This window comes from Hyaena hyaena, unplaced genomic scaffold (genome assembly GCF_003009895.1).
Source record: "Hyaena hyaena isolate Hyena2069 unplaced genomic scaffold, ASM300989v1 scaffold_20, whole genome shotgun sequence".
NCBI classification, from domain to species: Eukaryota; Metazoa; Chordata; class Mammalia; order Carnivora; family Hyaenidae; genus Hyaena; species Hyaena hyaena.
The window spans coordinates 1,115,003-1,182,337 of NW_024080652.1; the positions used below are offsets into that span (position 1 = coordinate 1,115,003).

At 60.8% G+C, this 67,335-nt stretch overlaps 2 protein-coding genes across 7 annotated transcripts; one reads left to right on the plus strand and one right to left on the minus strand.

The window, feature by feature from the left end:
• Positions 1-6,703: 6,703 nt before the first annotated feature.
• Positions 6,704-35,512, minus strand: INTS1 (integrator complex subunit 1). 4 transcript variants are annotated; one of them, XM_039226086.1, is made up of 47 exons: positions 35,179-35,512; positions 34,356-34,646; positions 31,703-31,899; positions 31,478-31,615; positions 31,052-31,211; positions 30,802-30,910; positions 30,497-30,683; positions 30,185-30,330; positions 29,932-30,073; positions 28,948-29,124; positions 28,332-28,440; positions 27,722-27,842; positions 27,358-27,435; positions 26,732-26,889; positions 26,104-26,200; positions 23,312-23,403; positions 23,060-23,120; positions 21,975-22,172; positions 21,660-21,789; positions 21,240-21,419; positions 21,008-21,157; positions 20,406-20,585; positions 20,218-20,322; positions 19,871-20,038; positions 19,679-19,790; positions 18,676-18,837; positions 17,872-18,018; positions 17,500-17,598; positions 17,119-17,243; positions 15,933-16,187; positions 15,350-15,509; positions 14,978-15,118; positions 14,569-14,734; positions 14,359-14,482; positions 13,709-13,839; positions 13,195-13,282; positions 12,885-13,111; positions 12,671-12,794; positions 11,536-11,669; positions 10,942-11,134; positions 9,754-9,881; positions 9,312-9,418; positions 8,636-8,749; positions 7,764-7,834; positions 7,366-7,457; positions 7,129-7,238; positions 6,704-7,014 (listed from the first exon to the last, which is right to left on the minus strand). In XM_039226086.1, exons 1-47 carry the CDS (start codon positions 35,234-35,236, stop codon positions 6,899-6,901), a joined length of 6,558 nt encoding a protein of 2,185 aa, XP_039082017.1. In that variant the 5' UTR covers positions 35,237-35,512; the 3' UTR covers positions 6,704-6,898. The 4 variants fall into 4 exon arrangements, with proteins under 4 accessions (XP_039082017.1, XP_039082015.1, XP_039082016.1 ...); XM_039226084.1 differs by having other exon boundaries at positions 8,636-8,770; XM_039226085.1 differs by having other exon boundaries at positions 9,306-9,418.
• An 18,926-nt stretch (positions 35,513-54,438) lies between these two features.
• MAFK (MAF bZIP transcription factor K) lies at positions 54,439-64,979 on the plus strand. 3 transcript variants are annotated; one of them, XM_039226110.1, is made up of 3 exons: positions 54,439-54,626; positions 62,363-62,442; positions 63,424-64,979. In XM_039226110.1, exons 2-3 carry the CDS (start codon positions 62,407-62,409, stop codon positions 63,856-63,858), a joined length of 471 nt encoding a protein of 156 aa, XP_039082041.1. In that variant the 5' UTR covers positions 54,439-54,626; positions 62,363-62,406; the 3' UTR covers positions 63,859-64,979. The 3 variants fall into 3 exon arrangements, with proteins under 3 accessions (XP_039082041.1, XP_039082039.1, XP_039082042.1); XM_039226108.1 differs by lacking the exon at positions 54,439-54,626 and adding an exon at positions 60,674-60,798; XM_039226111.1 differs by lacking the exon at positions 54,439-54,626 and adding an exon at positions 61,674-61,784.
• The last annotated feature ends 2,356 nt before the right edge of the window (positions 64,980-67,335 follow it).

Consider the following 67,335-nt stretch of genomic DNA (forward strand, 5'->3'; position numbering starts at 1 on the left):
CTGTGAGATCATGACCTGAGCGAAAGTCGGGCACATAAGTGAGCCACCCAGGTGCCCCTGCAGTCACCCTTTAAAAGTGGTCTGGGGGCACCTGGGTGGCTCAGTTGATTGAGCATCAGACTTCAGCTCAGGTCATGATCTTGGGGTTTGTGAGTTCCAGCCCTGCATTGAGATCACTGTTATAAGTGCAGAGCCCACTTGGATGCTCTGTCCCCCTCTCTCTGCCCCTCCCAGTGTGCTCTCTGTCTCTCAAAAATAAACATTTGGGGAAGGCGGGTGATGGGCATGGAGGAGGGCACTTGCTGGGATGAGCACTGCGTGTTCTATGGATACCAACTTGACAATAAACTATAAAAGAGAAAAACAACATTTAATAAATAAATAGAAAGATAGATAGATAGATAGATAGATAGATAGATAGATAGATTGATGATAGATAAGGTGGCTTGATCATACCTGTCCTGCAGCCCAAGAGACTGAAGATCCACGAAGAGAAGGGACCACCTGTTCAGCCGGGAAGACACGGCCCCAAAAGGGGGTGGGGACCCGAGGACCCAAGGACCCTGGGTCCACGCAGGCCGGCGTCCTGCCCCAGTGGCCTCCCTGGGGCCGGGACTTCCAGGCCAGACAGTCTTGATTCCCCCACCTCCTGTTTCTAGCACATTCTGCTTCTCTAAGTGAGGGTGGGGGCCCCACCCTGGGGGGACGGGGAGAGACAGGGCCAGAGACACCACTAATCTCAATCCAAAAGCCAACTCTAGCTTGTGGGTCCGCTGAGCTTCTGGAGGGCCACAGGGCCCCGGGGGCGCGCCAGACCTGTCAGCTGGGTTCAGCCCCCAAGAAACCAATTTGTCCGGGGCTGATGGGCCAACCTGGAGCCAAATCGGGGTCCCTTGCCCAAGCACAGCAGGCCTGAACCTCAGAGGCATGGGGGAAAAGCCTGGTGACAGGGATAGGGGTGGGAGGCGGGAGAACAAAGGGAGGTGCCCTGGCCCTGCAGCGTTCCCTGAGGGACTTCTCAGAACCTTTATGTCCTGCAATGCCCCGGGACTCCCACAGGAGCGGCCACACTGACAGGGTTCCCGAACCGACCTGCCCGCAGGACCCCTGATGCAGGAGCCTCTCATAGAAGCGGGTGCCCCGACTTCCTCAGGAAGCACAGAGTGAGACGGCGGGCCAAGCCGGAGTTTTGGCCCAGAGCCTGGCTTGCCCTGGGACCCTGCAAGGCCTCTGAACTTCCGGGGCCTCCTCGTCTTCACTGTCAGACAGAGCCTCTCAGCCCTGGGCATTAGGGGAAAGGTGCCCTGGGAAACGTGTCTCCCTGCCCAGGGCCACACCGTCATGGATGCACCCTTGTGGGGGAGATGTGGCCAGAGCCCCGGGGTGGACAGCAGCCGCCCTCGCATACAGCCTGCACAGAGATGACAGCCTGCACAGAGATGACGGCTGGGGCATTGTGCTGGCCTTGCAGCAGGACATCCAAGGTTTGTCCCTCCTTGCCCGCGCCTCGAGGCCACAGTTGGGTCGGCCGGGGCCTCGCTCAGGCCGCGTGCCCGCCAACACCGTGCCCGTGGCTCCAGGCAGAGAGGGGGCTAGAAGCTGTGACACCTCATTTTAAGGGGCCACCCATTAATTAATTAGGCCCGATGAATAATACATGCTGTCTTGGGTATATTAATAGCATATTTATGTGGCACGCTATGGAAAGTATACATTCTTGTCTGAACACCTCACAAATAATTCATGAGCCCGCTCCCGTCCTGGGCCCCGGAGAACCTGGCCAGTGCTACAGCTTCGGCTCGCGGGTCGCTTCCAACAGCCAAATCTTACATTTCATTATAAATGGCTTTGCTGGGCATGTCCGTAACTTTTACATTTCCATCCACTTTATTATTAATGGCTTTCCTGAACTGTAGCAGCCCGGCGTAGCACACAATGCGTTATAAATATTTGATCCAGCATCTATAGTCCGCCATTTATCATTTATAACGGGTTACAAAAACATTATAAAACATTTACCGCACATTTATAGATCATTTTCGGCTACCACGATGATGTGTTATAAATACATTATTAATCCTCCTCACGCCATTTATAGAAGACCCTTGTAATGAGGCCCAGCCTGCCCAGCCCCTGGTAAACAGCACATGCAGCGGCTGGGGGGGGCGGCCAGGCGGAGGGACCAGGGCCAACAGAAGCCCAGCCCCGCCTCTGATGGCTGTGTGTCCTTGGCCAGATAACAGCACATCTCTGTTCACGGAACAGTCATTTATTGGCCACTTTCCGTGTCAAACGCTGCTTGAGGGCCACCCTGAGCCCTGGGCGTTACCCGCAGGCCCATTTCAGAGACATGGGGATGGGCTGGGGTTGTGGGGTGACATGTCCAAGGCCATAGCCCAAGTGCTGAGACAGACAGTGTGTGCTGCTAGTGTTACCTACCCTGGGCCACAGGGGAAACATCAGGCGAGGCAGCCCCTGGCCTCCAGGCAGCAGGACTGGAGGCCTCCAGATGGTGGAACTCAGAGATCTGGGGTGAAGAGGACCCAGGGTCGGGGGTCCTCGGGCCAGGGGTCCCCCAGACTCCTGCTGCCACACGCTTTGTCATCGCAAAGGCCCTCGGGACTGCATGTCTGGCTGTAATGCTGAGCAGGGAGGAGAGGGTCACTGGCTTTCTGGGGCCCAGTGACCCCTCCGCAGAAGACCAGCTCCAGCTCCAAATCCTCAGGGGGCCCCCGGGAGGCTGAAGATAGCAGCAGCAGCACAGGTGGATGGAGCAGACGGCGGTCGGCCATCAGATGGTCAGAGGGACCCTGGGCCCTGCAGAAGGGAGCCCCATGCTGAGCTGCATCCTCTCTCTGCGTGTGGCCCTGTGACCTTGGGGTGTGAAGCTCCCCAACCCCTCCTAGGGCCTGTGCTGTCTGGAACACTTGTGGCCAGACCCTTCCCCGCACAAATGTGTCTGGCCCCAGCATGTGCAGGCCTACTGCGTGCTCCCCACTGAGCCCCACAGTCCTGTCCAGGCCAGGAGGGCAGGGCAGGAAATCAGGGCCGTGGGCTCACTGCTGACAACACCTGACAACAGATGAGAAGCCTGTGGTCCAGCTGGACCATGATAAGCGGAGTCCTCACCTGAAAACCTCCTACCCACTTGACATTCTACCTTCTCCAAAGAACGCTTCCAGACTCCCCCTGGCATAGACCTTGTGGGATCCAACCTCTGGTCCCTGGGGGCCCAGCCTGGGCTGGGCACAGAGCTGGGGTCTGGGCTGGTGAGCGGGCTCTGGTTGGTGAGGGAACAGGACAGTCCTCCCCCAGAGAGTTCCCAGCAGGCCCCAGGGGAGGCCTCCAGTCACACTCCCTCCTCTGCCTGGCTGGACCTATCTGGGTCAATTCTGGGTTGTCCTGAGGGAGGAAACAAGGAGAGACAGTTCTGACCCTGGACATGAGATCAGCCCTGTGTGGGCCTCCTGGCCCTCATCTGCGAAATGGGGGCACAAGCCAGCCCTCCCAGGGTAAATACGGGGGCGTGGGCCCTAGGGAGCCTTGTGGGGAGAGATCTGAGTGGCCTGGAGAGATCTCTGCAGGCCAGTGTGTTTGTAGGGCAGGGCCCACCCCTTCCTGGGACTGAAAATGAAACCAGGTGTTTTGTTTTGAGGCTGTTGCGGAAGCAGGTGAGCTCATCACTGTGGCAATGCCTCACCTGGCCCCACCCCTTCCCACCTGCTGTAGGAAGCCCAGTAACCCGGCAGCCCTTGCAGGCGGCCTGGCATCCCCTCTCTCCTAGACCAAAGGGGGCCGTGAGTCTGGAGTCTGGAGTCTAGGGCTGCACTCCTTTGGAGTCCCAGAGCTGTCCGGGCCACACTGACCCCTGCAACGGAGAGCTCACTACCGGGCTCACTGCTGGCCCTCGCTGGTCCCAGAACAGACAGGCAGGAACCCCTCTTCAGGGTTCCTGTTGAATGTCCCCTCCCCACGGCGGGACCTCAGGGACCCTGGGCTCTGGGCCCAATGGCTCTGAGAGGGGTGGCAACAGATGAGGAGCTTGGGGGGATCAGAGAGATGGAGGCCAAGGCCACGTGTGGGTGCTATGGCCATGGGCCCACCCACCACCTCTCTGACCTGCACAGCTCTGCTCCTACGCTCCCTGCCCCCACACCCCACCCCTGTGCAGGTTCCACACCTGTACCTGCCCAACTTCGTGCATGTATCCGAAGTCTGCCGCACGCCCGCTGGAGCTGGCAGCAAACACGGGCTCAAGTCCACACAGTGGACGCCAGGCCCCCACGCCGCCTCTGTAGCTGGTGCCATCCCCCAGGAGATGAGGAAACGCCTGGTGTGTGCAAGTGCCATGACCGTCTGCCCCCACTGGAGTCAGCAAGTCACGGCGCCGGCACCAGCTGCCTGGACACCAGCCAGCAGTCCCAGGGACGCCCAGAGGATCCTCTCACTGGTCAGCAGATGTGCCCTGCTGCCCGTTCAAGCCGGCCACGTGTTTCACCCGGGACACCTCCGCTCAGACAGCCTCTGTCTTGGTGGGCAGGTGTGTGCAGCCCCTCTTAGCAAGAGACAAACTGAGGCCCAGAGAGGGGAGCTTGCTGCTCAGGGTCACGTGCCCCAGCGGGCCCTGACGGCCCCTGTCCCACTGCCATCTTCCTAACACCCAAGGACCCCCTTCCCCAAACCCGGTCAAGCTTTGGGTGGGTCTCTGGCTGCTGAGCCACGTGGAGACGCCCGCAGGGAGCCTGGGATTGCGGGTTGGGTAGGAACACACGGGCTGCCCTCGGGGCTCTACCTCAGCTCTGCTGTCGTCATCAGAGCCACAGAGCAACAGGCAGCGACAGGCCCCAAGCCCAGAGGTGCTGACTGGGGGAAGAAGCCTCAGGGCCTGGAAGGTTCTCCTGGGCTGAGCTCCTGGTGGGGGAGCTTGGGGCAGTGCCCAGCAAGGCAGGTGATGCGGCCTCAACACCACACCCGTATGCTCCTGGCCCGCACGGCCCGGGCTCTGGGGGCCGTGCACACCCCCACTGGGGCCAGGCTGGGCCTCCACCCGTGTCCGCACTTGAAGGGCTCCCTGTGTGAGGGGCAGTGCAGCCAGTGGTCGGGGCTCAGTTCCCTGGGTGTGAAGTGGAGATGGTGCTGAGGTGACAGCCGGCATCCTGGGGGCGCCTTCCAGGTGGTGGCGGAGCTGCAAACCTGCTTCAAAGCCTGCTGTCCTGCCACGTGGCCCACACGTGCCCAGGCTCCCTGAGGTATGCCTCCACGGCCATCTTGAATGCTGGGCCTGCCTGCCCACACCCACGCCGGGACCTCAGTCTTTGGGAAGCTGAGAGGGGAGTCTGGGATCTCAGAGCTGCTGGAACTCTTGGTCCTGCACTTCTCCATCAGGTGGTTTCAAATTGCGCTGACGCTGCTGTCCCATGAGAGAAGCAGGAGGGGAGGCCAGCCCAGGTAGACAGGGGCCCAGGCTGCGCCCTGCTCAGCGCTCCCTTGGGCCTTGGCCTTAGGCCCTCAGGTTGGTGAGACTGGACAGGGAGCAGGCCTAGAGACTGCCCCTGAGAGCCTGCTGGGAGCCCTCGCACGCCCTGGTGCCGGGGCTCTGATGGGGGAGCGTCCTTGCGGGGACTCCGGGGCCCTGGGTGAGGAGGCACCGGGTCACATGCTGCTGACTGTGCTTTTGGGCCATGCTGTGTGGGTCCCGGCAGCTGGAACCGGCGCCATCTCGGGGGGAAGGGGAGAGGTGGCGCTTTGGAGCCCGCCCTTCTGGGGGTCTTGGGGCTGCAGTGGGTGGGGGCTGGGATGCTAACTGCCAGGATTGGCGTCCCGCCAGTTCCACCTGGCCCTAGGCACCATCCCACACGGGACAGGGACAGCGCACAAGAAGTGGCAGGATCTGGACACCAGGGGTCGTTGCAGGGGCAGCAGCATGGAGCCCACCTGCCTGAGCTTGGGACCAGGGAGGGTGGGTGGTGGGAGCAACAGGCTCGGGAGACCGGGTGGGACGTCAGCCTGCTCCACCCAGGAGGGGCACTGCCACCGTCCGCTGGGTGAAGCAAGGCCAGGCCGGGGCGCAGAGACTTCTGTGGCGAGGGACACAGGTCAGGTGGGCAAAGAGGAGACACACTCTGGAGGGCCAGCCTCCCTTCTGCCTCCTTGACGCCAGCCCAGCAGCTTTGGGGCCAGTTTTTTAGCCATAGTGCCCCCTGGTGGCGCCAGCTGAGCAGAGGCAGGCAGGGAAGCCTGGTGCAGGTGGGGGTGCCGGGAGTGCGCTCATGCTGATGGGGAGCCAGCAGTGAGTAGGACGGTAAGTAGGGGTGATATCTGTGCTGCTGAGGGCGTGGAGAGGGTGGGCCTGACTTTATGGGGCGCTGCCCCTGAGGCCAAGTTCTAAGGCAGGGCAGCCACCCGAGCACCCACAGCTCCCTCGGGGACACTCGTGGGTGAGAGTGCTCTGGGCGGCTCCACTGGCACTGGCTTCCAGCCCTGGTGTCCTCAGCCAAGGTCCTGGGCCTGCGGCCCCTCTAGAGGACAAGGGGGCGGCTGAGGCCCAGTGGCTCCTACCTAGCAGAGGTGCTCGGGGCCGTCCCCTTCCTCTTCCTACCTGGCCCAAGAGGGACCAGCTGGACAGCACAGGATGGGGCAGGCGGGCCCCCCTCCCGGCCCCCCCTCCCTGCCCCTCTAGGCAGATGAACACAGAAGACGGCACTCAGGTCACTCTAAATGTTTTATTTAAAAGCAGCCCCTTTTCAGGGCTCGCTGGGACAGCAGCGTCTCCCAATGTGGGGCCGTGCACTGCACACTGACCGTGGGCTCTGGACACTGCCCTGGCCGGGCCCTGCGCCGGGTGGGCGCCCTCCTGGCCCTGGAACCACTGGTGACCGACAGAGGGCCCGGCGCCGGCTCACATCACCGCCTCCATGTGCAATATCCTCAGGGCCTCGGAGATCTGGACACTGGTGTCCATCTGTCCATACATGCCCACCAGGAAGGCCCGGTGCAACAACACGGCCGCATGCTCTGAGGGGAGCCCAGGATGGACCCGTCAGGGTCAGGGTACCGCCAAGCGGCAGCTCTGGGCAGCAGAGAGCCCGGGCTTCCCCAAGGGCAGGGCTGGGCCGGGCCAGGACTTACCCTGGCAGAGAAGGGTGTATTCTGGCAGGTTCCTGAGGGCCGTCTGCACTACCTCGAAGTCCCGGCTGCCCAGGCAGTACATGAACGTGGGCAAGAAGTCGGCGGCAATGCTGCAAAAACAGGTGCTCAGACAGATGCATCCCCCACAGCCGCAGCCAGGCCCCGCAGGGCGCACTGACCGCTGGGAGCCCGCTCCGGGTGCCCTCAGCCACCTAGCAGGGTGGGCCTGGGGCTCACCTGGGCTTGTTCTGGATGGAGCGCAGGGCCAGGCCAAAGGCCAGGTGGCGACACGGCTCCTCGGCAGAGCTCATCAGCCGCTGCAGACTGGTCTGTGGGGGTGGGGGTGCGACAGGGGCTCCCACTGCCAGTCCCCAGACGCCCGGCCACCGGCCCCATGGCAGCAGCAGCAAGGGTCAGCAAAGGACCCCGCCCCCCAAGCCCCCACCCCCACGGCCTCAGGACCTGAGGCGGGAGGCACTGGCTGGCCACGGGTCCCCAGAGCAAGGCTGGGCTCCCTGTACCACTGGGAGCGCCTGGGGCAAGGCCAGGTTCAGACCGGAGCTGCCCGATCCCCTCAGCATGGCTCACTTCCTCCAAGAAGGCTGGCGGGCTCCCCGCACTCTCGACTCCCTTACCGAGAAAAAGCCCAGAATCTCAGGTCTCCGCCGAGACATCTCATCTATGTCGCTCAGAACTTCCAACAGATCTAAGGTGGGCAGAAGGGGCATGTGAGGGCCACGTCGTGGAGGCCAGACCTGGGCCTGGCCCTGTGTGTCCCCAAGCAGTCCGGAGGCAGGAGCCCCAGCCCATGCTGCCCCTGGCCTGGCCTCTGCACAGGTCCTAACGGAGGGACCTCTGGTGCCCCAGACGCAATGTGGCCTGTCAGAATGCTAGTGCCAGTGCCCTCTGGAAACTTCCATGCCACCCTTACTGCTTGGTGATCCCGGGAGGCCCCTAGCACCTGGGACCGAAAAATAGCTGTCCTGGCGGCTCCCCAGTTCCACCAGGTGCTGGTTGATGGGGAAGCATCCGGAAGTACAGGTACCCCCCCACCGGACCCTCGTCCACAGACGGAGGCCAGGGATCTGCACCACCCTGCCCTCCCCACAGCCTGCCCCGGCCACCCTGAGCTGCTCCTGTGTCAGGTGGCAGCTCGCTCCTCACACTCCTCTCTGCACAGAGAGGCCAATGCACAGACAAGCACCCACCCCGCCGTGTGCCCAGGAGCTCGAACCACTGCAGCCGCCCGGCCCTCTCCCTGCCAGTCTGCCAGGCCTCCCGTCCATGGGTACCCCTCGGCTCCAGGGCCCCCGCTCTTCCACTGCGTCTGCACCTGCGCCTTAGTGAGGCCACTGGCAGGGCAGCCCGGCCCCTCCCGGGCAGGGACCATGCTGTCCTCCAGATGGCCGGGTGTCCTGTCAGACCCAGGGCACCACAGGGCCATGACGGGTGCCCCTGCCCACCACAGGGCCGCCCTGGTGTGCAGGAGCCAGGCTCCCAAACTTACCCTCCACAGCCTGGCCCCGGGAGAGCCTCTTCATGTAGGGGGCCATCTCTGCCGCGGTCAGAGGGGTGCACAAGGAGACGCTGACCAGGGGCAGGGAGCCTGCCGAGCTGTCATCTGCAGGCCGGCAAGTCGGTACTGTCAGGCCAGAGGGTGGCCCACACCAGGAGCAGCCGTCCGCCAGGGACCCGAGGGGATATCTGCCCTGGGGAACGGCCCCCTGGTGCTCAACGCCATGGCTCCGAACCTACGCATGGTGGTGCTGTCCCTGCCAAGCTCCCCCAGAATCCTGACTGCGGCGGCCATGGCCCCAGGGCCGAGCATGATGGCCGGCACACAGCTGGCCCTTGGTACACGGGGGGACGGCGAGCCTGGTGGGGGTGGCCCAGCACTTTCCTGCCCCGAACCTGCCACCGCCACACTCCGTGCGGATCTTCTCACAAGCTGCCCCAGCGCAGCCCTGACACACAGCAGGTGCTCAATAAAGGTGCGCACATGCCGCATGGCAGAAGTTTCTATGAACTCCACACAAATGACTCGGCAAAACTAGGAGCAGCAAGAGAGCTCAGAGCCCAGCGACCCACCCCGTCTTGGGCTTGGGGCTCTCCACTACCTCACAGCTGCCCCCCGCACGCCCTGCCCTTCCTGGCAGAGGCCCCCGGGCCCCACTCACCCTCACCCTCCTCATCCAGGCCCCTGTCAGCTCTGCCGTCCCTGCTAGGCAGGCTCAGCCCTGCAAGGAGGGACTTGAGTGTCACCAGGTCACTGCTGTCGAAGGACAGGTCGCTGGGGAGGGCACAGGTTGTCCGTGAGGAAGATGCCACAGAAGGAGATGGGCGGGTGTGGGAAGAGGCGAGGAGCTTCAGGGAGGGGGTTCAGAACAGCGCCACAGACGTGGCAGAGCCCTCACCCCTATCCACCGCCCCCCCACCAGGCTCCAGCCCTCAGACAGCGGCTATTCCCCGCCACCATCCTGCTTGACCCCGACCTGAACACTGCCCATTCTTCCCGCAGCCCTCCCTCTGACTGGCTGGGCCCTTGCCTGCCAGAGCCGGTGAAGGCCAGATACATGCGCGCGCGCGCAGGCACACAGACACACAGACACACACACACACACTCACTGCAGCGCGTCCGCGTGCTTCTGCAGGAAGGAGACGGCCGCCGGGGCGTTGCAGGTCACGTATTTGTGGGTGAAGTGCACGAACTTGTGGATGAAGGGCGCCAGATGGCGGGAGGACTTCCTGTAGCTCTGCAAAGCGGAAGCCAGTGTTCACAGCACGGCGCCCCCACCATGCCCACCACACTTGCCCAGGCGGCTACAGGACAGAACCCCAGGCACCAGCAACGCCCCCCTCCCCCACCGTCGACTGGCCACTACGTTAAGCATCTCCAATACCGCCTTGCTGTCCGTGAGCTGCCTGTGCGGACAGACAGGTATCTAACCAGAACATGAGAGCAGGTGGACAACAGGCCCCAGGACCTGGGCTGGCTGCAGAGAGGGCAGTGCTGAGCCCCAACTGCAGAGCACGGGCTGTCCCCAGGCACACAAGAAGCAGGAAGCTGGGGCGCCTGGGTGGCTTAGTCGGTTAAGCGTCTGACTTTCACTTAGGTCATGATCTCGCAGTTCGTGGGTTCAAGCCCCGCANAAGGAAATTAAAGGTATAAATATTGGAAATCAAGAAATAAATCTGTTACTACTTAAAACTGTAACTGTTGGGGCGCCTGGGTGGCTTAGTTGGTTAAGCGTCCGACTTTCGCTTAGGTCATGATCTCGCAGTTCGTGGGTTCGGGCCCCGCGTCGGGCTCTGTGCTGACTGCCAGCTCAGAGCCTGGAGCCTGTTTCAGTCTGTGACTCCCTCTCTCTCTGACCCTCCCCTGCTCACGCTGTCTCTCTCTCTCTCTCCCCTAGAAATAAATAAAACATTTAAAAAAAAAAAAATTTAAAAAGAAGCAGGAAGCTGGTGCCCAGGGCACGCGGCAGAGGCCCATGGGTAGGGGGTCTGGCCCTGCCCTTGGTACAGTGACACGGGACAGCTCTGCAGTCCCGCAGGCCCCAGGAGCACTATGTCCTGGGTCTGTCCGAACCTGACAGCCTCGGGCAAAAGGGGACAGAGCCAGCAGCCCCACTGGCCAGGCTGTGAGAGCAGAAGTGGGAGGAGGATGGGGGGAGTCGCAGGGGGTGCCAGTGGGCAGAGGAGGGACAAAGGCATACAGGCGGGGGGGAGGGGCATCCCCCATCCCTGGAGGGGCCCCACCGCCTGGCTGTAGCCTCTGAAAGGCAGGTCGGCCCAGGGCAGTGGCGGACCCACCAGAAGCAGGCGCACGAAGGAGCGCAGACAGTCCCACAGCGCCCCCTGGTGTTCGTTCTGGAACACCTGCGGCTGCAGCAGCTCCAGGACCCCCAGCACATGCAGGAAGAAGGTCAGGTGGTTCTGCTGCCGGAACTCCTGGAAGTTGAGGTGGGTGCGGCCGTGCAGGAGCGCAGCGATCATGGGCAGGTGCCTGGGGGACGGAGAGTGCCCATGAGTCCAACACCGCCATGCAGCCCCATCACAGCCCCGCACTCTGTGGTGGGGCCACCCAGGCTCCATGGCAGGCGGGCCCACCCTGGATGGGCTCCAAGCGCACCCTGAGGGCTGGGAACTGGCTACCCTGACCATACCGCCTACTTCCAGGTCTACAAGGTGTTGTTTTTCCTGACCTGGCCCCCAGGGCTGCACCTGGGCCCTCCTGCCTCAGACCCAGCTCAGTCAGGAAGAAGCCAGCGGCCAGCACTGGGCCATGAGGGCCAGCAGCTTCCAGATGCAAAGCCTGCTCTTGAACCAGCACCTAAGTGCAGGCAGGATGCTATCGCCCACCAGAGGCCCTGCCGGGGCTCCCAGAGAGCAGCCGGGTGACCCTACCTGAGCAGCAGGATGGGGTGGGCCACGGCCAGCTTCCGGCAGGCCATGTTAGCATCGGCCACTCTGTTCTCAGACGAGCGCGAGTCGCTGGTGTCCGCCAGGAGGGTGATGACGCGGTGGATGAGACTGTCCAGCTGCGGGGATGGTGGCATGAGGGCCAGGGCCCACCCACAGCCCTGGCGTCCCACCTGCCTGCCATGTGCGGGGCCAGGGCCCACGGCGGAAGGCCTGAGCCTTGCCCCGGCCACATGGGGGACCAGAGAGAGCTGTCCCCCTCCACTTTCCGGGGGCACAGGCCTGTGCGACCAGGCCGAGGCCGAACCTACCAGCCAGCCTCGCACACGGTATTCGCTCAACCACCAGAAACCCAGACACCATTGTGTAAACACCAACACGGTACATTGAAAGAAAGAACCAACGTGGTGTATAAAACACGATCTCAACTCTGCAATATAACGTGTGTAGAAATGTGAACAAAACACGGGTTGTGAAGCATCACCTTCCCTGCATCGCGCTGGAAAAAGCATGGAAAGTAGCAGATCCTGAGGCCAAACCAAGGAGGCAGGTGCGGAAGGCCTTCCCCCTCCCCCACCCCCCACCCTCCCGGCCCGACTCAAGCACCACCACCTGATCCACCCAAGGCAGTGAAGGTGGACGCCACATGAGCCCGCACGCAGGCCACACGGTTTGACAGCCCCGGTGTCCACCCAGGGGGGCATGGGCAAGCTGGTCTGGCTACATGGTGGACGATCCCACAGCCACAGAAAGGAGCAAGCCACCCCCACGTGCCGAGCACGCCTGGATCTCGGGACCACGCAGAGGCTCTGGGGAGCACACCTGTAAGGTGGTCTCTGGGGAGGGTCACCGGGGGCACGAGGAAGCATCCCGCCTAAGGCCCGGGTTCAACCACACATGGCCACCAACGCCTGCCGTGCCATGCATCAGGCAGCAGGCTGTGCGTCTTCATGCCTCACGGAGGGAACCCGGGGGTGTGGGAACACGGCCCCTCCGCTCCACCAGCCACCCGGACACACCGGTGTCACCCACGTTCCCACTTCAGCTGTAAGTCTGAGCAACCACACTTCTCCATGAGCCTGAAGTGGCTGCCCCGTCTCCACGCGCCCCCGTCGCTCACCTTACAGGTGCTGCCGCCCGCAGCGCCTCCTCCGTGCAACAGAGCCTCAGGCGCAGGCACCCGCAGCTCTGGCCACTGCAGGTACAGCTGCACCAGCAGGTCCCGGCAGCGCCTGCCTGGCACGCTGTAAGACACCAAGGTGGGGCTGCTGGGAGTGCAAGGCTCCCGGGGGCAGCGGCCTCACGGCCCGCGGGCGGGGGGTGGCCACACTCACCTGTCGCCCCACTGCTGGATACAGCTCGTCAGGTGCGCCGTCACCTTCCTGACACTCTCTTCGTCCCCGCCGCAGCAGCTGAGCAGCAGGGGCAGCCGGGCCTGGAGCAGGCTGCAGGCGGCAGCATCCCCGTCCTGGCTCCGGGCCTCCGCCTCCGCCAGGATCAGCTCCGCCAGGCCGATGAGCTCTGGTGCCCGGACCCGCAGCGCCGGCTCTTCCCGCCGCTTCTGCAACCGGTGACCACCCATCAGCGCCAGGCCACACTGGACGGGCTAATGTGGGCCTCACCCCCCCATCCCCTAAAACCTGCCTGAGGGGTGCGCTGGTCACGGCCCTGCCAGATGCGTGGCACGTGGATGCAGGCCCACAGAAAGTCCAGAGAGGCCGCAGGGTCGAACCTGGAAGGGCGCGAGAGCTCCGTCTTGGTTTCCAGGCACACAACAAAAATCACAGTCGTGACAAGAAAACAGAGAGCAGGACGCATCCCAGTGATGGGAGGTTTGGACCGTGGACACCGCTTTCCTGTGAGCTCTCAAGGTAAGGGCTGCCTGCCCCGCCTGACCTCTCCATGCTGCACAGCAGCAAAACCAATGGCCCTGCCCCTGCCCTCCCCCGGCACCTGGGACCCCTGCATACACCATGGACAACAGCCACGGGCACTCTCTGGGGAGCGGATGTTCCACCTGGTGGACGCCCAGGGAGCTCTGTTATCCCCAGGGCGGTAACACCCACTGCAGGGCCCCCTTCCAGGGTCCCAGGGCAGCGAGGGCCAGGCAAGAGCCCCAGGCATCCAAGGAAGCCAGGCGGGGGTGGGGGGCGCGCACCTCTGCTCCCGGTTCTTGCCCAGCAGGATACGGATACACTGGTGCAATGTGGCCCAGCTGGACTGGTGAGTAAGGAGGGCCAGCAGGTAGGGTCGGAAAGACGGCACCTGGGGGCCCGGATGACCTTTGCCCTGGGGAAGAAGAACACCTGGGATGGTCCCCACTGGGCTGACCGGCCTGTCGTCTGCTGAGTAGGGTCAGCAGACAGGGTCCTGCTCCAGCCACAGGGGACCCCCCCTTCTTGGGGGACAGTGAGCGCCGATGGATCCCCATCTCCTGCCCCAGAACCCCAGAGGCTCATCTGAAGACCGCTGCGGCCGCAGGAGCACCTTGGGAGACTCAGGGACGGAGAAGGGCTATCACCACTCGCTGAGACTTCCAGGCCCTCCCCACGGGCTCCTCGGGGGACCTGTCCCTGGTGGGGAGCCGGGCTCCACTCTCGTCTGGCTTCTCAACAGCACCTCCCGTCCCTGCACGAGGCCCTGGGTCACAAAGCGCCGGCCCTACCCTAGCCCGCCTGCCCTAGCGACCAGGTCTGAGTGCTGCAGCGACAGGAGACGAGGCAGCTGTCCGGGCTGATGAGGGCCCGGCCCGCACTTCCGCTGGAATGGACGAAAAGCCAGCCCGTGTGGGGCCGGAGCACAGCCCACCTTGGCCCGGAAGAAGAGCAGCCGGTGCTGCAGGTCGGGGCAGCTGCCGATCACCTCGGGGTCCAGTGTTTCCAGCCAGTCGACCAGGAGCCCGGAGCAGGGTCCCAGCTGCACGGCCTCCGGACTGAAGGGAACGCAGGGACAGGTCAGAAACAGACAGCTGGGGCTGCCCGCAGGCAGGCCACAGCCCTGCCAGCCCCCCCAGCTTACCCACAGCCATCGGTCTCTGGCTCCCCTGAGGCTGCAGGCTCCTTCTCCTGTAGCAGCAGGGAGCTCACCACCGCCACGGGCCTCAAGGTGGGGGACGCAGTGGTGAAGAGTGCAGCCAGCAGCTCCTCCAGGTGAGGCGACCCCACCTCAATCAGGCCCCGGAGGACTGCAGAGGACAGGGCAGGTTTCGTGTCTCTCCAGCTCAGGGGACCGAGGCGCGTGGGCCTAGACCACCTGACTCTGGGACAGACAGGCTGGGGCGACTCTGCCAGGGCAGAGAAGAAGGGGAGGAACCCTCCCGGCAGACCGCCACTCCTCTCCACAGGCCCCATTCTGGCCCACCTAGGAGAGGGACCCCTGTGCCAGGCAGCCAGGCCAGAAGTCCTCATGGATCCCTGCCCAGAGTTACCTTTGCCAATAAGCTCAGGCTCCACGCCACACTTCTCCCCCGACCTGAGGGTGGTAACCACGGCCCGGACGGTAGAGTTGACCACCTCCAAGTCCCCACGGAATGCCAAGGCCTCAGCAAGGCGCAGGAGCCCGCTCCGTGCTATAGGCAAGTGTGCGTGTGACCCGGGGTCTGGTGCAGGCCTCTGTCCCCACTCCTCCGTCTGCCCTATCCAGGAAGCCCCCCTCCCTGGGCCCTACACACCTTTCCCACTGAGGATCCCACTGTGGTCCCCAAAGCCCTCCTTTTCCAATCCCTGGGCCATGTCCACGCTGATGCCCACCTGGGGGCCCACCGAGCCCAACGGCCGGCACCCCCCGGGGGAGCCCTCACCATCACTGATCCTGCGGCGCGCGGAGCACTGGGCAGCGAACAGCTTGAGCTGGGCCTGCAGGGGCCCGCCCTCCCCGGCAGGGCCGTCCAGCCACTGCAGCATCTGCATGAGCACTTTGAGAAAGAGCGACGAGAAGCCAGTGTCCTGCAGCACGCAGCGCTGTGGGGGGACTGCAGCTCAGAGCCCGCACCGGGGAGGTGGGGAAGGGCTTGGGGGGACTGGGGCAGGGACAGGCAGAGTCACAAGCCATCTCACTGCCCCAGGGCCTCAGATCCTTTGGCAAGCTATTCCATTTTTAAGTGACCCACCCAAGGCTTGAGAAGAAAGACGAAATGCCCCACAGGCGTGCACACAGATAGCACAGCTCACGCATGTGAGAACATGGGTACACGTGGGGCACACCAGTGACCCCCACCCCCCGGCGTGGCAACACGCCCAGCCCTGAAGGAGCATGAAGGCCTGGTCGGTGGAGCCTGGGCCCAGACTCAGGGCAGACTCAAGGCTGCGCCGGTGCCGGAGCACCTGCCACCACCCTCCCACGCGGCTCCCTGCAGCCCGGGGCTCTGCTGCATGTGCGCCCACCTGGTACTGGGAGATTTGGCGCAGTAGGGGACAGGCAAGGAAGTGGTGCCGCTGCATGGACACGACCAGGGCACCGCCGTGTGGGGAGCTGAGCAGAGTGGCAATGGCCTGCAGGAGGCGCACCGTGACGCCAGACAGCTCGGGGCTCCCCTGGTGGAGTCGCGCCAGCTCCTGGCCCAGGGCCTGCTGCAGAGCGAGGGCGACAGGGCGGGCGCCTGAGCTCTGCCACCGTGGTCCCGGGCTCAGCGGGAAGATCTGAAGCAGAGCGGAGGGGGGCGTTAAGGGGCAGGCTCGGCAGAGGGGTCGCCCCTGGCCTGCTGCGCCCCACACTCCCACCACAACGGCTGACCCGCTGTTGCCGAACCAGGCCAGCTCTCAGGAGATTCAGGGTGGGCACCCAGGATCCCTGACAAGGGCCTGTGGGGGGATCCCTGCTCTGGGGGAGACCGCAGGCAAGCCCCCACACTGCAAACGCTGGCCTCTCTGTTCAGAGAACAGCCACTGAGCCCAGGGCCTGTGCGCAGACGAGGCCGGCAGGGAAGAGCAGAAAAAGCCCACTGGAGAGAAGGGGCGTGTGTACAAGCTCACGCATACAGGTTCATGTGTGCAAGCACGAGAAGGAAGACTGAGCGTTCCGCAGTGAACGTCACCATTCGGGGAGGTGAGAACACGTGTATAGAGACAGGATGCAGGCTCCATGTGCACACACGTGTCGGGAACAGGGAAAGCCGTGGCAGCAGGGCGGTGGCGGCCAGGAAGCGAGCATGCACAGGGCCTCTCTGGCACAGGTGATGGTGCACAGCCCAGCAGGCCAGTCACAGCACGAACGTCAGCACAGCAAGGCTGCCCTCAAAGCGCAGGATGCGGCCGGGGGCTCGTGCCACCTGGAGCCAGGCCTGCAGCCGCCCAGCCTCTTGCACCCTGCACTCAGTGGAACCCGCCAGACAACCCACCCGAGGTGGTCACAGGACTGGCTGGCTTTCCAGGAAACAGAGCAGCTGGTCTAGGGTGGCCTAGCTCCAATGAGGGGAGCTGTAGTTCTGGCCCGGGCGCTGGCTCCGGGGTGCCCACCCCATCTGGACGTGGGTTCTGGGAATAAAAGGCCTCTCTCCATATGGGAGGAGGAACTGGACGACCCAGGGTGCCCCGCTTCTGGAAGAACTGTCCCAGGTGGCGGTGGCTATACCTGCAGGACCATGCTGGCCAGGTCATCCTCGGGGCCAAGCACCCGCACCTGGGTCACAGCCCGGGTCCTTCCCTGGCCAGAAGGCTGCTCTGGGCTGCTTTTGGGTTTCGGCGCCTCCACGCTGTCTGCACAGAAAGGAACAGGCTTCGGCTCAGGACTCTTCCTGGCCGTGTCCTGCGTGGGCCCAGCACCCAAGAGGAGGCCCTGCGGAGGGGCCCTGGCCCCTGCGGACCCCAGCCTCACTAGGGCCTGCTGAGGCCCATGACAAGCAGGGCCTTTGGGTGGATATCAGGCACCTGCCTGTGCCGAGTGTCCCGTGGGTCTGGAGCCCCCACCAGATGGGCGGTACGCTAAGGTGTGAGTCAGGGGGCCGGGCAGTACCTCGCCGGGGAGGCAGGGAGGCCGTGAGCAGAGAATGGAAGGTCTGGCCTCCGGACGCTCCTCTCTCGTGCTGAACCTCGACCAGGTGAGCCATGTAATCTGTGAGCCAGCAGCCAGGGTTACGTACCTGTGGCCCAAGGGACCAAGTGCCCCCACCCCACCCCAAACACCCAGTTTCCCAAGCTGAGCCACGGAGGGCCTGCTGGTGCTGAGCGCACCCCCACAGCGTCTCCAACTTCAAGCCCCAGGGCAGGCAGGGATTCCTGGGACGTGACTGGACAGGATAGCCGGGCTCCAGGCCGGACTTGCTGCCCTCTGCGCCACCCAGCCCCAGGAGCAGCCCAGGAGCCCTTGGCCGGGTCCCTGGCTTACTCTTGTCCATGATGTTCTGCTCCAGGGTCTGGGGGTCGTGGGCCACCGCCTGGTCCAGGTGCTGGAGCAGTTTGCTCATGCTGGACACAGGGATGCCAAAGGACTGCACGAACAGCAGCAGCTGCTGGGGCTCCAGGTCCTGCAGGGCTGGGAGGAACGCTCGCTTGCTGCCCCTGCTCAGTACCCCGGGTCCTCGGGGTCCTCCCTGGAGCCCAAGTCTCTCCCCATAAGGCTCACTACCGGCTTCCCCGGCTCACCAGCCGGGGCGCTGTGCCAGCCTCGTGCCTCCTTCCCTCTCGCCTCTGAGCCCCTCTACCACCAGCTCCCCGTAGCTCACGGAGCCCAAATTCCTTAGTGTGTCCTGCCCCGCGCTTCTCATACTAACTCTGCTATACACGCAAATGCTTCCCCAGCTGCCCTCCACCAGCCCAGTGCTCCCCACCCGGATGCTGCCCTGGCCACTGTGGGAACAGCCTCAGGCAGACCACCTTGTCCCCAATGCATCCTTCCAGAACTAGGGCAGAGACCCCTCTAAACTCCCAGACCACTTTATCTCTGTCCTCTGGCGCCGTGTGCTCCCAGAGGGGACCTCAGCCTCCCCGCCCGACGGTGAGGGGCTGGCAGGCAGAGGCAGGGGCAGCATGGTGCTTGCCCCAGAGCCTGGCACGGCATCAGGCACACCAGCAGCTGGGGAGCACCTGCCCAATAACGGACACCTCGGAGCCTCGGAGGCCACCGCATCGCTGTCTCCAGCACAACAGGGAGAGCAGAGCAGCCCCCCTGCTGGTCTGGCCCGCCCCGTACCGGCGTCCACCAGGCGGGGGACCTCCGAGCGGATCATGCGCAGTTTTAGCCAGTCGGGCAGCAGTAGCGCCTCCTCGGAGGTGTCCACCAGGAAGGCTGTGGGCAGAGGCTGCTTCTCCGGGAACCAGATATCCAGCAGCGCCTGGAACTCACCATCCCCGGCTGCAGGAGGGATGATGCAGTGAGCAGTGGAACAATGATGCGAGGCCACCCCAAGCTCCGCGGTGAGGAGCTGAGGGGTGGGAGGCAAGGCCAGGAGAGCAAAACATTCGCTTTGGGGGATGGGAGAGGTGGTCTGTGCGCAGTGCCTGCCCACCCAGCCCCACGATCCCCGTGCCCCCACTGCAGCGGAGGCGTTAATGTGCTGAGAAGCCGCCTCAGGGGCTGTGTGCAACCTAGGCTGGCACCCCCTGGGCTCTCGCCCCCTTCTTGCTCCCGGGCCCCGCAGGCTCGCAGACACCGGCCCTCCCGATAGGGGCCCCTTCCTGGCAGACCCCGTCCCCTCCCTCCACCTCCAGACACGCCGCCGTGACAGAGCAGCACACGGCAGTTGGCCAGAACAGGGCCATGAGAAAGCCGCCGGGCTGGAGAGGGCACAGCCCCCGGAGGGTCCCAGGCCTCAGACATGGCCCACAGCCAGCGCGGCGAGCGTCGGCCCAATGGGCGCCCCATGTTTACGCTTCCCTCCAGGAAGCCAGGGCTTCCCTGGCTAGGCCGCGAGAGCCTGGACAAGCAGACAGAGCCAGACAGCATGTCCTGAGGATGCAATGCCATGGGCCGGGTCAGTGAGGATAGGCTGCAAACCCCCGGCTTTTTCATCTGAGGAGCTCCATAGCTCCCAGGACCTCCCGCCACAGGGAGGAGCCACAGTGCTTTCCCCAAGGCTCTCAGACAGGGACCCCACCACACGGGGACCCGCCCAGAGCCTCGGACCCAAGCCCTGTACGACCCCGATGGTGGGGCTGCAGTGCAGGGTCACAAGGAGGCAAGTAGGGAGGCTCACCACGGGGCGGCCCCAGCGTCAGGAGGATGACCATGGCGTGCACCACCAGGATGTGCATCGTGGCTGTCTCCCCGCCGCTCCAGCGAAGGAACACCTGGTCCTGGGACTCCGACTGCAGGAGACAAGGAAGGTGGCTGGGTGTGCGGGCGGGGCGCCGGGGGCCTGGGGAGGGGACGGGACCACCAGCCTTACCCAGCTGTACACCTCTTCCCCCTCCTTGCTCTTGCGCATACGCCTCACGTAGCGGGAGAAGATGGAGAGCAGGGCCACCAGCACGGCGTCTGACTCAGCGCTGCAGGAGCGCTTGGAGAACAGGTGGGCCATTATGGTGGAGCGTTCCACAACCAGCCGCGCCACGTCCTGCAGGCGGCAAGCACAGCCGTCAGGGGGCCTCCCCGGCTGGCTCCGCCCACACTTTCACCACTCCAGCCCATCACGAGGTGACCACTGGGCCCGCCAGGACCTCCTGCCCCACCCCTCACCAGGCCCGGGTCACTGTGCACACCCTCTGAAAACGACCTTCCGTCCCATCCCCTCACCAGGGCCAGGTCGCTGTGCTGGCCCTGCTCCTCCACAGGCGTGTGCTGGGACAGGTAGACCAGGTAGGCGCTGATGGTCTGCGGGTCAGTCTCCATGTGGATGGCCTGGGGAGGGAGGACACGTGAGCTTGGGCCGCAGGGCTCCTTGTGCTGCCCCTCGGCAGCCCGGCCACGTCCCGGCCCCATACCTGCTGCAGCGCCAGGGCGGTGGCAGTGCGGACGCTGTCGAACAGGGGCAGCCGGGGCAGGTCCCGCAGCAGCCACTGGTAGCCCTGCAGCGTCTCTGCGTCCCCCGAGTCCTCCTCCATCGGGGGCTCCTTCTCCTCCCCGTCCCGTAGACTGCCCTCCGACAGCACCAGGGACAAGCCCTACGAAGAGACACAGGGGGCTGGAGGCCACACCTGGAGCTCGGGGGTGGACGCACTCCCTCAGAGCCCCGGAGACGGGGCTGCCTGGCTGGCAAAGACACGGACTCCCGTTGGGAACACCTGGTCCAATGAGAGAAAGCAGCAGCCAAAGCCCGTTTCTCCAGAAGGTTGTATGGCACCTCGTAGGAGGCGGCAGGACCATTATGACGTCACTGTGTCTCCCAGAGTTCACATCGGCGTCCGGGGAAGGATCCCAGGCAGGTGGAAGAAGGTTTGCCTCTCCCGACCTCACCACTGTCACCCTTCTGACATGAGGAACGGCTAAGCAGCTGCCCAGGTGAGTGAGGTCCCCGTCGGGGCATCTGAGACAAAACCTTGCCGGGGAGCGGAGTCGGAGGGGGGTGGCCCTCCCTGCGCCTCACCTTCATGGCCAGCACCCTGGAGGCCACCTGGGAAGAGCCAAGGCGCCGCAGGAAGTAGTCCAGCACCTCGCACGTGGTCTGCTCATCGGCCTTGGGGCCCAGCAGCAGGTCCTGTAGGCGGCCCAGCAGCTGCCGCTGCTTCTGCTGCCTCTGTGGGGGCGAGGGGGTCGCTCAGAGCCCTGCGCAGCCGTGCGCGGGACCACACGAGACCTGGGGACTCGAGGGCACCGACCTGGCGCTTCTTGGCCTTCTGCTCCTTGCTCTCGCCCTCTTCCTCCTCCTCCCCGGACGTGGCGTCGTCGGCAGCATCGTGCAGCAGGAACTCACATAGGCACTGCACCGGCAGCACGTCCAAGGAGCCCTCGCTTGACTGGACCAGGTCGGCCAGCCAGGGCATGGACTGTGACGAGGCCTGGGCAGGGCCACGGACACACTCAGCAGCGGCCCCAGCAGCCCGTCTGCCCACCTCTGCCCTTCCAAGGCCACGGTTCCCTGCGGGGTGCAGACAGCTGCCTCACGCAAAGGAGCCAGTGCCTGGGTGCCCCCTTCCAGCTCTGGGCTCACCGCCCCGGGCCACGGTCTCAGCCCCCTCCCCCTCCTCCACCCCAGAGCTACTGTCCCAGCACCCCCCCACCCCTCCGCAGGGACTTGCCTGCCTCTGGATGATGTTGAGGAGAAAGTCCGGGCTTCGGCTCCGACAAAGCAGGTGCCCGAGGCGCAGGGACTGGTTGAGGCTTTTCACTTGATCCAGGATATGGGGAGGAGGCCTCCGAGGGGGTCCTCTGAAGGTGCCCGGGGCCATGAGCGTGTCAGGGAGCCACCAGTGCACACAGCACCCCGAGCAGCAGTGGTGTCTCCCACCCGCCAGCCCCTCCGCCCCCGCCTGATCTGGGGATACTCTCAGCTCCAGCAGGCCCGGCGTCTCTCCCCCCAACCCCCACCCCCCAGGCCCAAGCCCGAGCCATACTGAGGATCCAGGCTGGTGAGCTGGGACAAGAGAAGGCTGCTGCTCTCGGTGATGGTCTGCTTGGTGGAAGCAGCTGCCAGGTGGCCCTCGAACGCCAGGATCTCCTGCTTCTCCCGCTGTGACGTCTGCAGCTCCCGACTGATCATCTCCGTCCGGGTGTCCTCGTCCGTCAGCGTGCACGGCGGGTAGGAGTAGTTGCTGGGGGGCCACACAGAGAAACCCGTGACCCTGCCTGTCTGAGGCTCCGGCCAGGCCATCGGCGCCACCTCCAGGGCAGGCCTCTGGGAGAGAGCCCCCATGCTGGCCACCCGCTCTCCTCCCAGGGGACAGCGCACCGGCCACCTCCAGAATCGGGCCCCACAGGCGTCAGAGTCCCAGACACCCGCTAACCCAGCCCGCCCCGCGCCAGATCCCCTCCCCACAGACAGGCATCTCTGGCCCACGGGGTACCCGCTGGAGGACCGGCTATTCCCAGAGGCATGTGTGGCTCTTCCGGGGGAAGTGGGCAGCCCACCATCACGTGTGCTGAGCCCAAACCCACCACGCGTGATGGCTGCTCGCAGCAGATCTGTCCTTAGGGCCCCAAAGCCTGCCCACCACAGTGGCCTCAGGACAGCCCTGCCCACTGGGCCAGTGTGGCTCCAGCCTCGGGCCACACACACCTGGTCACCAGGGACCACACACACCTGGTCACCAGGGACCACGGCGGTCACCATGCTGGCTCCAGGAAGCGCTCCTGTCTGCGCCTGCTAAACCACCCGGTCTGCCGCGCCCCTCACCTCCAGGCACCCTCACCGGCTCCATCGATAAGCCAGCCCCCACCACGTCAATGGAGAGCCTCAGCCACCAAGGCCACCCCTCAATCCTACTCCCTCCTCACCCCCCGGGAGGGAAGGGAAACTAACGCTCGTGGGCCCAGACTCAGAAACTCGAGCCCGCGACAGGAGGAAACCTGAGCAGCCGCACAATAAACTAGATGCTTTGGAGTGAGTGGAGGACTCCGGGGTCCACTCTACCTCCCAGTGTCCCGCAGACAGGGCCCTGCCCCTGGCGCCCCGGCCCCAGTGGTGTGCGAGCCCACGTACTTGGTCATCACCATCTCCATGAGCATCTTCAGTGTGGGGTACTCCTCCCAGGCGGCCAGGCCTAGGGGGCAAGAAGACAGCAGGTGGCGGCCAAAACCTAGCACTCCTGCCCCCCCCCCCCCGAGTCCTAGCTTGCCACCCAGCCCCTAGCCAAGCTCTACTCCATGTCCCAACAAGCACGACGCCCAAGAAGGAAGGAAGGTAAAACAGTGGCTCGGCCGACTGCGAACTCGCCGGGGAGAGGCAGCTCACCGATGTTCTCAGGGTTGAAGGCCGCAACCACCAGCAGGAGGGGCCACGCCTTCCAGTAGAGGGTCGAGATGGCCAAGTTCGGAGGCTGGTATCTGAAATGCAAGGACACCCAAGGGCTTGGCCTCGGCTGCGCGAGGCAGGGAAAGGAATAGGTCCTGACCCGGTGGAGCAGCCCAGGGATGATCTGGTGACTGACCGGCGAGGATGCTAAAGATCGCAAACCCCCGGGTCTAGTCCTCCAGCCACGCCGGTGTCCCTGGGAAGGGTGCTGTGCCCAGAGCCCTGCAGAGGGCTCACCGCCCAGGTCTGCATTCCAGCTGAGCCCTGGGCAAGTTCCTCAGGTCACCGAGCCCCGGCGTCCCATCTACAACACGAGTAGGAGGGCATCGCGACAGAAAAGTTCAGTGTTAGTTACCATCTGTGCTGTTTCCATCAGAGACCCAGAAACAAGGCTGGTGTCCATCCGTATAAACTGCCAACTTGTTGCTGTGATTTAGACACCACACGTATGACACACTTATGATTAAAGTATAAGCTCTTTCAGATAACAGGACAGAACATTCCAAAAGATGTAACGGCACAGTCGTTGGAAAGAACGAAGCAGACCCAAGAGGCTGACTCAGGGAGGCGGTAAACAGGCTGCCTCGTGAGGAAGACCAGGTCAGAAGCAGAGGCACCGGCAACCCAAATCTCACATGAAGCAGCGACTCCCACGTCTGGCAAATAACGTCGGGGACAGAAGATACAAAAGATGTCCCACGTCTGTGGACCGGGCGCTGTCAGCGTGGCCACGCTCTCCAAACTCCAGTACCTATTCAAAGCGATACCCACTGAAATCCCAGAAGGCTTTTTCCTGAAAACGGACCAGCAGACCTGGAAATCCATGTTGGGAACGCAAGGACCCAGAACGGCCACGACAGCTTTGAGAAAGGACAGAGCTGGAGGAGTCTTACTTCTCAATTTCAAACCTCAGCACAACCCACAGGAATGACGACAGAGTGTCACCAACACAGACACACGCATAGTTTGGTGGAACACAATGGAGAGCCCAGAAATAAACCCATGCATCTGTGGTCACGGGATTGCCGAAAGGGGTGACCCAACCCTCAGTGGGAGAAGGAACAGTCTTTCAAGGCGGCACCAGGACCACAGGCCCGTCCACGTGCAAGAGAAAGGGGTCAGACCTGTCGCTGACACATTCCAATCAGCTCAGGACAGTCATAGACCTGAGCGTTACGAGCTAAAGCCTGAAAGTTCTTAGGAGAACACATGGGAAAGGTCTGTGACCAGGTGAGGAGACAGGTTCCCGTGGAGGGCCCCAAACCCACGCGGCAGCAGAGTGACACGGGGCCACATCTCAGTGCGTCCCCGTGCGGGGCGGCGCAGAGGCCCCAGGCCCGTCAGCCCTGCACATCCACCCACAGTGGGATGAAGGCGGGCCTTGCCTGGTTCCATGCACACCACTAACCCGGGGGATCAAAGGCCGACATTCAAGATCCAAAACCGTAAAACAGAAGCAAATAGTCTGATCCTGAACAAGGCAATGGCTCCTTAGAAAGAACACATAAGGGCACCCTCCGGCTCTCAACTTGGGCTCAGGTCACGATCTCATGGTTTATGAGTTTGAGCCCACATCGGGCTCTGTGTTGACAGTGTGGAGCCTGCTTGGGATTCTCTCTCCCTCTCTGCCCCTCCCCCACACACTCTCTCAGTCTCTCAAAACAAAAAACCTTACCAACGAAAAGAAATGACACAAGAGTATAAAAAAGCAAAGAAAAACAGATAAGCTAAACCTTTCCCAAATTAAAAGCCACTGAGTCTCCAAGGACACTGAGAGCATGAACGGGAAGGAATACCTGCAAGTCACCTGTTCAGGGCCTAGGTCCAAAACATACAAAGAACTTCTGAAACCCAACAACAAAAATTCAAACAACCCAACAATGGACAAACAACCTGGGCAGCCACCTCTCCAGAAAAGACACGCAAACAGCCGAAAAGCGCACAAAGAGAGGCTTAGCGCCCTCAGTGCTCAGAGAAGCGCCCACCAATGCCACCACCTGGCGCTACTGCCCTCCAGCTGGGACAGTGAGCACGGGCGAGTGTGTGGCGGGACCACAGCCCGTGGGTGCAGCTGCTGGGAAAGATGGGTGATGCCAGCAGCTCCTCACGATGTGAAAGCGCAACCCAGCAGCCCCCAGGGAGAGAACCGGGAACAAGCATCTTCACAAAAACTCAGGTGGAACATCACCCAGAAGCCAGTGAGAAGCGACAAGTCCACCATCCGACGGTGGTAAACTCAATGTGGCATCCACATGAAGCAACGCCGCCCAGGTAAGTTTTATGACACGGATGAACCTGGAAAACATGCTGCCCAGTAAGAGAGGCCGGACACGGGAGGTCGTGACGTGCGTGTATGTTTACGTGAGATCACAAAAAAGCCACAGCCGCAGGGACAGAGAGATCAGTGGAGCCACAGGCAGCATGGGGGTGGGGCAGGGCTGGCTCCTGGGTGAGGTATCCTCTAGGGGGACAAAGACGTTCTACAGTCGGCCTGTGGCAACGGTGGCATGTCCTATGAATTTATTAAAACCAAAAAAACGGCAACTTGAAGCAGGTGAAGCATGTGCGGATGATGACAAGGCGGACGAGAAAACACGGCATGAACTCGCTGCTGTCTACTGAGGGGCAGCGCACCAACAAACCAGGGAGGCCTCCATGCTGAGCACACAGCTGCAGGGGGGGGTGGGGACACGGGGGGCAGGGCCTGGCAGGGGGGGGAGGGAGCAACGTACCCGGGGGGCAGCTGGATGTTTTCGGGGTGGTGGTAGGTACACAGGTTCAGGACCGCGTCAATCAACTGAATCCTCTCCACCTTCAGCACTTCCACATCTGAAACCCAAGAGCCACACACAGGTTCCAGAAACCTGTCCACATACTCAGGGCAGGGATGGGGACACCGAGGCACAGGGTTTGGGCCATGGACACCCAGCCCGCAGATGGGGACTATCTCTCCAGAAGCAGAGGGCAGGCGGGGGCTGATGCAGGCATCCTGGGCACTGTGGGCCTGCCCACCACGCTGAGGGGCAGATGCCAGCCCCGCGGCAGCAATGGTACGCCCAGCCCATGGGCAGGGTGCACGGGATTGCGGTAGCAGCCTCCATGGAGCCTCGGGTCATCACAGGGACAGTGCGCGTGGGTCCCAGGGCAGGCTCCAGAAGCAGCGCACAGTACATCACTGCGAACCTTCTGCCTGATCCCTGACTCCAGAAGCCCGGTGGGTCCAGTGAGCCCGGGGCCACGAGGTGGAGCGGATGCCTGGTGGGAACCGCAGAGACAGGCTCCTTGCGGCTGCCTGGGCGCCCGCAGGGGTGAAGGCTGTCACCGTGGGGAGACCCAGATAGCGCCTGGAGGGACCCTCACCGTCGGCCTGCACAGCTGCAGCGCGCCTCACCAGGTGGTCGGCAAGCTCCATGGCGTCGGCAGGCCCCAGCGGGAGGTCGCGGGATAGCCCGATGACCAGAATGCGCATCAGCGTGTCTTCCAGGATCGGCACCTCTGAGCAGAGGCGCAGGAAGAAGCTGCGGGCAGAATGGGCAGGGGCTCAGTGGGGGCTGCACACACCCACGGCATGAAGAGGCCCAGCTCCCTGGATGGGGAGGAGGGCAGCCACCCCCTCCCCTGCTCCCTCGACAGGGAAGACTGGCAAAAGGCGCCTCGCCCCCAGGGGCACAAACACACCTGCTGAAGAGGGCACAGGGCACAGAAGGCAGGGGACGAGCAAGCCAGACAAGGCAGCAGGGACCCAAAGGTGAAGACAGCTGGGGCATGAGGGACATGTGGGGCAGGGTGCTCCTGGGCCCAGGGAGACAGAGCCGTGACCTTGACCAGGGAAGGAAGGACGCGTGCACGGGGCTGGCCGAACCCCTGGGAGTGGTGATCGGGAAGGAGACAGAGGCCTGGGGTGTGCTGGAGGGGGCCCTGGCTGCCTGGTCTTCCTGGGGCCGACCCCTCCCCCCCACCCCTGTGCACACGGTAGGCGTGCTTACTTGCGGTCACTCTCAGGTGGCCAGTTGTCCCACTTGTAGTAGGTCTCTGGCTGCTCCGTGAAGAGCACCTTGTGCAGGCTGCGGGGGACAGAGGGGCTGTGGAGCTGCGGGTGCCCAGGCAGCCCCCCACGCCCTCTCCCATGGGTGCAGAGGCTGCACGCTCCAGGTGTCTTCTGGAGCCTCCAGCGGCCCCCCAGTGAGGTTGCCAGATGGGACCTCACACCAGCAGGCTCCACCTGAGCCCTGACCCCACAGGCAAGCCTGGGTCCCCCAGCTCAAGGGACAGCTGCCTCGGGTCACTGAACCCGGGGAAGGGCCGCTGGGCTTCCCAGAGGGTCATCCATGCGGTGTGAGCCAGCCATACCAGTGCACATAGTCCTTGGGGGCAAGCTTGCTGATGGAGGGGACGACGGTGTGCAGCCACCACACGGCGTCCCGCTGGATGGCGGCGATCTGGTTCTGGAAGGAGCGCAGTGCCTCGAGGTCTGGAAGGGACACATGGGGTCACGGCGCGCCTGCACGGGAGCTGGGGGACACGGGGGCCCTCAGAGCACCCCATCCACACACATGGGATCATGGAGAACGGAACACGGATGGCATGGTGGGAGAAGTCCTTGGAGCGCTGCATAAGTCTCGCGCGTGGAGAAAAGCTCAAATAAGCAAAATCTCAAATCCCGAATGATTTCACCCAATTCTTCACAAATTCATTAAGGTAATCACTGGAAAGGCCTCTGCACGAGACTTCCAGCAAGGCTCCTGAATTTACCACCACCACCCTGCTCCCCTTCTGTCTTCGACCACAGGGCATGCTTCCAGAGGAAGACCGAGATTCGAGCATGTGACCCAACCAGAGACCAGGCCCCCGGAAGAGAGAACAGGCAAGCGCAGCTTCTATAACCCCCCCAGCCCCGCCCACTGCTGGCCCCGCCCCACCCCTAGACCACAGCAGAGTCAGGCCTGTTCTGGGTCCTTACTCTTTTTCTCCCCTTTGTCCCAGGCGACGCCGGCCTCCTTCACCTGGGCCGTGATGCCCAGCATCATGGACACGGCCAGCACGTCAGTGACCTGCACCACAAAGCGCTCCTGCAAGCACAGCAGGTCTGCGTCCTGGAGGGGCCTGTGCCCAGCGGCCTCAGCCCAGGGCGGGGGGGGAGGGGAGAGACACCCAGGGGACCCTATACCCTGAGAGGGCCGGCGAGGGGAGGCCTGGGGGCCAGGGCCTGGTCACACCATGGGAAGAAGATAAAGCCAACAAAGCTGAGGGTGGGGCCATCTGCAACTTGCCTGCATGGCCCTGGGGATCCTCCACCGCCTGCCCCCACCCTCCTCTTCCACATCATCTCCCTCCACGCCTCACACTCTAAACTCTCCCTGGAGCAGACCGCCCATCCCAGTGCCAGCATGTCACCTTGACCCGCCCCTATACCTGGCCAGAAGGTGGCCCATGTGTGGCCAGGCCCTCCTCGGTCCCCCCGCAGACCAAGGCCCATGCTGCCCTCTGGGACCAGGCGCTGGGCATGCAGGGTGCCAACCACAGACAGCCCAAAGGGCGGCTGAGCAAGGGAGCCAGCCAGGGGATGGCGGCGGCACCTTGAACTCCATTTCCAGGTACGGGGCCTCCTTTCGCTCCTGCATGAGCCCGAGGCAGAAGGCCTGGAAGTTGACCTCGTGCTTGGTCTGCTTGATGATCTCCCGGAGCAGGGCCCGCGAGGCCCGCAGGTAGTCGTCCTTGTTGGTCAACAGGTCCTGGAACACCATGGCCAGGAACTGCGCAGACATGACACGCGGGTCACTGCCCCCGCCGCCAGCTTCCTTCCTGCCACAGGCCTGCTGGCAGGGCTCCCTCGTTCCCACGGGAAGTTTCCAGGGGCGTTCTGGGAAAACGTCCCGCCTGGTTCCCAGAGGTACAGGGGGCATGAGTGGGTGCTACACCGAGAGCGGGATGGCAGGGGACACATCTGTAGCTGTCACCCGGTTCAGTGGGCTGGCCCTCGTTAAACTGGGGACGGACTAAGATGCCGGCTAGGGACACGTGGGTGTGTGCATCTACATCGCAGCAACGAAGCTTCAGGGATGAACGTGCTGGCTCCATGGGCCCAGCCCACCTCATGCCACACCGTGGGCCGCAAGGACGCGGGAGCAGCCACAACAACGGGGCCTGGTTTTCCGGCCACTGTGTGCTGCGGTTTCAAGGTCCAGCCTGTTCCCGCAACAATAGCACTGCTCTTGGCCCTCCCTTCCGAAGCACCCTGCAACCCCAGGGACTCACAGCTGCGCGCTGAGTCCAGCATGAGACACCTGCTTCACTTGGAAAAGACACCCCCTCGGACAGCCGGATGGGCCATGGCTCACAGACAGGTGCGTTTGTGGGGACCTGGCGCTGCCCCCTCCAAGACACACCCAGTTTTAGCTTTTAAGAAAGTCCCGTGACAGAGCCGCCCCTGCTGTGGAAGTGCCCTAGGGTCAGAAGTGACTCTGGCTCCCTGGGCTGCCCTCTTCCAGGGCTTTCTCCCCGCCGCCCGGAACCGCCCTCGGGCCGACAAGTGTGAGGCCACCCGCGCCGCAGTGCCCTACCTTAGGCGCCAGCTCTGAGCTGTGCTGTAGCACCGTGTACAGGATCTGCATGTTGTTGGGGTTCCGCGCATTGGAGAGCTCGTTGAAGACCACGAACTTGATGGTGGTGCCCAAGTTGTCCTTGTGCGCGCTCAGCAGCTCCCTGGACACGGGCCGAGCCAGGGGGCGCTGACGCAGCCCGTGGCCACCCGCCTTCCTCCCTTCCACCACGCTGCCCTCCAGCCTGCCCTCCTCCCTCCTGCTAGGGCCACACCTGATGCACAGCATGTAGTGGTTGAGGAGAACCTTGGGCTTGAGCCGGATTTTGATCAGGTGGGAGATGACATCCATGTCCTCGACGCCGTGCGTGTCGCAGTTCATGCACACAGACATCAGGAGGTCCTGGGCTGGCCTGGTTAGCTGGGGGGGTGCAGGGGGAGAGGTGGCGTGCATCAGCCTCGCACACAGCTGGGCGCCCGCAGGACCTGGGGGGAGGGGGCTGGCCTGGTGAGCTGCAGGGTGTCCATGTCAGCCTTGCGCACAGCTGGGCGCCTGCAGGACCCAGGGGGTGGCTCCCCGCCCTCACCTTGGGGTTCTGCAGCCACATCTCCAGCCTCTGCACCGCCATGAGTCGCACCTCCTTGTAGCCACAGGTGGAGGTGAGCAACCGCAGGAGGTTCCGTGAGACGTTGTCAATGGGTTGGCGCCGGTTGAGTTGGTCACGGAGCATGTCCAGGACGTACTCCTCCACGCTCTCCGTGAGGTCGTCGTACCTAGGCCAGCGGGGTGGGATGGGGTGGGGGAGAGGAAGGAGGACTGGCTCTCCCCATGGCCCCCCCACCCCCCACCCGTCGGCCTCCCAGTCATGCGCGGGGCTGCCCGGCAACCTACCTGGGCATGAGCTGGCCCTCCTCCTGCTCAGGGCTGAGCCTCTCCTCGGCGATCAGGAGTTCCGGCTGGCCGTCCTCCTCCTCCGTGAGGGACGGGTGCGGGCTGCTGCCTGCACAAGGAGCCGCTCATAGACACCCCCCACCCCCCACCAGCCCACAAGTACCCCCGCTCACTGCGCACGGGTTCTGCAGAGGGAGGTGAGCCCAGCCCTTCGCTCATGGAAACCCCGTCGCTCACCAGTGTCTCTTACCAGCACTGAGGTCCCCGCCGCTGCGCCCTGCCTCCCCCTGCAAGAGCACACTTTTGGGGGGCATCTTGGTGTTAAATGCTGTCTGAATGTTATCCACAAAGGTCTTGCAGTGCGGGCTGTCCACCCAGATCCGCTCCCCCAGGGAGTCCTCGATGTACACCTGCATGTGACACCACTCCACGCTCTGTGCTCCTGGTGGGCCGCTTGCTTCTGCCCGCCCTCTGCCACCCCCGGATATCCCAGTGCCCTGAGCAGAGGCCTCCCAGGGCAAACCTTCCCCCACCAGCACAGGGGAGACGCCCGAGGCCATTAGATATGCAGCCTCTGGCAAGAGCACACCCAGTGTCATGTCCTCCTCCTCCGGGGATCTGGCACCTGCCCCGTCACCTCAGAGCTGCGCTGAGATCCCCAGAGAGGTAGCCTCACCTTGACAAAGATCTCAGGCCAGTTCTCATCCTCCTCGTATGCAGCCATGAGCAGGTTGCAGGCCAGCACGGACACCAGGCTATTCCCCTTGGCCTTGAAGTTGATGGAGGCATCACGCCGCAGGAGGCTGCACAGAGCCTGTAGGAGATGGCGTGTCGTCAGGGGAGGGAGGGAAGTGAGGAGGGCTCCACGGCCCGCCCCACCCCCTCCGCCCACAGCCCTCACCTCGATGACACCCTCTGTGGCGAAGATGTTGGGCTTGATCTTGGCCAGGTACATGAGGCTCAGGTACAGTGCGCTGTCTGGCTTGGCCCGGGTGGCCTTGAGCTGCTTGACGGCCCCACACAGCACACCCTCAATGCGGCCATCGTTGCCCTCCAGCTCGGCAGCCTCAATCTCGTCTAGCAGCACTGAGGGCGGAACTGGCAGGCACAGGAAGGGCTGTGTCGGAGCGGGCGGCCACAAGCAGAACCCACCTTTGGGGTCCCCCCACAAAGCCACAGGACAATAGGGCGAACCATCAGAAACCCAGCAAGCGGGTCTCAGGGCTGTGCTGTGGCTGCCTCTTCTCCAAGGGGTACAACAGTAACCACCGGGACGGGAGCAAGGCAGGAGCCTCCAGGCTCAGGGCCCCGCCTGGGCCGACGACGGGCCGCAGTGGGGACAGGGCCTACAGCCTCAGAGGGCCAGCCTAGTCACCTCTAGACCTCTCACCACATCCCACACACCTACCCGGAATTATCTGCTCCCAGAATATGTTTTTCTAGAAATGAGCCAACCTTTTCTAAGTCATCCAGTTAACTGACGCATTGCCGTTCACACCGTCAACTTTCTTAGCAGCGGCCCCTTCTCTGGTCGTCCATCCCCTGATGGCGGCCGCCCTCATCCCTGCCCTCTCCCCACATCTGGCCTGCAGAGGGGTTTCTGCCTAACAGCCTTGGCAAAGAATCCTGTCTGGGTTTTGACCCTCTCCCCCATGTTCACGTCCACCGTCTCTAGTCCTTCCTGTTTTCCACCCTCCTCATCATCTCACTTCAGCTGGACGCCGAGCACCAACCTCCCTGTAGTCAGCGGCAGGCCCGAGAAAGTGTGCCTCCTGAAAGCACATTAGGGCCACCACACCTTTTCCTGGCGCCATACTTGCCATTGCTCAGGTCCAGGTTATTTTCCAATCCCCTCTATGGTGTCTGCTTTGACCTGAGAGATTTTTCAGGCTGTCTTTAAACATGCAAACACACTGAGGGAGGCCCTGCTGTCGACTGCTGAGCTAACTGAATGAGGACAGGGGAGTCAGCGATAATCACTGAACGCTTTCCAGGTGCCAAGGACATAGGAGAAGCAGGCAGGGCAGGTTTACGGGACTTCCTGAAAACCTTGACATTCCACATGCCAGGGGCTACGCACAGCTACGTGCAGCCTTCTGTTTGCTACAGATGTTTGTAAAGTGCCTCATCACTCAGAATGTGCCTTCCGCGCCATGCTCCATCTGTTCTCCGGAACCACTGCTTACGGGAGACACACAGCTACCAACTGGGAGAACCATGGCCTGAACAGGAGCATCTGCCCTGCGTGTGCTTTCAGTGTTGGCCTGCCCTTGCTGCGCCTTGGGGGGGGGGGAGGGGGCACCCTGTGAAGCACGGGCCCAGCCTGGAGGCCTCACCTGTGTCCCAAAGCACACCTAGCCTCAGCTGTGCCTTCTGCTCCCCATACCCCAGGGCTCCCTGCCGCCAACTACATCTAGCACAAGCATCTCCCCAGCGGCTAGCCTTGGTTCTCGCCCCCAGCACTGCCCCGACCTTGCCTGTTCCCCAGGCACGCTTCCTTCTCCAGAACCCAGGCCTCTGCCTAGCAGTTTACTCCCCACTGTCCTCGACCACCTGTCAAGGTCCTAGCCAGCCTCTAAGGCTCCCCTGCACGTGACAATTCCCTCGTGAGCCTTCTCTGCCAATGCTGTCCCATGAGTACCTATGTGTTCAAAGCCTGGGGCTGGCTTGGGGCTGGCTTGATACTTGACTGATCTGATCTACGGGGCATCAGGGAGCAGCCAGAGATAATCACTAGGAATATGGCACAGAAAAGAACAATCCTAGTTGCATATAGATCAAAAGCCTTTCTGTAAATAACACAGAGATAATGTACCTTCCTTTGATGTTAATATGGTGATGTTTCCTTCCTCACTAGGGAAAAAGTCAAGTCTTCCCTGTTGGTAAGGATTACTGACGTGCAGGCAGAGAGAGAGTCTGCCCAGAACGCAGAGCCCCTAAGAACACGGTTCTGGTCAACCTCAGTCACTGCTGACCCCATACTCAGAACGGGGCCCGTCGCAGGGAGGTGCTCTACAAGGGCACCGCATGAACAACCAAGCCAAGGACGGAGGCTGCTCACGCAGGGCAGCGGCTGGCAGCACAGGAGTGTCACACTCCGAACCAGCCCCCGCAGAGGGGAGATGGCCAAGCAGAGACAGCAAAGTCCATGTACTTCCCAGCGGCAGGGCAAGGGCACAAGCCATGTGTGCTTCCCGGGTAAGGATCCTGAACCGTAAGTCCCCCTACCCTCACAGAGGAGGCCGCTGACACTGCAATGACACGCTCACTGTCCACTTGCTCTGCAGCCCCCTGGGGCCCAAGACCGCCCCCCCCCCCCCGGGGCCCGCTGCCCTGGGCCACGTTAACACTTTCCCATCTCCACCTGTCATAGAGCTGGGAAGCATGAGTGCAGTGGAGGCACCTGCATGAGATGTGTTCCCAGACGCAGCCTCTCCCCTCTCCCTCCCGCCTGTGCCGCACCCACGCTCTGCCTGCAAGCAGCGGCTCCTGAGCCCCTGCCTACGGACAAGCTGTGGGTTCTGCGCTCTGCGAGGTCCAAATACCAGCTTTACCTTCAATCGGGACTACAGACGGCTCTTTAATTGATGGTGAGATAGCGCGTTTTTCTGCTACAGCAGCCTCAGCCAGGCGCCCCAAGGCACTCAGAGGGGGTGTAGAGGAGAGCTTGGGGCGTTTGGTGAGGCCGGTCAGCGCGGAGGCACCGGCCAAGGCTGCAGCGGCATCCCGCTTGCGCTCTGAAGGCAGGCCGGAAGGGGCCGGCTTCAGCAGGCTGGACGCCGTTTTCGATTCATTGGCCTGACCCTTCGAGCCCAGAGCGATGAAGTCTCCCGGCGGAGGGTGCCCTGCAGAGATGGGTGGTAGGTGTGTTGGGGGGGGCGGGGTGGAGACACGCGCACCTTTACACCGCGGCAGAGGTGGACAGGATGCTGCACAGGGACTCCAGCCTCCCTCTTGCTCATAGGGGATCAAACGAGGGTCAGGGCAGGCAAAAACAAGGCCGCCAGCAAGCCCGCGTTAGAGCCGGTCTGGCGCGGTCAGTCACGCGGTGCTTACTACAGACCAGGCCCCTGCTTCGGGAGCGTCGGCTCACTCGATCCTAACAAGTTTCTGACCCAGGCATCCATCCTCTCGCTTTGCGGAGGAGGGAAACGAGGCACCGAGACGTACGGCCACCGCGCTAGCCAATGACCAAGCTAGATCTGTGCTGCCGTCCGTCCCCGGCCCTGGAGCTCGTCAGCTGCTTATGCAGCCTCGGATGTGCCCCGAAAGGGAGGGAGTCGGCCTCCTGGAGACGGTAGCAGCCGGCCCATCCGCTCTGGGACACCGTTCCAGGCCCGACTCCCGGGAACCCCGGCCGCAGGCTGAAGCCCACACCTGAAGGCTTGGCCGCCGCGCTGGGCCTGCGGACGGTCGCGGGCTTGGCCCGGTTCATTCTGTCCCCCTCCCCGCGCTGCTCCTCGCCGCCGCGGTGTCACCCGAGAAGAAGGCCGGCGCCGATCCGCCACCGTCCCCTCGGTCCCTCATTCATTCATTCGTGCCCAGGCCGTCCGGGGCTGGGGCCTGCGGGCGAAGGGGCCGTGGCCCCGCAGGGCCGAGCGACTCAGAGGGGGCCGTGCGGGCGCCGCCTCAGATCCGCCGGGGAGGGATCGGGATCGCAGGCAGCCGAGGCACGGCCCACACACCAAGGGCCCAGCGAACCGCCTGAGCGGCCCCGCCAAAGCGGTCCCGGAATCGGAAGTCGCCCTCGCAGGCCTCGCACTACGACTTCCGTAATAACCGGAAGCAAAACTGCACGGCTTAGGCGGGTGGCACGGGAGGTGCCTGCGCACTGCCTGCAGCGCCCTCTGGCGGCGGGAGGCCGGCGGGGCCTCGCTGCCGCCAATCGGTCTAGCACTTGCCCTCTGCAGGGGAGGGTGATATGGTTTAGGGACAGGGTCGCGGGGATTCTGATCTAGAGGTGCTGCACCTTCAGGGCCCTGCTCTCACATTTGGCTGTCAAAGGCCAGGTTTTGGGGATGCCCGCGGTGAGGGTGGAGAGAGAGACCAGGGCTGAGAATGGGCACGTCCGCAGCGGGGATCCCGGCCTCAGTTTCCCCGCCTGGACAGTGGACTTCTGCAACCTCTCCCAGTCACTTTGATGGCAGAGGACGTGTCTATCCTCCCAGAGTGAGGCTCCATGGAGATGGAAACCCACGCCCTCCTCCTATCAGCGGTCACCATGCTGTCCTCGGGTCTCTGCATGCAGCCCCACCCCGCACCAGGAAAGAACGAGGCCGGGAGCAACTGCAGGGGCCACAGCCTGCCCTGGCACACCAGGTGCCTTCCTCAGTAGAGTGGGTGGCCTGGTGCGAAGGGACAGGCCATGCGCGGAACCCTGAGCACGGCGCTCCTAACAGACCCGAGTTTTGGCAAAGCAGCCGTCTGCAGTTAAGAGGCCTTCCTCCATCATGGCTGTAGGTAGGAAAGGCCCAAGCTTCAAGGGAGAAGGAGGCACTGGGGCCCAGGTGAAGACCTGAAGAGGGTGGTCAGTCAGTGTGCATGCGCGCCAGCTGTGTCTGCTGGTGGGCAGTGAGCAGAGAGGGGAGACGGGCCCACCCTCCCGATGGTCATGTTCACAGGTGGCTGTGGGTCCCCATGTGTCTCAGAGAGTCACAGGTGGGCTCACCACTGCAAGCCTTTAGTGAATGTTCTAGAGCAGGGGGCAGGGGCCTCACTGGCCCCGCCGGGCGCCCCTCTGTCATCGGTCGCTGGTAGAACCAGTGGGCACAGCAGGCATGAGCCAGGACCCCTTGTCACAGGGAGGGCCTCACTGGGAGCCCAGAGCCGTGCCCCTTAGTGTGGCCGGTGGGGGCCCTTCTGCCAGGAGAGGGAGGCAGCAGTGGGATCACCTTGCCGAGGGCAGGGTAGGGTGTAAATCAGAAAGCCCGTGGGAGGTGTCTGGCACCCAGTAGCCCCCACACACACAGATGGGGGCCACATTCCTTGCTGTGGTCATTGTCGTTACTCAGAACCACCGGCTCCAGGAAGCAGCCGGCAGGTCCCAGGAGCTGGGCAACCCAGGCCCTGCCCTAAGCAGGGGAAGGCTCTGAGCTCCAGGGCTGGAGGGTGGAGCCCTGGCCCTGGGATTGGTGCCTTTGTAAGAAGAACTGGGAGCAGGAGAGTTCCCCCCGCCTCCTTGCCCAGTCCCCAGGTGAGGACCTGGCAAGGAGCCATCTGCAAGCCAGGAATCGGGCTCCCCCCAGACACCAGCAATGCAGCACCTGGATCTTGGAATCCCAGCCTCCGGGACCACGACCGGGAAATGTCTGCCCTTTGGTCCCCACCTGGTGCCACGACGTGGTTGCCGCAGCCGAGTCCACGCCTGAAGCCCTCCTTCTTCTGCCAACAGCAGGGGCGCGTCTGCTTTTATGCGGTGGGAGAGGGACGCTAGCCCCCATTCCAGCAGGCGGTGGTGACACTCACAGTGCAGAGGCCACCGGAGGCCTGGTGGTGTTCCAGCCACGCCTGCCTGCAGCCCCTCATGTTCAATCCCTGCCCTACAGGAACGCCAGGACCCCAGGGCTGACTCCCCGTGTGTGAGCTGGGAGGACAGGGTCACAGCCTGGTCCTGGGTCCTCAGGGTGGGCACGGCACAGCAGAAGGGTAGCCATTGCACCCGGCGAGGACAGACACTAACAAGTGCTGGCAAAGGCGTGGCCAGTGGTGGGAAGGGGTGGGGCTGCCGCGGGCCCCTGTAGGCGCGCTCCCGAGTTTGCACCCCAGAGAACTCAAAGTGCTCAGAGAAACGCCCACATCCCCACATTCCAGGCAGCACTATTCACACAGCGGAGAGGTGGAAACAGTGTCTGTGATGGATGAACGGATAAACAAGATGGGGTCGGTCTACACGGTGGAATACTATTCAGCCATGAAAAGGAAGGAAGCAGGATCCAGGCCATGATGAACCTCGAAAACATGCTGAATGGCAAAAGCCACACGCAGAAGACCGCACGTTGTCTGGTTCCATTGATAGGAAGAGCCCAGAACAGGCGAATCCCCAGAGATGTAGGGCAGCTCAGTGGTGCTGGGGGAGGGGAGGACAGCGGGGAGGGGCTTGCTGAGTGGGCACAGAGTGTCTCTCAGGGTGGTAAAAACACCTGGAATTTGATGATGGCTCTGGATGCACAGCATGTGAAAACACCAAAGGCCGCTGAATCAGACACTTTAAACAGCAAATGTCACAGTTTGTAGCTCAATAAAGTTATCGAGAAAAGAGCAGGTGAACAATACATAGGTTCGTGTTTTGTTTCCAAGACAGGAAACGTTTATTTTTCTCCAACTTCACTGATGTATCATTGGCAAAATTTGTGGGTATTTAAGGTACAATATGCGATGTTTGATACACGTCCGCTTTGAGAAAGGACTATGACCAGCCAGCTGGGTAACGTTTCCTTGTCCTTACGGTTACATAGTTTTGGAGGGCGGGTCGTTTTGAAACTGAGCTGAGTCCCCTGCCTCCCTTGGAGCTGGCGCCTGTGAACATAGCCGCCAGGTCGCTGTGCCCGCTTTCCCTCCCCAACGCTGGGATGGCGCCTCCTGGAGCCCACCCTCCGCTCCTGCCGAGCTCCCAGCCGTGACTCAGCCACCGTGCCCCTTGACGCTGGTGGGGGGGGGTGGCGGGGCAGAGAGAGCCCACTGATGCTGCCCTGCCTGGAGTGCAGACCCTCGAGCAAGGTGGTGACTGCTGTTATTTAAAGTCACTAAAGGTTAAAAATTTAAGGGCCGCCAGAGTGGCTCAGTCAGTTAAGCATCCAACTTAGGTTCAGCTCACGTGATCATCTCAGGGTTCATGGGTTCAAGCCCCACTTTGGGCTCTGCACTGATGGCACAGAGCCTGCTTGGGAGTCTCTCTCTCTCCCTCTGCCCCTCCCTCACTTGCATGGTCTCTCTCTTTCAAAATAAATAAACAGCAAAAAAGTAATCTTTTAAGAAAATGTTGGGGGAAGTGTTGTCAGACAGAAGTTGCAAGTATAATACCAAGAATTACTGAACAGCCTTCCTGTTGAATCCCAGAACGTTGTCTCTGCTTTATCCCTTTCTCTCTGTCCATTCATAATTTTTTCCTGAACCATTTAAGAATGAGTAGGAGATTCCCCTTTACCCCTAAACACTTCAGTGTGTATTTCCTAAAAACAAGGCATTGTCTTATATAACTGTGCTATTGTTGGCATCAAGAAATTAACGTCAAAGCAATGCTCTTCATTAATCAACAGCTTTATCAAGGTACCATCTATTGTTCCAGCCAATATCTTTAGGGCAGAGACAATCCTAGATCCTGCATTGCATTCCACGGCCCTATCCCTCCACCCCCACCCTTGTAGCCTTTCTTCTAGAACAGTCCATGAGCCCTCCTGAGTAGTTCACAACATTGGCTTTTTTTTTTTATTTTTTAGAGAAAGAGAGAGAAAGAGTCCCAGTTAGGCTCCTTGCTCAGAGTGGAGCCCAACATAAGACTCAGTCCCACCACCCTGGGATCATGACCTGAGCCAAACTCAAGAGTCAGAAACTCAACCGACTGAGCCATCTAGGTGCTGCGACACTGACATTGTTGAAGTGTCCAGGCTTGTTAGTTTGTAGAGTTTCCCACAGTTCGGGATTGTCCGCTGGCTCACAACGAGGCTCAGGTTACACACTTCTAGCAGGAATAGAGTAGAGAAGCTAACTTCCCGGTGCGTCTTCTCCATAGGCACATTACCTTAACTGTAACTTATCTCACTATTGGTAGTAACTTGATTACTTGGATCGGGGGGGTGTCTGCTGGGTTTCTCCAGTCTTCCACCCTCCAAACTCAGCCACTCCATCTCAGCTTCCTTGCTGACCTGTGCCCAATGCCATTGTGATGATCACGGTTGTCGAGAGGCGCTTTTGTGTTTCCCTCGTCATTCTGTGTCCGTGGCCACTTTCTGATGTTGGGGAGAGCTGCCCTCCCACCCCGTGCTGGCCCGTGACCTTCCCCTCGGATGGACTCGTGGATCCCTCCTCCAGCAGACTCAATCCTTCACCACCCTTACTTATTTCCTGCATAAGACGCTCCTGGTTTGCCCAGTGGGGTGGCAGGGTGGGGGGAGGGGCGTGAAGCTGCTTGTCGTCTTCCGACCGACTCCATCGCGAATGAAACTTGTCCTTACTTTTTGAAGCCACTGGGTGTGGAGGTTGTTCTGTCCAGACTGGGGGCCGGGCGGGAGGAAGGAAAGAGTGAGGGGTGGGTGGGAGGGGAAACAGGTCAGGGCAGGTGCGGGATGAGCACGGGCAGACAGGTGGCTGGGGCCGAGTCTGCTGACTGCAGAGCCAGACTCCCGCCGAGGTTCTGTCCAGTGCCAACCGTGTGCAGAAGGGAAAAGGGACGTCTGGTGAGAACTGTCAGAAAGTGACCTGTCCCTGACCTCTGACCTCTGACCCAGGATTTGACCCCGAATGTGCAGAGAGGCAGGCTGTGGCTGGACCACCGTGGAGTCTGTTTTCTTCGAAAATGAAGAAGGCTCCACTTCCCTGTTGGGTGTCCCCGGGTCTGGCGGAGGGGGACCTCCACTACCCCCCAGTACAGGCTGGTGCACTGCCTGCAGGACCCTGGGAAACACACCCTCCTCTTCTCCCTCAACCCCCCCTCCCAGCCCCACTCATTCCTCTGAGAAGGAGAAGCCGTCTGGGTCCCCTCCCCAGGCTGGCCGTGCTGTCTTTCAGCTAGTGCCTCTGTCACAGCAGCTGACGTCCTGGGCGGCGGCAGTGGGACTCAGCCCCTGCAGGACTCAGCCCTGCCCCAGAACTAAGCGCAGGGCCCAGGGCTCTGCATTCCACAGCCTCCCGTGGGCGCCAACACAGTTGCCTCCCAGAGACGTGCTGTCGCACCCTGTGGCTGCTGTGGCAAATGCCGCAGACCGAGGCCCGAGCCACGGAGGTTTATGATCTGCCAGTGCTGGAGGCCCGAATCCACGGTCAAGGTGTCAGGGCCACACTCCCTCCCAGCCTCCAGGGGAGGGTCCTTCCTCGTCCCTCCAGCTCCTGGCGGCTGGCACTCCTCCCTCGGGGCCTGTCTCCCCTGCCCCTGCCGCCTCTTTCCGTGGCCTCTACCTCTGTGTCCATGTCTCCTATCAGTGGATCAAGGACCCACCCCGATCCAGGGTCATCTCAGACCCTTGCCTGACTCAGCTTTCTGAAGAGCCCCATCTGTGCTCGGCCACTGCCCGGAGCCGTGAGTGTAGGTGGCTGCCACCTGCCAGCACCGCGTGGCGCTCTGTTCTTGCTGGTTCCCACGTCATGAGCCCCTGTACTCCCGGGGTCACTCTTCCCATCACCGGGCTTTACTCGCTGTGGCCTCTTCCTTCGCCCCCACACACACGGCCCCAACACCCCCAGACCTGGCTGGCACCTGACGGCCTCCTGTCACCACTGAACCACTGTTCCCCACCCATGGGCAGCCTTCCTAGGGCCACCAGCAGCACCGCCCCTGTGGCCTCCTGCTGCATCCAGGGGCCACGGCTGGAACCAAGAGACAGCGTGCACAGAGCAAGGTCCCGGCCAGGGAAGCCAGGAGCCTCAGCAGCTGCACAGGCCTGAGGGGTGCATCAGGTGGGCAAACGCATTCATCTTTGCCGTGCCCCCCCCGGGGTCGTCTGAGAACCACACCCCCAGTTGGCCCTGACCTGGCGACTGTGTGGTGGGCTCGAGTGGCTCGGGGTGGGTGTGTGGGGGTGTCCCTGCATCAGGGACCTGAAGGGCCGCCCCTCCCAGAAGCTGAACTGTCAGGCTGGGTAGCCTCAGGGTGGGGGGCAGAGGCAAGCAGAGGCCTGCCAGCCCCCTTCTCCCCTCCCCCCACGGTGAGGTAGCAGGCCTGCAGCTGCCTGTGGTCTAACAGCCTCCGGGCCAGGAAGCAGCTGTCCGCCTGGGGCCCCAGGGCTGTGCTGAGACATGGGCGGTGTCTGCCCCCGGGGTTCAGGCCAGTCAGGTGTTCCCAGCCCCAGCCCAGGCCCAGCCCTTCCCAGCACTCAGGGTGGGGGGACGGGGAGTGAGACCCAGGGCGCCCTGGGGCGCTGCTCGTTTCCCAACTACCGTGACCACTAAATTTAGAAACCGCTTCACCCGAGTTTCAAAGCCATGACTCAGCGGTTTGCTAGGACCTGGATGCCCCCGTGCTGGGAGGGGGTGGGGGTGGGGGGCAACTTGGGAGACGGGAGACTGATCTATGCTCCAGTGGAGGTTTCTGGAATTTCCTCTGCTGGCGAACATTCTGGCACAGCCCAGGAGATGCCCCTGAGGTGAGGCTGGCGGGCGGTGTGCCAGCGGGCCATGAGGACTGGGCCGCGCCAGTGCCCAGGAAGGCTGCTGCCCTGGTGGCCCGGCTGGGCGGCATGATATCTGAGACCCAGCCGGGCAGCCGCTGGGCAGCAAGCGGAAGCTCCGGGGAGGCAGCCCCTGGCTGGAGGCGGGAAGTACTTTCCAACAATTGTCTGAAAATAGAACAGGCTGGCTCATGAGGAAATGAGTCCCCCGTCATGGGAAGGGAGCAAGTGGCAGCAGGAAGGCTGTTTAGCCGGCACAGGGATCCCAGCTCTCTGACCCCATGAGGCCCTGAGTCCTGAGTTTCTCACCTTTGGGCACCCCCAAGTGTTTGGGGGGATGGCAAGGAGGAAGCAGGAGTGGAGTCCAGGCACCTAGTCCCCAATCATGTGCAGCTGGGAGAAAACGCTGGCGGTGGCAGAAAGCACTTTCTCTGGGGCTTCGAGCTGATGGGGGACGCGTCTGGTCCCATGGCAACTGTGCCGCTCTCTTCTGGGCCTCAGTTTCCCTTTCTCTTCAATTAGTGTCAGGCCAGAGACCCTCAATGTCACACGTTGATGTCCCACAGAATCCCAAGCAGGTTCCCCGCTGTGACCCATGAGATGGTGACCTGAGCTGAAGTCAAGAGTTTAACCGACTGAACCCCCCCAGGGGCCCCTAGGCTTTCTTTGTTTGGCAGAAGCCCCCGGGGATCTTCCGTGACCAGTCAGCAGTGGTGGTGGGCAGAGGCCCAGGGCATGGAGCTGGGTAGAGATCGCAGCCCACACCAGGCAGTACTGAAAGGTGGCCTGGGTGGGAGAGTCTCACCCCCCAGACCCTTGGCCTGTGCTCCCTCCTTCTCTCTTGGTCCTGGGGGCTGGGGTGGGGGAGGGGAGGGTGGGAGGGACCCAGAGCAGTGACTGAAGCCTTCCTGCCCTGCCCAGCACAGACCTGATTTCACACTTTTGTCTCACTGTCCCTATATGCTGTCCTATCGGGGCGGGGTGGGGGGAGCTATACTCAGTTTTGTTTCCTTGTTTGGCTTGTTCAAGTTTCCTGATAAGAGTGTATTAGTAGGTTTGAAACAAGAAAAAGACCCTCATTCACTTTTTAAAAAAGTAAATACATATGTAAAATAAATGTCCCAGAAATTCCTAATGGCAGCCCCCAGCCCATGTCTTCTTCACGGAGAAGCGCCAGCACACACCCACCCTGCATCCTGTGCCCTGACTTTTGGTGCAGAAATTCTGGTCAGGGACAAAGCATCCCAGGTTGGGTTGGTCTAAGGCAGAGGTACAGGAAGGAGCGTCTGATATCCCGGGGTCTTGACATCAAATGCAAATCGGCCTTTCTTGTGGTACCGGTCATTTACAACCGATGTTTCCAGCGGGATCCTTTGCCATGGTCTGTGATGGCCAGGGGGTGACAGGGCTCGGCTGGGCGCTTCTCACAGGCTACCCCACTCACCTGCCTGTGCCCGAGGCTGGCCAAGGACACCTGCTTCTGACTCGGGCTTCCTCACGACATGGCTCTGGGTGCCCAGCACAGGAGGCCCAAGAGGTGCTTTGCCCAGTGGTGCATTAACGAAAGAAAGGTAAGTCTGGTCTTCCTCCGGGTTCCTGAAAGCCTTGGGATTTCCTGAATGGTGGGAGTATCTTTTGTGGTCCCCAATGAGCCCTCCTGACCTGGCCTGAGTTTGCACTCATGAGGTGACTGCTGGTGGGGCCACTAGACAGCCTCAGGTGGGGGCTGTGGTGGGCCCCCAGGGAGGGCAGGGGGCAAGGTGACCGCTCTGGGGTGATGGGGTGGCAAACCTGAGGGCGTGGAGGATGCACCACGGGGGTGGCGGCCTGGGCAGGGCACGAAGCCCTGCGTCCCTCTTCCCCTTTCTGGTCCATGAGTCTCCTCCTCTGCCTGCTCCTGCCTTGTGTCCGTTACGGCAATGCTGTCATGCTAGGAGTGACACTCTGCTGCACTGTGACTGCTTCCATCGCGGAGAATTACTGACCCTGACTTTGTTGCCAGTCGGGCAGAAGTGAGGGCAGCCGGGGGCCCTGGGGCTAGTGACTGGCATCCGAGGTCATGGGGGCCGCTTGTGGGTCGGAGTCCGTCACCCGTGCTCTGTGCCCATGCCAGCCCCTAGCAGAAGATCGAACTGAATCGGCTCGCCAGGGCCAGTATGGGAGAGGGGAAGAAGTGGCTGGTGTTTGGGAAAATGCAACACTTTATTTCCTGCCCTGGCCTTCGAGACACTGGATGCAACATGCTGTCCTCTGTCAGCCAAGGCCGTGTGGAAGGTCTGGCCGGCCTCCTGGTGGGAAGGTACTGTCCTGGCATCCCTGGAAAATGCAGTGTGCTGCGGCCACGGAGCCTGGGTCCTGGCCAGCCGCCGGCCTCAGAGCCCTGGAAAGGGCTGTGCCCTCCAGTTCTGGACATGCGGGTCATCTCTGTCTGGGAAGAAGATGAGTAAGACCAGAATACATGCTTGTGCCCAGGCCTGTCACTGCAACCAGACTCCACCTACACGCAAGTGTCCAGACCCTGGTCTCCGCTTGTGACGTGGAGACGGCACAGCAGCCTCGCACGCCTCGTTGGAAGAGCCTGATGAAGGCACACTACGCTCCTCCCCCGGGGTCTGGCACACACGACGGGAATCCGCAGCTACTGATCGATACCACTGCAGTTGTTTGGGGGTGAGGGAAGATGGCCGTTCCGGTGTGATGTCCATGTCCCGCTAGTCACCTTCGGCCCCCAGACCATTCTCTGTGGGAGGGGCCTGCTGGCAGTTGACCGGCTGGAGATTGTAACAGGAAGCAGCAGGAGCCTCGCTGGATTGCAGAGAGGACGCACCTGCTGTGGGGGACTATGGGAGGCGGGGGAGAAGTATGTTCCTCAGGAATCTTGACCCAGTTGCTCTCAAAGTGTGAATGGAAATCAACTTTGTTACTTCATCAATATCGTCATCACCATCATAGCCATGGGAGTCTTTCCACTTGAGCGCCCCGCATTTTACACAGAGCTCCCCATGTCCCGACCGGCCGCAGGCAGTCCTCCCTGTTCAGGGGTTTGGAGGCAGCCTCCAAGATCAGGCGTCCTGCCCAAGGCCACACGGCTGCCCAAACCCAGAGGAGCGTTGGTAGATAAATTCTGCTCCCCTGACACCTGCAGTGCAGGAGGGTCTCTGCTAGTGGAAGAAAGATGGTTTCAAGGCTGGCCCCTCCCCAAGCCAAGCTGGCAGAGCCCTTTGCCCCAGAAGCGAGCTGAAGACAAGTAGAGGCCTTCAGTCCCCCCAATCCCCCCCCCAGCCCTCGTGGCTTCCTGGCAGGGGACCCCAGCGACGCTGAGGACGGGCGCTGAGAGCAAGTGGACGTTGTCAGAGGCACAGAGGCTGCGCCTGGGGCGCAAGAAGGGGGCTCCCCAGCCAGGGCTTCCGCCCCTCATCCTCGAGGGCAGTGGTGGAGAGCGCAGGACCAGGAGAGGGCACCGCCGAGCACCGCATGCCGGCGCTCCAAGGACTGACTCACCCGTTCCAGGTCAGCAAACACCCTCCTGCAAAGGCTTCCCCCTGGCAGGGCGTGGGGTGCAAACACCCCGCCCCAGTGACTCCTTAGGGGACCGGGCTTGGCCGCCCTATGTCGTCCCCCCGGGCTAGCCTATCCGAGTTCCAACCATCCACCTTTCTGGGGTCAGGGGCCCTGGGAGGGTGACCACGGGGGTCCCTTGCGAGAGAGAGTAGCTGCCCCCTCAGGGCTGGAGCTCGCCCGGCCCCTGCCTCTCCTCTTCCTCCCGGGGAAGCAAGCTCGGTGTCCCTCCCTTTCCCTGCACCTCCGCCGGGGCCACCTGAGTCTGCCCCGTGGCCCTGCCTATGTCCGATTTTCCGGAAGTAGGGCGGGGCGACGCGCACAGCTGGCCAAAGGCAGGCGCTGCCCGGGGCTCCGCTGGGGCTCCCCTAAGACGGGCACTTTATCTGCTGTGAGCAGATTCTCATTCTGACCTGGTCCCTCCTCGGTCTCTGCTTGGCAGGTGCAGACACACAGACATACGTGTGTTTCCTTCCCTCCTTGCGCTGGCGATGGCACCGCGCACACCCAGTTGGGTGCCCTGCCTGTCACTCACGACGTACCTCGAGTCTCACGTGCCGGCGCTCGGGACCTTGCGTGTAACCTCCGCGGGACCTTGCGTGTAACCGCCGCGGGACCTTCCGCGTAACCTTCCGCTGCCGTGAGGTCCCCCGGGTGCCTCCGGCCGGCCGCTCAGCTGGCTGATCCTTAGGGGTGACGTGGCGACCCAACCTTTTGCTATTACAGCCAGCGCCACCGCAATGAGCCGTGTACACCCCAAATTTAACACGTGAGCAGGCGCCCCTGTAGCACAGAGCTCTAGAAGGGGGGACAGAAGGAGCCCCCAATTCCTCTCCTGCACCCCCATCGGCAGCTGCGTCTGCTTGCTCCCCACGCCTTACCTGAGCATACCACCCGACTCTGATTCTGGTGGATGCGAGATGGAATTTTGTTACCGTTATCGTGTGCATTGCTCTGATGGTGCACATCTTTCTCTATGTTTGTCATTAAGGGTGTTTTTTAAAATTTTTATTAATTTTTATTTATTTTCCCTGAGTGATCTATTCATATTCTCTGCTCCTTTTTGTCTCTTCGTTTATAGTCCTAGGAGCCTTTTGTAGATTAGGGAGAGAGACCTTTGTGATGTGGGCTGCAAATATTTTTTTCCTAGTGTATACTTTGTGTTGTGACTTCGCTTATGGTGATTTTTGCCATAAATTTTTTTTGTGTGTCTGAGGGTTTATTTTATTTTAGAGAAAAACACCATATGAGCAGGGGAGAGGAGCAGAGAAAGAGATAGAGACAGAGAGAGAGTGAATCTTAAGCGGGCTCCACGCTTAGCCTGGTGACATGGGGCTTGATCCCACGACCCTGGGATCATGACCAGAGCTGAAATCAAGAGTTGGTGGCTCAACCGACTGAGCTACCCAGGCGCTCACAAGGTCTGGGTCTTTAATAGTGATTTAAAAAACATTTTTTGTGCTCCAAAGTTTTATAAGGAGTCACTTGAGTTTTCTGTAAATATTTTAATGTTTTTTAAATTCATTTTTTATTGCAGTAAAATATATATAAGGTTTACCATTTTTAAAGTTTATTTATTTATTTTGAGAGAATGAGAGCAGGGAGGGGCAGAGAGAGAGAGAGAGAGAGAGAGACAGTCCCAAGCTCTGAGCTGTCCTTCGAAAGCCTGATGTGGGGCATGAACTTATAAACTGTGAGATCATGACCAGAGCTGAAACCAAGAATCGGGTGTGTAATGGACTGAGCCATCCACGTGGCCCAAGATTTCCATTTTCACCACTTTTAAGCAAGCGCACAGTTGAGTGGCACCCAGTACGTTTTTAGTGTTGTGCAAGCATTTCTGCAGCCCATTTCCAGAAAGTTTTTACCACCTAATGACTTCTTAAAAGTGTCAGGTCTCTGGCCCATTGGAAATGTACAGTGCTGGGGTGAGGTGGGGATGTCTTTGTGTAAAATGTCGTCATGCCATTCCCACATCACTCATTGAAAAGTCCACCTTCTGTGTTACTGAGCTCGTTTTACAGTTGGGGAAATGGAGACCAGGAACGTGAGGTCAGGAGCGCCTGAGCGTGACCTGCAGCCTCCGCCTCGTCCCAGCCACTCACCGTCCCACTCTTCCTGCCCTTGTGGAGCTGATGTGACAGAACGTCACAGGTGCTCTCAGAAACCAAACACTCGTAGTGGAGCCTGTGGTCCAGTGAGGGGACAGAGGGTGCGAGGAACCGAATCATTCGCACCTCAGTGGGGGCAGCTCCTGCTTTGCTTCTGAGACCCCTTGCACATCCGAGGGGACGTTGCGGGGAGCAACCCTGGGGACGATGAGCCGGTGTTGAGGCAGTCAGCAAACACCGCCAAGGCCCAGCGCGCCCAGTGAGAACAGCGCTATGTTTCTCAGGCAGCTTCCTGAATACCAGGCCACGCTGTGGTGCTAACTGCAGACCACAGGCCCACAGACTTCCTGGTGCATTCTCCTGCCTGTTTCCCGGGATCCCCCGAACAAGGCACCTGAGGCTCAGCGGGGTCTGTGCCCACGGGAGAACTGCTGTCCCATCCCTTCCCCCCCCCGCCCCGGAACCCTGGCGGGTCTCCTCCGCTCTTCATCTGGAACTCAGACATGCAGCCTCTTTGAGGCAGCTCACTATTTCTGCAAGACGGACCCAGGACCGGTCAGGGGGCTCGGCCTCCCACCCTACTGCTGGGGAGGAGGCTGGCGCTGGTGGGCTGGCAGGCCACCTGACTTGGGATCTGCCAGACAGCCCTCCGGAACAGAAGTAAGTAAAACCGAGTGGCCAAAGCCGTCATTACCGAGTTCATTGTGCACACACCAAAAAGACGGCCAAGCCAGAAGCAGGATCGGTTTTCATATCAGAACTTTCCTAAACGACAGGGAATGGCTGGTGACCCTTCCACATCAACCTCGGGAAAGAGAGCAAGCTTTGCTTCTGATTTTCAGAGGCACAAGCAAGAAATGACTTGGGTCCACTTAACCTTGCAATATGAGCCACCTTCAGCTTCACCGGTTTGACCAAATAGGTTTTGCCTGCTCAGCGAGTGTGCAACGTTGGTCTCCGCTTGTTTTCCATTTTGACAGAGGGGTCCCCCTTCCGGTGGCTCTGTCAGTGGGGTCCTCTCACCTTCCGACTTGCTGGGTCTTCAGGCCAGGGGGCCGTTGTCGCTTTCTCCATCGTGTCTGGATTCTTGTTGACTTTGTCCAGGTGTCTGGTCCTAATGGTACCACTTGGCAGGCCAGTGGCTGCCTACTGCATTTAAAGCCCTGGTGATTGTACAAGACACTAGAGAGGCCAGCACGATGATGGTAAGGACAGCGATACCCAAGGATTGAACAGTTCCCTGGAGCTGCGGTTCCCGGGTGCCAAGATGTCACTGATCAAATAAATTAAATGGATTATAATTTTTAAAAGTCATTTTCAAACCATGCAGAATGCCTCAGCAATCACATCGCCCAGTTGCCTAGGACAGGGTGAATGTGAAGGTGTCATATTTCAGGAGCCAGGGCTGCAGGTGGGCTCACGTCTAAATCGGGTCCCCCAACAATGTGAGCAATCAGGTCATCTAACGACACACATTTCTCTGGAAACAAAACTAAAAGGTTACTACTTCAAGCAAATTATAAATTCGGTTCTTTAGTTTGGAGAGCAGCCAGTTGAGCTTGTCCATATCAGGGTTGGAGAATCTTCAGATGAACCGTGAGCAGGCAGTGGTAATCTGACCCCTTTTTCTGGCTGGTAGCCTGCGTGGGACTGGGGACCCTCCGAGCAGCCACACGGCAGCAGGCACGGTAGCCATTCACACACGAGCTGTTGTGTGAGTTCTCTGGAGTTGATAGCGACTTGTCCCACGTTGGGCAAAGGTTGGTTTTAGTTTCGTAATGATTCTGAGTCCAGAGAGTGGGAGAATTGGAAAGGTTAGTTTGGAGCATTCTAGCCAAATTTTGGAGGAAACTAGGAGAATTCAGGATCCAGTCCAATTTACAGGTGGAAAACAAAATCTCAAAGACAAGAAACAGCTCTAGAATCTGATATGCACTGAGACGTATGATTGAAGCATACTTTTTCTCCCTGTAATCATCCTCCATTCCTATCAAAGATAATCACAGACTAATTTGCTTGCAAATTAAGACTAGTTCCAATAATTTGGTATGATTACTTATATAAGTACAGAGGAATAGTGATTGATCACATAGACACTTTTTAAAAAGCATTATTTATTTATTTCTGAGAGAGGGAGCGAGAGAGAGAGTGCGCGTGTGCGCACAAGCACGGGAGGGGCAGAGAGAGAGAGAGGGAGACCCAGAATCTGAAGAAGGCTCCAGGCTCTGAGCTGTCAGTGAAGAGCCTGACGTGGGGCTCGAACCCGTGAACTGTGAGATCATGACCTGAGCTGAAGTCAGATGCCTAACCGACTGAGTCACCCAGCGGCCACCTTATAGGTGCTTTTCAATCTGATTTGCTGAAATGTTTCATAAGGGAACTCAGATTAGACTTTCAAAAGCGTCTCCAGGCCAGGAAGCCAAGCCAGCTGTGTCCTGTTATAGGGAGAACAGATTTTTTTTGAAATTATGCAAACACACATATTGTCATGAAAAATCAGACTATTTAATTAAAAAATGAAGCAATTTTAAAAAAAGAATAATAACAGAGCACCTGGGTGGCTCAGTCGGTTAAGCATCTGACTTTGGCTCAGGTCATGATCTCACGGTTCATGGGTTTGAGCCCTGTGTCGGGCTCTGTGCTTGACAGCTCGGAGCCTGAAGCCTGCTTCAGATTCTGGGTCTCCCTCTCTCTCTGACCCTCCCCTGCTCACCCTCTCTCTCTCTCTCTCTGAAATAAAATTAAAGAAAAAAAAAAGAATAAGATTTTCTAATTTCTGGAGGAATCAGGGGAGAAAAAGAAAAAAGTTTCAACCTTTGTTGCAAAGATACACTTTACCAAATTGTTGTAAGTCACAGATAACTTAAGACAGAGGAGAAACGGATCCTTTACATCTGGAAAACAAGACATTCAAGAACCAGCAATGCTGTAAATGAAGTCGTCCAAATTACAATCATCTCCATCAGTTTGTTCAGAGTTTTGTAATTAATTCTTGTTTTGCTTCATCTTGGGCTGGCGGCTTTGTGACTCAATCAGTTTTCCATTAAGTTTCAGAAATTCTCACTCAGTTGAGCGCTATGGTCTTGAGGTTATAGAGAACCTGCATTCTGTAGTGCTTGTCAGGATTGTTCCCATGAATGTCTTTATAAAGGAAGCAGTTTTGCAGCAACATTTTTTGCAAAAGCATCAGAATAAAACAGTAGGTGGCTGTAAATGGCAAAAGGCTTAAAAATGGCCGTGGTTAAAGGTCTGGTGGGAGTTCATTATAATGCCTTTGACAAGGAAATTTGGTAATTATTTAAACTTTTTATTTTTTATTTTATTTTTATTTAAGTGTTTATTTATTTTTGAGAGAGAGAGACACACACAGAGTGCAAGTGGGGGAGGGGCAGAGAGAGAGGGAGACACAGAATGTGAAGCAGGCTCCAGGCTCTGAGCTGTCAGCACAGAGCCCAACGTGGGGCTCGAACTCACAAACCCTGAGATCATGTCCCGAGCCGAAGTTGACACTTAACTGACTGAGCCACCCACCTACCCCAGAAATTTGGTTACTTTATGTGACATGCATTTTAAAACAATAACCTGAATTATGACTGATAAAATTTATAGCAGGACATGTCAGACTTTAAGAATTTCAGGTAATTTCTGAAATGCTTATATGACTAACATATATTTATACAAATATCAGCTAAAGACTTCACTTTTTATTTGACAGTGCTTCCCATGGAATGTAACAAAACATAATTCACTTGGCATCTCTTTTATAAGGAGAGAAAACAAATCTTTTGAGATAGTCTACGGACCCTTTTTAAAATCCCAAAACTAGTTTGGAGTCAAAAGGACCTCATTTAGAATTTGATATTTGAGAAGCTTGTCAAAAATATCCAAAGATTTAAAACACCTGATCAAATAGGATCCAAGTTCACTGTGAAAACAGTACAGTACTTAGTTATCCATTTCTACCGAAGGGATAATTAAAAATTTCAGAGGCAGGTACAGAAAGTTACAGAGCTGCAAAAATGAAACTCAGTTCTTTTAATAGAGAAGACTCAGTTTTGTTTTTGTTTTTTTGTTTTAATGTAATCCAAGACTTGGTAAAGATGTAAAGCACAGGAAATTATTTTCATAAAATGCAGAATCTTTGCTTTGTAGGCAAAATACACGAAAAGTACAGAACAACCTTTGTTTACAATTCTTGTTAGGAGCGGACTGATAATCTAAAAAAAAAAAAGTTGTGAGTTTAACAGTGCAGAAACCAAATTCTACTTTTGTACCAGTGTACTTTTGATATTAAAATTCTTATTTTTTAAAACTTTAAGTAGGCTCCATGCCCAACATGGGGCTTGAACTCACAATCCCGAGATTAAGAATTGCATACTCCACCAACTGAGCCAGACAGGCTCTCCTAAAACTCTCTATTTCTTTTTTTAAATTTTTAAATGTGTTATTTATTTCTGAGACAGAGAGAGAGAGAGACAGCATGAGCAGGGGAGGGCCAGAGAGAGAGGGAGATACAGAATCTAAAACAGTCTCCAGGCTCTGAGCTAGCTGTCAGCTCAGAGACCGATGCGGAGCTCGAACCCATGAACAGTGAGATCATGACCTGAGCTGAAGTCAGACGCTTAATCAACTGAGCCACACAGGCATCCCCCCTCTCTCTTTTTTCTTAAGTTGAATAAATCCATTTCAATCTTAAGTTGACTACACATTAAATTTCTTTTTTAAGATCTTTTCCCACAAACCTGCAACATTCTTTAACCATTTAGATCTTGTTCTATCTTTTTCCTTTCTTATTCTGGAACAATCATTTTAATTTAAGACAAAATTACTTCTTTTTTCCCTTACAGAAAACACCCAAAACACCCAAAACCCAACAAAAACCCAACTCCTTTATACCTTTTCTTGTTCAAAAACACATTCAGAGAAAATGGAATGCATCCTTAGATTGGTAAGCAGAATTTGCTGAAAGACAAAATGACTCCAAAACACAGCTCCAAAAGGGTCCTTATAGGATGCAAATAGAGAGTCTTGCGCACAAACACGTTGGCCATCTGAGCAGGTATGCACAATAAAGCTGGAGAGTTTAGAACCTAAGAGAGAGAGCCCAGAATCCAGAGACTCACCTTCACACTTCAGGGTTGGCAAGAAAGTAGTGAGCTCAGTGGGCTCTGCAAATGCCAGGGTCTGTTTGCTCAACAGCCTCAGGGTCTGTGTGTGTGTGTGTGTGTGTGCGCGCGCACACGTGTGTGTTGGGGGAGGGGTGTCTTCTTTTGGATCCCACTTCTGACACCATGAAATATCAAAAGTCCTACATAACAGAAGTAAAACTGATGAATGGCCAAAGCCATCTTTACCGAGTTCATTGTGCACACACCAAAAAGACAGTTGGCAAAGCCAAGAGCACTCAAACCAGAACATGGAATGGGCTCGGGGCGGGGGTGTCCTCACAGAACAGACTCATGGTGAGAAAGCAGAGTGTTCATTCTCCACGGGGATCAGTTTTCATATCAGAACTTTCCTAAATGACAGGGAATTGGCTAGTGGCTCTTTTACTTCAACCTCGGTAAAAAGACTAAGCTTTGCTTCTGATTTTCAGAGGCACAGCAAGAAATGACTTGGGTCAACTTAGCCTCGCAAAATAAACTACCTTCTGCTTCCATGGTATGACCAAACTGGTTTTGTCTGTCAGGGAGTTTGCAAGGTTGAACTCTTGTTTGTTTTGGATTTTGACAGAGAGGTCCCCTCTCCAGCTCCATCTTCTACCTGGGACAGGACCAGGCTGCTCTCTCCTGGAGGACTGGGCCCTGATCTGAGGCCAGAGCATCCTTCCATGTCTACCTTTGCTGGGCGTGGGATTCCTCACTGCAACCATGAGTTGGGGTTTCAGCTGGACACCATTCCCCAGGCTTCTGGGTTTCCGAACCCTTCACATTGAGGCTGTGGTTGGAAGTCACTTATTACCATTTTATCTTGTTGTTTTTCCTATAAAAGAGAAAGAATTATTTTTACCCAAAGAGAAATCCATGGGGATGTCCAAGGCCGGGGCGGAGGCAATGCCAGGTGCCCTTTCCTCATTTGCGGGGCCTGCTAGTCCTTGGACAGGGAGGCGGGGCCTGCGATGCATCCACTCATCTCCTGTGATAGACGGCTAGCGTCGAGGGCACCGTCTCCAAAGAGCGAACTCCCGCTTGACTCCCTTTGCGAAGCCCTTGCTCCCATGGGGTCTCCCCAGGGCTCTGATGGGGCTGAGGGCCTGCGCGCCGGACCATCCAGGGACTTGGGGCTCTGGGAGGAGAGCAACGAGTCCAAGGCGCGCTGTTGTGGGCAACAGGGGTGCTCCCGGGCAGTTTTCCTCAGCCTGACGACTGTCACCACGCGGGGCCCTCGACACCTGTGGGCACAGGTGCAGGCGTGTGGGGCGGCGAGCCGGCTGCTCCCACAGCCGCGACACTACATTATCCAGAACAACGACCCGGGTGGCGCCCGAGGGGCCGCAGTAGGGCCGACGAGGGGCGGGGCCGATCCATGGGCGGAGCCGAGGGGCGGGCCGGGCGGCGCGCGGTGGGAGGGGCCGCGGGCGGCGGCGCGCGATGGGCGGGGCGGCGTGACGCGCGCCGACGCCGATCCCGGAAGCGGTGTCAGATGCTGGGGAGCCGGGCGGGCGGGCTGGCGGCGGGCGGCGGGCGGCGGGGGGGACTTGTTGTTCTTCGCGAAGTCGGAGCCCCAGCGCGCGGCGGAGGCGGCGGCCGAGAGGAAACGCGAGAGTGAGCGCGAGCGCGAGGAGAGCGCGTGCCCGCGAGGAGCCGCCGCGCGCCCGCGCCCCCCCGCGCGACGCCAGGTGAGGAGCGGCCGGGCCGGGCCGGGCAGGGGGCTGAGGGGCCGAGGCGGGGGCGGGTCCGGACCTCGCGCAGCTGAGTCACCGCCGCCTCAGACCCGCGGCGAAGTTGGGCGGGACCCCGAGACCCCGGCCCGCGCACCTGCCGTCAGGTGCCCAACCGCGAACGCGCCGCGCGGGCAGGGGCTCTTCTTTCTCAGGCCCGGGAGCGCGCCCTCGACCCTTGCCCGCCACTTGCCGGAGCCAGAGGCGGTGGTCCCTCCAGGGGGACGGGCTGGGGGTCGCGGGCTTTCTGGCGGGCCCGGCGCGCCCTGTCTGCCCTCCCCACCTGCTTCGCCTGAGCCCGCGGAGATCCGCTGCGAGGCGGGAAGGCGGGGGCGAAAATAAACGGCCACGTGCAGGGGAGCGCGTGGTCGCGCGGGGCCCACCCGGCCGCGTCCACTTGGGTGCTTCCGCTGGCTCGGCGGTTGCTGCCCTGCGGTGGCTTCCCACCCGCGCTCGGGGGGAGGGGGCGGGAGGGCAAGAAGAAGGGGACTCATGACCGATGTCACGTTCTGAGCAGCTGACCTGTCAGGGGTTCCCCGGAGGGAGGCCCTGATGTGGAAGCTTTGGGTGGGAAGGGGGATAGGGCGAACGTGTCCCTTCCCCTGAACCTCGTGGCCCGTGCGCCTCGGTTTCCTCATCGGTGAGTGGGGGTCTCCATCTTTTCTAAGTAACCTCGCGGGTTCCTCTGTGATCCTGCCGAGCTCGGGAAACTGTGTGCCAGGGTGCTGGCTTCCGCACACCTTTCCGGGAGCCTGGGCACGGTACAGGAAATGCGTCGCTCTCCACCTAGGTCTCCCTTAGGTAAAACAAACCGCCCTGCCTGCTGTCTCTGATCTGCTGCCCCGCCACGTGTTGTGGAGTCTCTGACAAAGGCTCAACATTGGGGGAGTTGGTGTCTGGGGCCGCTGGAAGTCCCTGCTCTCTGTGCTGTATTAATGACTGTGCTGCTGTTTACCTCTCACACTGCTCTTGTGGCCAGGGCAGAAGTGCTCCACTGCTGAACGGTCTTTGAGTGTGGAAGAGCGCCGGGCTCGGCCACCTTTCCTCACCAGGTGCCTGGCCCCAGGAAGCCCCCTGGTCTCAAACACCCACGCCCCGAACACCCACATCCCGCACAGCAGATAGAGTCATTGGGTTCCCGAAAGTGTGGCTTGCGTGTCCAGTTGCGCTGCCCTTTCTCCCTTAGTGGCGTCGGTTACGATTTGCTGTTATAGACCTCACTGCACAGGTATCTTGATAAAGGGCAGCTTCCTGCAGGGACGGCTCCAATCTGATGCCTTCTGGGGTGGGGCTTTTGAAAGTGTCCGTCTAAGCAGGTGGGAGGGGTCTGGAGGCGGAAGGTGGGCTGTGCTGGTGGAGGAGGCACACCTGCCACCCTCTGTTGCTTTGTGGGCAGCTGACAGCTTTGGGAGAACTTCCTAGGATAAGCCAGTGGGAATGTGTGCGTTTGAGCACCTTGAGAGAGTCTGCTTTTAGAACTTACACCAGGATCTCTTGTGGTTCCAAAATAGTTTACTAACTCGAAAACACAAAGGAAGCCTTCTCTCTGGAGCTCACTTGCCTTCCACGCTTGAACAGAGCTGGACTTTAAGGGACGCGTTCCAAGTTCAGCCACACTCACTTTCAAGGTGGTTGCTAAAAATGGGAGTTGAATCGGGGCTCCTCAGGGAAGTTGGTTCCGGGACTTGCTATGTTCCAGACCCGTCTCCAGCACCCCAGCTGCCGCTGAGCGAGGTCACTTTCCGGGCGTCTCCGTGCGTTTGTCCACCGCCCTACGCGCTGTCACTCTCGGGGCTCTGGTAACCGTAGAGTCTGTTTATCGTCTCAGGCAGCCGACCAGTCCTGCCTGTGTCCTGGCTGCTCCTGAGTCTAAAGGTTTCTGGAGTGGCCTTTCTGGCTTCAGGGGCCAGTCCACACGGGAAATGGAACCGGGCAGCTGTGAGCGTTCTCTGTGTGGCTGCTCCTCCGAGCAGTAAACAGTGACTCACCCTCCCCTCTGCTCCCCGCCTCCCTGCTCCCTGCTGATGGAAGATGCATTGCTCCCGTGTTTACTTTTGCTTTTTGTAAGTCGTGTTTCCTCTTTCTTACAGTTTCAGGAAATAAAAAGTGTTTTCTTCAAATCATAGTACTTCAGAGCAGGTAGAAGTGATGTAGGGATCGTGCCGTACACTACCCGTCCCCCCGCCCCCGCCCCACCCATTTTAGATGAGGACACCGAGCCTGAGGCCTCTGTACCTGGCCTGTGGCCACAGAGTCCAACATCCGGGATCTGGGGGGCACCCCACCTGATTTTCTTTGCTGCCTGTCAGCTGCCCTGGATGAGGGGAGGCTGGAGAGGGACTGAGGCTCCCAGAACCCCTGCCCTTGGGTGCGGTGCTGACACACATGCTCAGGCAGCATGCCTTTCCCTTGCCAGGTGGTGCGGTGAGCAGGTGTAGCTAAGAACATCCCCTGCCCTCCATCCAGCGAGGGAAGCAACCCTTGGATGGAAAGATCAGGATCAACTCTTAGGTGCAGCCCTTGACATGGGCTCAGGAGAGGGTGTCTTTCTACCACGGGGCGGGGCGGGGGGAAGCTTTGGGTGAAGCAAGGGTTGGGGTTGTGGGAGGAGGGTGGGAGCCCAGCATAGTCCGATGGGGAGGCTCCAGAAGCCAGAGGTGAAGGCTTGGAATGCGACAGGTGGTCCAGGCAGTGAGGAGCTCAGGAGGGACTCAGAGCTGGGGGTTCTGCCCACCCTGAGGCGTTACATTTGAGGGACAGAGGTCCGGACAGAGAAAGCCAGGAGGACTGAGGCCAGCAGGCCCGGCTCGTCAGGTGGCCGTGGCAAGGGGGATCGAGGTCTTGGGGGGTTTCTGCATGAATGGCGTGACGGGTCATCACCTGAGCTGGGGACACAGGAGGAGGGTGGGTGTGAGGACAGGGCGGGTCTCTGGGCCCTGTCAGACATGCCATCTGTTTCACCCTGGCTGCACGTGGAGGTTGGGTCTGGTGGAGCCCCTGGGCGGCTGTGGACCGACCAGAACCCCAGAGGGGAGCCTGGATACCAAACCACCCAGTGGAGGGCCAGGGCGTGGCCGGGGAGGTGAGGCGTTCAGCCTGCTGTCAGCCGAACAGCCGCCTGAGTCACCTCTGGACAGAGCCAGGATGACACAGCTTCCTCGAACTGCAAGCGCAAGGTGACCAGACGTCCTCCAAGCCAGGCAGACAGTCGTGCCCTGTGGGAGGGTGTGGGCCGGGCGGCTTGGGGGCCCAGCAAGCAGTGGCGGGACTCACCCCCCATGGCGAGGGGGTTGGACGGGACACGGACATCCAGTGTCTGGAGCAGGAGGGACGTGGGAGCCCTCCTGGTCCCCCCGGGGCCCGCTTTCAGTCGGGTGAGGCATCAGCTCGTGGGGCATGCTGGCCATGCTGACCTTGGCTCCAGGGGCAGGTGCGTCCTGTGGCGGCCCACTGTGCAGCTGGTGGGAGGGGCACTCAGCGCCCCCCCCCCCGCACCCCCCAGGACAGAGGCAGTCACATCAGTGTGGCTTTGTCTTTGGGGTTTGTACCCTGTGCGGGGAGTGGGAGGCCTGCTCCAGGACAGAACCCCTTCCTCCCTTCCTGTTTGTCTCCTGCCCTCCTCCCTCCGCCTGGGTCGGCCACCCTGGGAAGGCCTAGTGCAGCGGGCCCGGGGAGTGGCGGGCGCCTTCACTCGCACTGAACAGGAATGAGTGTTTTCTGAGAGACCACCCCGCTCCGTGCCAGAGCTGTGGCTTCATGTGCATGCGAAGCTCACTGTCTAGGCTATCTAACAGAGCTAAGCTAAGAGCCCTGCGGGACTCCGGACCCCATTTGCTGCCGCACCATCTAGACCTAGGGCTGTTTGAGCCCAGCTGTTGCTCCCATCAGCCACCTGGCTGTGGAGAAAGTGTGCCTCCCCTTCCCCCAGGCCCCGAGCCTGGGTCCAGCCCTGCAAGGGCCAGAGCACAGTGGGGATGACCTGGGGCCGTGAATCGCCCCAGATGAGCTGAATCAGACAGCGGGCAAGCTGTACATGTTTGCTGGGGGTAGAGGGTGTGAGGTCCTGGCCTCAGGAAGGGCGGTTCCAGACTGCCAAACTGAACTCCTGGCCCAGAAGGGAGGGCCGGCACCGGCTCCCCAGCTTACTCTAAACTGTGCAGTCCCCAGAGCTGAGTCCTGTCTGGGCTGCTGGCACGTGTCTCTTAGAGCTGTTAACCTCATTTAGGTGCGCGTCAGAAGTTTCTGACATCGGGCTGAAAACCAGTCTCTTCAGTTGGGGAAGTGGTCACCTGCAAGGTGTTGCAAGTTAGAGATGCAGCTTCTGGGGGGTGATGGGAGAGGGGTGTCGGGACTCTCACTGGGCAGGACAGCAGGTGCAGAGGACGCCCACCCGCCTTCCGGGGTCCCCGCCTGGCTCTGGCCACGGGGCCACTCGGGGAACCCAACCAGCTGGTGGAGAAGCCGGTGGGGAGAGCGCAGGCTGTGTGTGAGCATGATGTGGCCGGAATGTCGGTAACCAATGGTTGCGGGATCCGATGGCTGGAGCGTCCTCTGGGGAAGCTGCAGGGCATGGGTGATCTTCCGTACAGCAGTGTGGTGTCTGGCCCGCGGTGGTGGGGAGGCCGCATCACCAGCGCCCCTGCCCAGCCGATCCGGCTGTGGCCTCTAACCCTGGCTCGATTCCCCCCGAGACTCAGAACACAGTCCTTCCTGTGTGCACTGTGGTGACCATGGAGGTGGCCTGAGGTGCAGTGGTTTATAAATACATGTTTCAGGGCAGTTGTTTTAAATTTCTTTGTTTTACAAACCGTCACACACCCGAAACTTCCCTCTGAACCTGTTTCCGGAAGCAAACTGCCAGGTTTTTGCCTTTTGTGCGTGAAGTGACCTCAGGTCACTACTGCACGGACCTCGTGTGGCTTGGGTGGAGGTGAGCACTGGTGCCCTTTCTCCCCGTGTACTGAGGTCACGCAGGAAGGACGGCTGGGCCGACTCTGTGACCCTGAAGCTGGGCCCCTGGACCTGCAGCCCAGGTGTGCGCTGTGCCTCTTGGGCAGGACGCTCCTGCTTTCCACCAGTTGGCGCTGGTGTCCAGCACGGTGAGTGCTTGAAGAGGGGGCAAGAGCCGAGACCTGGCCTGTCTGAGGCCGTGGGGGCCGTGGGACAGCGCCCGTCCCTGCCTGGGACCTACGCACCTGTCCCAGGGCTCGGCTTCTCACGGGTGCCGATACAGGCCCCAGCGCCCTGGGGGTTGAGAGTGGAGCCCCCCCCAGGCAGGGTGTCTTCCTGCGTCACCCGCTCCGCCCGGCTGAGGCCTTCTTGAGCTGGACAGAACCCTGGGCCCCTGATTCCAATCCCTTCATTTTGAGAGGAAGAGAGTAAGATCCACTGAGAGAGCGCTTTGCAGGGTTGTTCCCTAGCCTCATCTCTCCACTTACTCCCATCTGCTCTTCGGCTTCACGTTCTTGAACAGAAGGTCTGAGAACTGCAGAGGTCAGACCCCAGTGTGGCACCTGCCCACAAAGAGGCATCCCTCCTTCTTGGAGCCCAGGCGGCCCCGGGGCCCTCTCTTCTCTGTGTCCTGCCCCCAGAAGGCCAGGCAGCTGGGCGAGGTGGGTGTAGAGCTGGTGGACATAGGGCTTTGCCCAGGTGACCTCGACTGTGCAGATGCAGCCAGCTGACCCTCGTGGGCTCTGAGTGGAGGGGGGACGCGGAGCCCGGTGCTGCGCACATCCTGCTTACCTGGGCCTCCCCACCATGCACCGTCACACAGGGAAAGTCCCAGAGGAGGTGCACCTGCCCCAAATGCAGCACGTGGCCCTGGCTGCTGGCCCAGCCGGCCTGGCACAATCACCGGGGGGTGAGGCCCAGAGACCCCTGTCGGGTCGGAGTCTGAGTGGAGTCCCTCCTGTGCTGGGGCTGGGCAGACTGGGCGGTCCGTGCAGGGCAGGGTGGGAGGGCCTTGGGTCTGTGGGAATGTGAGCTCCTCGCTGGATAAACAGCCGTGACTCACCGCACAGCTATGCCCCGGCGGCTCCGGGCCCTTGTGCGCTGACGTGTGCTGGAATGACAGCCGGCCACCCCTCCTGCTCCCGTGGAAAAGTTTCTCATGGCTCCGCCGGCCCTCCAGGTGGCTTCTCCAGCACGGTCTGACCCTGGCACCCAGAGGGAGGGGCTCTCGGGTCTGTCGCACCCCTGTGGATGCTGGGGGTCAGGCCACTGTCAGGAAGCAGCTTCTGCTTGCTGCCGGGGTCAGCCCTGTGCTGTAGCGCATCAAATCTCCCGAACTTGGCGGGGGGGCGGCACAGAGGAGCCAGGAGCCTCCTGAGGGGATACCTGGCCCCGCCTGCTGCTGTCCTGCTCTCCATCTTCCATCGTTGGTGCCCAGAAGAGTGGCCATGTTGCCAGGGGCGACAGTGAGCCAGGCTGGTGGGGGACGGGTGAGGTCTAGGCTCTGCTATACCATGGGTGCCGCGGCTGTGGGTGAAGGAGGGCAGAGTGGACACCGTCGGCCTGAGGAGTCCCACTCGCCCCCAGGATGGGAGGCTTTGCTGTGGCTCCGTCTCAGGCCCAGGCCTCCCCCATTCCCCTGTGCATTTTCTGATGCTGTCTCCGCTCGTTCACTTTGCCTGGCGTTTGGAACGTGGACCCTGGTTCCTAAGCCAGTGACAGAGTGTGTCAGCAAGTCCAGAGCCTGGGCCCCTCCCGTCTCCCCGGCCGCTGGGGCACACGGGTTTGTTTACTGTCCCACAACCTGTGATGTCTGCACTGGCCTGCCCAAAGCCATTGTTGCTGTGGGCTTCTTCGTTTCCATGACGACCATCAGGGGTTGGCTACTTCCCAAGGTCGCCATGGCAACTATCAGAGGGGAATCATGCTTGGGATGCTTTGGCTGGCTTTTTCATGAATGATTAGAATGTGTGACACAATGCAGACGCCAAAACCAGAAGGGCGGGCAGCAGTGGGGGCTGGCGGGCGGCGGGGAAGGCTCCCGCCAGACAGTCGGTGAGCTCGCGAAGTGGCGACTCCTGCCTCCCAGATCCTGCGGGCCTCAGGTCAGGGCTGTGGGGCATCCTGGGGGGCGGTGATGTCACAGCTGCAGTGCCCTTGGCGGAGGTAGGTCCGCTGGGGAGGGTGGAGCTGCATCCATCCCTAGGGGTGTGCTGGGCACAGGAGGGGGCTCCCTGTAGGGGTCCTTCCTCTCTGGAGCCAGTCCGGGTCAGGGGTGGTAACGGGGGCTCTTGCCAGGGCGGGGGCCATCCTGGGGGCCAGCGGTGGCCCTCAGGTGCTAGGTGAGGCCGTTCCCGGGAGGGGGCTTTGGGGCTGCGCACTCTGGCTCTTCAAGCGCGGCACCCTGTGCCTCGAAGGTGCCAGCGGCTCAGCTCAGAGGGAGAGTCGGGACAGGAAGCAACAGCCTCTCAGGCCTGGTGCCCCCCAGGCACGGCGGCACGGGCCTGGGAGGGCGGGGGTAGTACGGACAGTTGTGCGGGGGCCAGGGTGGGTCCGGGTTGTTCCGTGGGCTAAGGCTGGACTGGGCAGTGCGGCCAGGGTGCCTACCCTGCGGGGAGCCTCCTTGCAGCTTCTCTGTGGTGGGGATATCCCCTCTTCAGGTCACTTGTGATGGCTACAGGCCCTGTCCCCAGCCTGTCCGGGACTTAACCTCACTCATTTCTGTTTCTTGTCTGATTTCCTAGATCCAGTTTCCAAGCCCTTCTGTTCGGGTGACCGTGCCCAGGTTATGACGACTAATCCCAAACCAAACAAGGCGTTAAAGGTAAGTGGGGGTGGGGGTGAGCAGACCCCATTTCTGCCTCGGACTCAGGCATGGGAAAGGTCTGTTCCAGCCCCAGCAAGCCCCTCCTTTCCATGATTGCCTTGAGTGTGAAGAGGGAAGCCCTGTCCCCTGGAATCAAGTGGGGGCTGTCGGCCAGCAGAGGTGTCACAGGGTGGTGGTGACAGAATTGGGGAGTGTGGCCTCAGGAGATGCGGGCTCTGGTGGTCGGCAGGGGAAGGGGGGGTGGCTTCTTGGGAGGGAGTGGCAGGTGTGGATCCCTTCTGCCAGGATGTGCTCGTTCCCGGCAACCAGGGGTGGGCAGTGTGTCCCCCGTCCTACAGAACCGCTGGCAGGGCATGTGTGACCCTCGCCCCTCCAGATCGTGGGGCCTGACTCTGGCCGTGCCCAGCGTGCTCCCCCCCTGGGCCCTCCTAGCTCCTGAGGCCGGCGAGGGATCCCGGGTTGGCTATCTCGTCTCAGTGGCAGAGCCGGGTCTGGTAGGAGAGTGGACCCTCCGTGCATCCGTGGGCCGTGCACATCCAAGCCCCTTCTGAGGTCCCACTTGGTCCAAGGGGTACGGGAGGATGGGCTGCTCTGCCTTCCTCTTGCTCCCCTGCCTGTGTGGGCCCTGTACCGGGTGCTGGAGGGTCACGGGGTGCAGCACACACGTGGGCCGTGACCTCACACGTTCTGGGCAGCTGGTGGTAACCAGGTGATTGCCAGGTGTAGCCGGGGACCCGTCAGGGAACCCCCCTGCATTCTGCCTGCGTGACGTCAGTAGGCCCCCCAATGACTGTCTCCGCTTCCCTGACGGAGGCGTGAAGGCTGGCTTGGGAGGCACAGAGGTCTTTCTGCTGCCTGGCAGGTGCGTGGCTTTGCTCTGGCGTAGATGTGCCAAGCTGCCCTCTGAGGGCCTTCCCGCCACCCCGTCCCAGGCGTGCCTACGCCTCCGTGCTGACCGCCATGCCGCGGCCCCCGCAGGTCAAGAAGGAGGCGGGTGAGAACGCCCCGGTGCTCAGCGATGACGAGCTGGTGTCCATGTCAGTGCGGGAGCTGAACCAGCACCTGCGGGGCCTCACCAAGGAGGAGGTGGTCCGCCTGAAGCAGCGCCGGCGCACGCTCAAGAACCGCGGCTACGCTGCCAGCTGCCGCATCAAGCGGGTGACGCAGAAGGAGGAGCTGGAGCGGCAGCGGGTGGAGCTACAGCAGGAGGTGGAGAAGCTGGCCCGGGAGAACAGCAGCATGAAGCTGGAGCTCGACGCGCTGCGCTCCAAGTACGAGGCCCTGCAGACCTTCGCCCGCACCGTGGCGCGTGGGCCCGTCACCCCCACCAAGGTGGCCACCACCAGCGTCATCACCATCGTCAAGTCCGCTGACATCTCCTCCACCTCCGTGCCCTTCTCGGCTGCCTCCTAGTGGCCAGCCGCGGGGGGGGGGGGGCGCCGGAGGGGGCGGACAGTGTCTGGGCGGGCGGGGGCGGTGGCTGGCACCTCCCTGGTGCCCATCAGAGGGTCCATGGGGAACGGACCCCTGGCACCCGAGTCGGAGCGCAGACCCCCGGCGGGGACGAGGCTGCGGGTGCCGGCTGCAGACGGGCTCTCATGAGACCGTGTCACATGCCTTCCCGCACGCACGCGCACATGCACACGCACACGCATGCACCTGGCCCCTCTCCGGGCCTGCCCGTGCTCTCCAGATGGTTTCCAGGGGTGTGTGTCTCGTGCCAGGGGGAGTCAGGATGTTTGGAGGGAAGGTCCTCAGAAGATTCCGGGTCCTGTGGCCCAGGTGGCAGGGGCTCTGCCTTCCACCCCACCCAGGAGTGGCCGGCGGTGTTCTGGTGGCTGGTGCGGGACCCCCTTCCTGCCCTGACTGAGCTCTGGTGCCCCAGGAGGGACCGTTAGTCCCTGGTGATGAGCAGCACTCTGACCCTGCTTCAGCCTCACCAGACGGCTGCGCCTGTGAGGCGTTTGGGGCTGGGGGGGGGGCCCGGGCCCGCAGCTGGAGGACTGTGCACATGCGCCTGGGGGCCACCTGCCGTCACACCGTTGCGCCGGCAGCACAGAGCCTCGGAGGGCAGGTTGATGTGAGCAGTCACTTTGGGGCCTCCGGGGTCCATGTGCAGAGAGCTGCCCAAGGGCTGGGGTTGTCCCCCTCCGGGAGTGACCCTAGGGAGGTCCCACTGGGGAGCTGGCTGGGAGCCCTGCGCAGGGAGGCAGGGCAGGGTCTGGGGGCAGAAGCAGAGTGTTCCCTGCCTGTTCCCTGCCTCCCTGCCTCGGAATGCCCCGCCCCGCCGCAGCAAGGACGGGTGGAGTCCGAGGTGAAGAGGGTGTGATGGCTGAGGAGACAACTTGAGGCACCGGGCCAGGACCTGCCTTCTGAGGGCGCCTGGGCAGTCTGTCTGTGCAGAGGACAAGGGGACACAGCCACCTTGGTGCTTATTCCTCGCCTGAAACTTTCACCTGCTCTTTCTTTCTGACACTTGGAGCCCCTGATGACCTCGGTGACCTTTGCTGGGCTTCCGGCTTCCTCTTGGCCTGCCCCCCCCCCCCCCCCCCCCCCCCCCCCCCCCCCCCCCCCCCGCCAGCTAGGGAGACCCGAGAGAGCTGCGAGGGCCCGTGCAGGAAGAGGAGGACCAGGTGGGACAGATGGCCCCGAGCTCCTGATGGAACACGTCTGGGTCTCTCCTCCAGCACTGCCGTGTGGCCTCAGCCTTGTCCTCGTCCTGGGGGAAGGTGGGGGGTCCAGGGTGTGCTGGATCCTTATGGAGCAAAAGGCCCAGTGTGTAAAAAAAGAAAAAAAAAAAGCTGTCGATACCATAGCCATGGTAGGTAATCCACATTGGATATCAATAAGGACCACGGGAAAATATTTAAAAGAGAGAAAAGTATATATATATATAAAATTATATACACATTTTATCGTACAGATTTTTCGTAACTTTTTTCCTGTTTTTACTGTAAATCCGTAATCGAGCAGAGCTGTGGTCAGAGTAGGGTGGGGGCGGGGGCTGGTTGCCCCTCCCCCCGCTCCTGGCTCTGAGGACAGAGGCCTGGGCTGCCTGCCGCTGCCTGCCACCCTCGCCAGTGCTGGCGCCCTGGATGGGAGCTCCCCACCCCTGCTCCTGCCTGGAGGGGGCTCCTGTCACTGCCCGAGGCGCCTCACTGCGCCTGCCGGCTCCCGGGGACCAGGGGCAGGAAGGAGACTGGATCGTTCTCTCATGCCTTTCCTTTCAGCTCATTGAGGTTTCATTGTCCCCGTTTTAATATATGGATTTGTTTTATTTAAGAGAAAAGGCAAGGACCTCTGTTCCTCGGGTTTGTTTTCCTGATTCCTGTGCTTCAGACTCATGGGGTCCTTCCCAAGGGAGGCAGCCCCTCTGCCCTCCCAGGGAACAGGGCCTTCCGTTCCCTGGCCTCGGCCACTCAGCTGTTCCATTTCAATATTTATTTTTGTGCTGCTTTTACCGTGGTGTAAATTATTGAGAAGAGACCCTACGTCGTGGTCTTGTCCGTATGACGCGTGCCCCGCGCCTGCCCCGCCCCATGGCCACCACCTAATTTATTGCTGTGCATCTGCTGTGACGCTTTTGTACCTTTGCAATAAAGAGTTTTCTGGTTTCAGACCTGCTTGGGCTTGTGATCGGTGCTTTGGGTCGAGTCCCCAAGCATGGGGGGCTGTTGGATGCATCTGGCCGCTGCACCCCCACACCCCCACCCTTGATGTGGTGACCCTCACATGTGGTAGGTCTCTTAGGCTGTGAGGCTGTTGGGACAGCCACAGCATGTGCAGGGTCAGGCAGGTGCCGGTGGCCAGCCGGCCTTCTGGATGGTGGGCACGGTTCCTGAGGGTCCCATCCCCCTGCCAAGGAGCCCCCAGCTCTCCCTCCCCAGCCTTCCCACTCCATCTGGGGCTGTTCCCTCCCACCCCTTGGGCGGCCTGTGCCCCCCCTCACTCCCCCCAACCCCCCCACCCCCGCCTCGGACCAGGTCTTACAGGAGCGGGGAGAGGGACGGTCCGCCTGGGGTGGGCAGCAAAGTGCCCTGCCTGGTAGCCTAAAGTAAGAGCAGAGGGCCCATTCTTGGGATGCTATCCCCTCCTCACCGGTCTTACCTTCACACCATCCCTCCAAGGGGCAGAGGTATCCTCGTATCCTCGTTCAGCCTTAACTGCTAAAGGAGGGTGGGCTGGCGGGTGGGGCCTTGGGGTCTACAAGCCCCGCCCGCCCACCTGCCACACCTCTGCCTGAGCTGACAGTGGCTCCTGTGGTCACTTGAGGGGGGTTGGGGGGATGCTTCGGGCCAGCCCCTTGGCTGTAACCTCTGAGTGACAGAGGGCCCATCCATCTCCTTCCTAGCCGAGAGCTGCCTTCTGTGAACTCGACAGGGTGTGCCAACACGGCGGGGTCACCACAGCCCCCGGCCTGCTCCTGCTGCCGGAGCCCTGAGGTGGCCGGGCGGCTGCAACTGGCAGCATCCCTGTGGGTGTGAGCGGGACAGGCCCTGTCCCTGGCCCCTGGGAAGTTAAGGATACCCCTCCGACCCGCCCTGGCCGGCCCCTCTCCAGGCTGCCTCATTCAGTATTGGATTGTTGGGGCTGTTTCCCAGATGAGCGCACGGAGGCCAGTACAAGTTAGATAAGCCGGCCGCTCCTGGCTGGGGCAGTGGGACCCAGAACTGGAAGCTGGCCCTGCTGTCCTAGGTGGTGAGTTGCGTCTCCTTCCCCTCCTACAGGGGGTGAGGTCGGTGAGGGGGTGCAGCGGCTATAACCTTGAGGCCCTGTGCCGCCCTGCAGGTGTCTGGGAAAAGCGGGGCCTCGCCTGGGCAGAGGTATCTGTGGGGGCTGGGCAGGTGGGGGATCTGGCCTTTGGGGGGGTTGTGCACCTTGTGCTGGCTC

Excerpts from the sequence above, each read along its gene's own strand:
- MAFK (XM_039226108.1), top strand. The coding sequence starts at position 60,735 with ATGACAGCCGGCCACCCCTCCTGCTCCCGTGGAAAAGTTTCTCATGGC. Across the intron at positions 60,799-62,362 it reads TGGCTCCGCCGGCCCTCCAG|ATCCAGTTTCCAAGCCCTTC; the intron begins GTGGCTTCTCCA and ends CTGATTTCCTAG. Across the intron at positions 62,443-63,423 it reads AACCAAACAAGGCGTTAAAG|GTCAAGAAGGAGGCGGGTGA; the intron begins GTAAGTGGGGGT and ends CGGCCCCCGCAG.
- INTS1 (XM_039226083.1), bottom strand. The coding sequence starts at position 35,236 with ATGAACCGGGCCAAGCCCGCGACCGTCCGCAGGCCCAGCGCGGCGGCC. Across the intron at positions 34,647-35,178 it reads CGCGGCGGCCAAGCCTTCAG|GGCACCCTCCGCCGGGAGAC; the intron begins GTGTGGGCTTCA and ends CCATCTCTGCAG. Across the intron at positions 13,840-14,358 it reads TGCTCTTCTTCCGGGCCAAG|GGCAAAGGTCATCCGGGCCC; the intron begins GTGGGCTGTGCT and ends CTTCTTCCCCAG.